This window comes from Papilio machaon, chromosome 17 (genome assembly GCF_912999745.1).
Source record: "Papilio machaon chromosome 17, ilPapMach1.1, whole genome shotgun sequence".
NCBI classification, from domain to species: domain Eukaryota; kingdom Metazoa; phylum Arthropoda; class Insecta; order Lepidoptera; family Papilionidae; genus Papilio; species Papilio machaon.
Window position 1 is genome coordinate 4,147,269 of NC_060002.1, and position 72,089 is coordinate 4,219,357.

At 33.8% G+C, this 72,089-nt stretch overlaps 6 protein-coding genes across 6 annotated transcripts in view; 4 read left to right on the top strand and 2 right to left on the bottom strand.

Annotated features, from left to right (window-relative positions):
• The window catches only part of LOC106721454, a 5,870-nt gene extending 1,130 nt beyond the window's left edge, over positions 1-4,740 (bottom strand). The window contains exons 1-10 of the mRNA XM_045682001.1: positions 4,566-4,740; positions 4,191-4,306; positions 3,317-4,107; positions 2,836-3,054; positions 2,477-2,637; positions 1,908-2,020; positions 1,478-1,724; positions 862-1,006; positions 487-594; positions 156-245 (exon numbers count right to left, since the gene is read on the bottom strand). Coding sequence (XP_045537957.1) covers positions 156-245; positions 487-594; positions 862-1,006; positions 1,478-1,724; positions 1,908-2,020; positions 2,477-2,637; positions 2,836-3,054; positions 3,317-4,107; positions 4,191-4,222 — 1,906 coding nt within the window. The 5' untranslated portion in view covers positions 4,223-4,306; positions 4,566-4,740. The remainder of the gene's footprint in view (positions 1-155; positions 246-486; positions 595-861; positions 1,007-1,477; positions 1,725-1,907; positions 2,021-2,476; positions 2,638-2,835; positions 3,055-3,316; positions 4,108-4,190; positions 4,307-4,565) is intronic.
• A 694-nt stretch (positions 4,741-5,434) lies between these two features.
• On the top strand, positions 5,435-12,360 carry LOC106721453 (serine/threonine-protein phosphatase 4 regulatory subunit 3). Its single transcript, XM_045682002.1, has 10 exons — positions 5,435-5,541; positions 5,850-6,262; positions 6,466-7,401; positions 7,501-7,693; positions 7,921-8,063; positions 8,570-8,745; positions 8,983-9,173; positions 9,430-9,615; positions 10,613-10,719; positions 12,187-12,360. The coding sequence occupies exons 2-10, from the start codon at positions 5,966-5,968 to the stop codon at positions 12,358-12,360; spliced, it is 2,403 nt and encodes an 800-aa protein (XP_045537958.1). The 5' UTR covers positions 5,435-5,541; positions 5,850-5,965.
• Positions 12,361-16,399: 4,039 nt separating this feature from the next.
• LOC106721676 (cilia- and flagella-associated protein 36) lies at positions 16,400-18,803 on the bottom strand. The gene is made up of 7 exons (XM_014516696.2): positions 18,626-18,803; positions 18,399-18,475; positions 18,117-18,320; positions 17,852-17,988; positions 17,329-17,539; positions 17,131-17,257; positions 16,400-16,789 (listed from the first exon to the last, which is right to left on the bottom strand). The coding sequence occupies exons 1-7, from the start codon at positions 18,732-18,734 to the stop codon at positions 16,638-16,640; spliced, it is 1,017 nt and encodes a 338-aa protein (XP_014372182.2). The 5' UTR covers positions 18,735-18,803; the 3' UTR covers positions 16,400-16,637.
• Positions 18,804-19,273: 470 nt separating this feature from the next.
• Positions 19,274-20,498, top strand: LOC106721678 (phosphatidylinositol N-acetylglucosaminyltransferase subunit H). Its single transcript, XM_014516700.2, has 4 exons — positions 19,274-19,623; positions 19,751-19,875; positions 20,036-20,131; positions 20,388-20,498. Exons 1-4 carry the CDS (start codon positions 19,338-19,340, stop codon positions 20,496-20,498), a joined length of 618 nt encoding a protein of 205 aa, XP_014372186.2. The 5' UTR covers positions 19,274-19,337.
• A 13,649-nt stretch (positions 20,499-34,147) lies between these two features.
• On the top strand, positions 34,148-35,430 carry LOC106721677. Its single transcript, XM_014516699.2, has 3 exons — positions 34,148-34,433; positions 34,591-34,660; positions 35,077-35,430. Exons 1-3 carry the CDS (start codon positions 34,185-34,187, stop codon positions 35,385-35,387), a joined length of 630 nt encoding a protein of 209 aa, XP_014372185.2. The 5' UTR covers positions 34,148-34,184; the 3' UTR covers positions 35,388-35,430.
• A 1,434-nt stretch (positions 35,431-36,864) lies between these two features.
• On the top strand, positions 36,865-52,229 carry LOC123721903 (ring-infected erythrocyte surface antigen-like). Its single transcript, XM_045682003.1, has 3 exons — positions 36,865-37,294; positions 51,296-51,758; positions 52,076-52,229. Exons 1-3 carry the CDS (start codon positions 36,865-36,867, stop codon positions 52,227-52,229), a joined length of 1,047 nt encoding a protein of 348 aa, XP_045537959.1.
• Positions 52,230-72,089: the final 19,860 nt, after the last annotated feature.

Below are 72,089 nucleotides of genomic sequence, written 5' to 3' on the forward strand. Positions count from 1 at the left end.
ATTCACTCATTCATTCATTCATTTATGTTATTTATTTAATATTTTATGCATATTACTTGCACACACGATGTTTCACATCTGCCAGGCGTCCCATGACGGCTCACAAGTTTTTTTATTGTTATAATGAACATAGTAAAATGCAATCATGAACATACCTTGGTTAAAAAATTCAGTGAAAGCCTCATCAGGGATCTGACTTAGGACGGATGGATCCAATATGTCGTCCGGTGGAACTTGTTCCACTTCTGCAAACATAAAAACATTGTGAAATACCTCTCCCTGCTAATCCACCTCCCCTTCTAACCAATTCTAAATAAGAAAGGATAAGAGATCAGAAAAAAACATCCACTTGATGTCTATCATCTGTGTCATGTTGCACCGGCAACACTAACTGGCGCCAGTGAGATAAAACAGCTCATATTAAGCCGTCGCTACTGTCTTACTGTACTGGCATAATGTAAATCGTGTTCTTTTGTTTAAACATACCTAATTCGTGCGCACTTGAAGTCCTCATATATTCAGTCTCGCTCAATCCCCCGATTGCCGTGTCCTCAGAACTGTCGTATGTCGAGGAGTTGGAACATATGTTGATCTCTGTACACAATAATGCATCCTGACATACACACATAAATTTATTTAACTTTAGTTTTTTTTATATTTTTCTTTGCTTAATTTTTTTATGCTAAAATCGGAATCAAACCAACGAAGTAGCTTATAAACATGAGACGGAGAGGGGGGAAGTGTGTGAGAGCGAGAGAGAGAGAGAGAGAGAGAGAGAGGGAGATAGAGTGAAAGGGAGGGACAGGGAGAAAGGAAGAGAGGGGGATAGGGAGAGAGAGAAAGGGAGAGAGAGAGATGTACCGGTGAGGGAGTGTGCGTGCTGGGGGCGGCGCGCCAGCACACGACGGCGGCGCTTGGCGCGGCGCGGAGAGCGCGGGGCTGCGGGGCAGGCACGCCGGCGCGCCTTCTGCGGCCGCCACTCGCGGCTCAGTTGCTCGTAATTGTCCTGACACATTATTGTATTTGCTTTTATTATACTTCGTTATGAATTTTATCTCATTGCGAATTTACGTTGAAACTCGTAAAGTCAAAATACATCTGGTAAAAAACATTTTCATAATTTAACATTAACTAATCTTATTTTACATTACTATTTCACTTTATCTCACAATTGTCATGAAGTAACTAGAAACGTCATATATCATAATGGCCGTCATGTATGGAATTTGAAGTTTATCTGTTTACTTAATTTAGACTATCAATCAAAACGAAAGATTCACAAAATAAATAGTATGATAAATTCGGCGCAACAATAATAATAAAAAAAGTAATTAGTACATAATACATTGAAAATCTGTAATTTTTAGCCACCTTATAGTGACGTAATTATTTTGTTTACACACAAAGTCATTAAATAGTCATCCTAATTGAACAGTTATTATGAGAAATTTATGGTACAGGTGTTCCTAACACTCACTCGTTTCCATGCGTGTTCGGTACAGAGCGGAGTCTGATCGTGCAGCGGCAGCAGCGGCTGCTTGCAGCGGTCCCCGCCCGCGAACACTGCCGCACACGCCGCGTACAGCCGCTGCGAGGGCGCCAGCGTCACGTGCGCGAAGCAGTGCCGCGCGCACGGCAGCGCCCCCTGCGCGCACTTCTCCTCGCTGCACACGCCGAACTCGCTACCCTTCCGCCCGCTCTCACCCCCGCACCACCCAGATTCACTACACGATATTAAATAGAATTCACTAGAATTTTATAAACATCTGTACATGTAACCAAATCAAATCCTAATACCAATAACTAAAAAGGAACCGCACATTTAACAATAAACATTGTAAATAAATAAAAAAATATATCTTATGGATTTAAGATATTTTTGAGATAGATATATAAACGTTACATACCGTAGTTTCCTTCTATCTTCTGAGGAGAGAACATTGTGTAAGCCGCGCATGGCCAGCAAGTGGTTGACAGTCTGTGTTGGAAGACGACACGTCGACGACTCGCTTAGTTGTTTCTGTATACAAATATCATACTTTAAAGTGGAAATTTACTCATAGTAACACAACTTGCTTACGCATATTTTTTATAACAGTATAAAACAATGAAAATATAATAAAATAAATATAATAAAAAAAACAAAGATTACAAAAGAGATCTCAACAGACTATTTGCTTAAGTCAAATAAAATAGTATATGTGCCAAGCCACAACTTAACTTCATACTCCTCATAACAAAAACTTACTGCTACATCAATTAGTCTCACTAATATTATAAATGCAAATATTTGGATGTTTGTTAGAAGAAATCTGCAGAATGGCTCAGCAGATTTTAATGAAATTTGACATCATAATCTGGAAAAACACTACTAATTAAGTTTTTTAATTCCGAGCGAACGGAGTCGTAGACGATAGCTAGTAGAGGAAAACACTAAGTAAACAATAAACGCCACTAAAGATTGTGTTAACCTAACCTTGATAAGTGTGGCAAGTGCACGTTGTTCGCTGTAGTCTACAGGGCGTAGCTCAGCCGCACGAGCCACATGCCGCTTTAGCGCAGCACGGCGAAGCGCCAGACGTGCACTACGGGACTCCGCCGCACTCTCCTCCACGCACACAGGGCCCCAACTTACATCTTCATCAAATAAAATACTAACTTAAGCGATTACTCGGGTTGCAATTTTATAACATTGAGTAGGTAATCAACACTGATAGTATTACTGACTCGACCTAGACCTAGATGTTCACTTCAATATATTCTTTTGAATTGAATGATGAATTGAAGTAGTAACAAAGCCTATTAGATCCAAGTACTTTAGGATTAGAACCATACCTAAATCTGGGATATCATCATCACTGCTGCTAGTCTCAACTTGTCTAAATGCGTTTCCTTTTTTCTCATCTAATGGACCACATTGAAATAATTCTTCGCCGGGTGCATGCCATGATGTATTTGCAAGGGCTATCACTTTATTCTGTGTGGGTATCCGTTGCAAGGCTTCATGGACGGTTGGCCCTCGTCCACGTTTTGCTTTTGATGAAGGTGTTTTAGCTAAAAACGTAAAAATAATTATTATTAATTTTATAACAAAAAATTATCAGTTTTATACAGTTTTTCCTTTTTTTGTATGAATTTAAATTTATTTTTTCCTTAATTATCATTGTGTTAAAATACTTTTTAAAGACAGAGTGGTAGTTAAAATAAAAATAAATTAATAAACTCAACTTGTGTGATACCTGAGTTACCAAAATGTGGCTCATTTGTCAATCAAGTATAAATGTTAATAAAATTATAGATATGAAGTTTAGCTTACCTGCTGCTGGTTTTTTGATAGGTGCTGCTGGGACTTTTATAGTTGATATTGCAACGGGTTCAGTTTTGATAACCGTCGCTGGAGTTTCTACAACTCCATGTTCCCTTTTGAAAACATCAAGGAAAGTTTCCGGTGCTGATAATTTTGCAGTTGATATAGATTTGACATTGCTTGAATTAACACTATTAATACTGACTTTAACATTATGGGAAGGGGAGCTGATTTTATTTATAACCTTTATATTATTGATAGTCGGAGGTCGACTTTCTGCGACAATGCTATTTCTTGCATCTAAGTTGACATTATTTTGTATCTTAGTATTCTGGACTTTGGTATTAACATTTTTACTTTCTGTTAGATTAACTTGAATTTTATTCTTTATAGGATAATGTCCATTAACAGTTTCCTTTTTTGTTTCAATTATTTCTTCCTTAATATCACCATTTGTAAGAACACCAATCAAGTCCAAATCTTTATTGGGACTTTCAAGTAACTTACTTTTAATATCAATGTTATCGGAGAAAATGAAATTATCTTCAGTATGACTGACAGTAATTTCACTAGCGATAACATCGGAATCATGAAATGTGTACAGATCGTTGGGATCAATTTTAAATTTACTATGGAAGAAATTATCACTGAGATGTGGGATATATGTCTGTTCATCACCTGAACTGTCATGTATAAACATATTCACTTCACTACCACAGTTTCCTGATACTCCGTCAACTGCCATTTTGTACTGTGATGCACAACTTGCATCTGATATGTTTTGGGGAATACTGCTGAAACTGAAATTAACAATAATGATTACACTAACTGTAACTTTCACTTAGTTAATTTGGGTATTATCATCTATCCAAACAAAACTTACCCCACATTTTCTGAAGTACTCAAATAAGACATGCTGTGTTCATTTTACAACCTTAACATGTAGATAATTGTAATTGGGAAAATGCAACTTGAATAAATTGGTCCCTCTGCTTCATACTATAGAACAGTCAGTATAATTTTATTATTGTTTTTAAATAACAAAAAACATGTATGATAAGAATTTTTAATACAATGACAATTAATCTGACATCTGTCAAAAATACAAATAATTATATTTTCATAAAAAAAGTGAAATAATTGGAAGAAACGATGCTATTATTATAATTCTATTATTCCTTAACTGATTGTCCAACCAAAACAAGGCAAGTATACTAATATTAAGAATCTTTTACAGAATAACGAAGAGTTTTCTTACGTTATAATTAGGATGATTCACCAAACATTTTGCGCTAAATCTTATCCAATATAAGTAAATATCACAACTTTATGCTTATTTATTCTATTTAACACAATTCGGTTTTATATAAAGACTTTATTTTAAACAAAGTTTTATTCAATAACATCAAAGAATGACAGAATACACCAAACCAAATGGCAGGCTGCATGAACGCGGTGCGTTCAAGTTAAGGAATAAGAATGTTTTATAAATGTTTTCAGTTCTAAATAGTGCCTAATTATTTGTCAGTATTAAAATATTTATCCTATATTTTAAATTTTTGTTTAGATTAAAATGAACATTTCTCACTCCCAAATCTTCTGTAGTTTAATCTACAAGTTAATTGCTTTGTTGAGAGGGAAGTGTTCGATTGTTCCTTTATCTCATGAATTGAAATAATCATTTGCGTTTTTTTTTTCGAATGATTTTTTTATTTCCACCGAAAAATTATGGACAAAAATGAACGAAGGAATTTAAGTAATTTTGACACTTTTTTACTTTGGCAGCTATAAAATTGTCATTTAAAGGTGTTTTTATTGGCTCGCTGTGATTAATGGCAATTCCTATTGGCGGAATTGAACTTACGGAGTTGTCATTTTTGAAAATTTCTACCTCCCTAATTTCGGAAAATCTTCCTTGTAATTAATCAATTTTGTCATTTAAATTATTATTTATTTTTTGGTAACCAAGTTATTACTTAATTATCGTCTAATACTTTATGTAAAAGTAGATAAGCGTCGTATATTTCCACTATTTTGTGAAACAACTTACCACTCAATTTGAATTTGCCGCTCTTCTAAATTCGATTTGTGAACCCCGTCTTCGAAGCGTTGTTGTGAATCCAATATGGCGAAATCTGATGTTGTACTATTTTGAAGGTACGTCAATAGGACGATTCTGTAATGTGTAATCCGGTAAATACACTATTTTTGGAAACATAACAACGTACTTCAATGTATGTCTTATGAGTTTGTGTTATTATTTAAGTGCTTAATGTGCGGTGAAAGGTGTACGATTGTATTGTTTTGTTTGTGATTTCCGATAATTCAGCGACCCATTGTCATGTGAAGTTAAAAAATCCTTTCTAAATAATCCAAAGGTGTCCTTAAGCGTGTTAACGTCTTGAGAATGGAAATATGAAGTTAGTGTCGAATTCACGTTGTAAAACACCACCTTATTACATGACTGATTTTAATTACAGCAATTAGCCACCCGATTTGAATATATTTTAAGTTTGTTTTATAATATTATGTTTTGTTACAGAAGTGCACATGATTTCTTACAAATGGGAGTTAAATAAAACAAAAATCGGGTGCATTATATTAGCGCCATAATACTTGATTTATTATTCGAATACAGTCATAGTTACGTTGACTATCATGACAGATACCCGACGAAGAGTAAAGCTTTACGCTCTGAACGCCGATCGGCAATGGGATGATAGAGGAACCGGTCACGTATCGTCATGTTACGTAGAGAAGTTGAAAGGTACATCATTGTTGGTTAGGGCAGAGTCAGATGGTTCCCTTCTTTTAGAAAGCAAAATACAGCCGGACACAGCTTACCAAAAGCAGCAAGACACATTGATTGTTTGGTCAGAAGGAGATAATTTCGACTTAGCGCTCAGTTTTCAAGAAAAGGCTGGCTGTGATGAAATATGGGAGAAAATTTGTCAGGTATTATTTTTTAGTTATTTCTTGGTATTGTTATTTCATCTGTATACATTTTTTAGCAACATTAACCTCACCTAACTTAAATTACTGTTGACTTACCTAAGTAAGCTTACTGTTTACAAACTTTTTTTTTTATAAAAAAAACATTCTAAATGTCATATTACCTTAACTATACAAGAAGTTTATATACATTTGGAAAATTTTAGGTTCAAGGAAAGGACCCATCAGTGGAAATCACACAAGACATTGTGGAGGAATCTGAAGATGAGCGCTTTGATGAAATGTCAGACAGTGTTCAGCCAGTTGAACTCCCAGCTTGTGAGATGGGGCGCCTTGAGGACATCAGTGAATTAGTAAACAGTTGTTTAGTCTCACCAGCAAGGAAGGACAAACTAGCAGCAGCACTAGAAAGTCAGCATTATATCAAAAAACTATTAAATCTTTTTCGTATGTGTGAAGACATCGAAAACATTGAAGGCTTGCATCATCTCTATGAAATTTTCAAAAGTATATTCCTCCTCAATAAAAATACTCTTTTTGATACAATGTTTGCAGATGACACTATATTTGATGTGGTTGGTTGTCTTGAATATGACCCAAGTTTGCCACAACCGAAAAAACATAGAGAATACTTGAAGGAATTAGCTAAATTTCGTGAGGCCATTCCTATTAAAAATCAAGATTTATTATCAAAAATTCATCAAACCTACAGAGTACAGTACATTCAGGACATTGTCCTACCCACACCTACAGTTTTTGAAGACAATTTGCTAAGCACATTGTCCAGTTTTATATTTTTTAATAAGGTTGAAATAGTGAAACTTATAGAGGAAGATGACAAGTATTTAACAGATTTGTTTAAGTTACTAATGGATAGTAAGACACCCGACTCAAAAAGAAGGGATTTGGTACTATTTTTAAAAGAATTTTGTAATTTTTCACAAAACTTACAGCCGCAAGATAAAGATGCTTTTTATAAGACTTTAGTTACATTGGGTATCCTGCCAGCTTTAGAAATAACGTTAAGTATAGATGATCAAAAGACGAAGACTGCCTCTATAGATATCTTGACGTACATTGTTGAGTTCTCACCATCCGTTGTCAGGGATTACACATTACAACAAGCAAACAATACAGAAGAGGTAAGTTGAATATGTTACACTTGAAAAGGCTTTTTCTTAAAACATGAAGTTATCTCATTTGATTAATTAAATTTCTAAATTACTGTAACTTGTTTCCAGGAGCAAATGTTATTAAACATAGTAATAGAGCAAATGCTAAGAGACAGAGATCCAGAACTAGGAGGTGCAGTACAGTTAATGGGTGTGCTCCGTATACTCCTGGATCCAGAAAGTATGCTTGCTTCAGTAAACAAGAGTGAAAAGGCAGATTTTCTAAATTTCTTCTATAAGCACAGTATACAAACACTTATAGGTAAGATCTACTCTAAAGTATTCATCCTTTTTTCACTGCAGGAAGACTTTAAAACATCTCTCATTCCCATTCTAGAACTCACTAGAGGAACTTTTTTTAAAACTTATTTACATAGAAAGAAATACATGCAAACATGTGTTTAATTGATATTTTTTAACAAAATTGACATATTAGGTTTTAAATTTATTTATTTATTTGTATATGTAACAATAATATGTAATTTTCAGCACCCTTACTGGCAAATACAACAGGTGAGAAGCCATTGAAAGAAGATTATCATACAGTGCAACTATTGGGCCTTGTGCTTGAACTTCTTGCGTTTTGTGTAGAACATCACACATATCATATCAAAACTTGCATATTAAATAAGGTAAGTGCAAAAAAACATAACACTATTTACTTATCAATGTTGGTGTGTACATTTGCAGCTCAGAACTTTGCAAAAATCAATGCTAAGAACACAATTTTAGGTGTGGAATGTAAAGGGATTTAGGGGAGGGTACTGCGCAGTTGACCTTGAGACAGCTTAAATATTGAAACTGCATAAAATGCTGCTCAAAAAGCTCTCAATACATCTGCAGTTTCTCGTGTGTTTCTGATGTTATTTGATGTTGGATCATTTCACCTATTGTTGATAAAATGTTTTTGACCTTGCTTTATAAATAAAATTCAGAGAAGGAATACCAAATTGCGTAATGATTGCGTTTACATCTGTGGCTGTTACACAGTTTATACATGTACCAACCTTTAAATTAATATAATTTAAAAAAATTTAATTTGATAGAAAAAAAATCAATCTTGGTATTACTGCTACTGTCCAGTCATGTTGATTTATTCTATATAAATAGTTAATTATGTTTAATGTAAAATTTCTAGGACCTTCTTCGTCGCATTTTGGTGCTAATGCGATCAACACACACCTTTTTGGTGCTCGGAGCTTTGAGGTTTATGAGGAGAATAATAGCACTCAAAGATGAGTATTACAACAGATATATCATAAAGGGAAACCTTTTTGCACCTGTTATAGATGCTTTTCTTAGAAATAATGGCAGGTAAGTCGTAATATCTTTACTTAAATATATTGTATATAGAACATAGTAAATAAAAAAATAAAATTGTTGAATTTGAATAAATTTGCAAATTAATCAGTAATTTGGTCACTTATAAATATATCTATTACTATTTGTATAAGTAACTAAAAATTTAACACAATAAGAATAAAATTTAAATTTGTGCTAGTTTTTATAAAGAATTGCTCATATAAAATGTTTTTTCCTGTCATTTTGCAGGTACAACTTATTAGATTCAGCTATTTTAGAATTATTTGAGTTCATAAAGTTAGAAGACATAAAGTCGTTGTGTTCTCATGTTGTGGAAAACTATGGCAAGATCTTGGAAGATGTTGAATATGTACAAACTTTTAAAGCTTTAAAGACCCGATATGACCAACATCAGGACAAGCTAAAAGAAAGGGACAGAGGTATGTTGATTTCAAAATATTTAAACCAAAAAAAGTGGTAGAAAAATAAGTTTACATTGTTACACAGATATAAGTTTATACAGACAGTATGTTAAATTTAAGATTTAAAAAGTATAAATGTCAAGTAGTCAAATATTTAACTAGAACTTATTTGTCTATATAAGACTGTTATGTGACCGAATGGTCATTTTACTGTGACGTTGTACAAAATAGCGGTAACTCTTAGCTGTGTTGTGACGTCATGAGTCGTTTGTAGTGAGCGGTAGTGTGGGAGTTGCGGAGGCGGTGGTGCCGTCGTTGCTGCGCACGCGCTACCGGCGCGAGGCGCGCACTCCTGATGATGAGGAGGAGATGTGGTTCAATGACGAGGATGATCTCGACGATGACGCGCCCCTTGACGCCGCGCAGCATCCTAACACGCATCACGCACTCGATGCAATCGGTCAGTACATATAGCATAGCACTCAGACTCACTTAATAGGGCGCATTAAACGGTCCCTTAAGTGTAGATTTTCTATAATAAATCTACTTGAAGTCATTAACTGACTATGGCAATTAATTGTTAAGTCTAAGGGATTGTGAACAACACTTATAATGTAATCAACTGCTGATAAAATACACTACATTTTAGGTTTATACGGATTGAAGCAAGTTACAACTTGATGATTAAACATATTTTTATCATCAGCACACTATACATCCCCACCGAGAGGCTAAGAGCTTACCCTAACCTGGTTTGGTTGATTTCACAGATATCTTTGAATTTTATCTTAGAACTTCAAAGATATGTGTCTCTTTTCCTTCACCGTAAGAACGTCTGATAAATGTACATGACGGGTTTCGAACTCAGGACCTGCAGATTGCAAGTCAAGTGGTTAACCCCTGAGCCACCGACGCTCTAAACATATTTTGCCTGTAATGTATTATTATAGGAAACATTTCTGTAATTAAAGTGTCTGATTAGTAATGAGATTAGAACATGTGTTGTAAGCTACCAGATAAGATTTGCATACAGACCTTGACAGAGGCCTTTCAGATTGTGATGAAAGAGTAAGATAAGATAATCCAGTACACACATCAAAATCATTAAGGTTTTGGATTGAAGACCGAAATCAAATTGCAATGAGTTTTTTAATAGAGAAAGTATTTAAGCTTTCATCATATTGTGCTGTATTTAGCTGTCAAATCTAACAAAAAGTTAGACCTAGGGTTTATCTTGGTAATTTATTAACTGTGTTTATATTTTTGATGGCTTAAAGTTATATTTGCATGCTGCGCAGTGCGTTTCCCCCCAATAATGAGCTGCTGATTTGTTGAGGTTTAATTTCATTTATGAGAACGTTTAGTTAGGAAAATAAGAAATAAAGTCATATTGTCTATGCAAACAGTAGTAGCGTATAATACAATGTATATTAAAGTATATTTTATGATTATTTCAGGTAAAATAGTTGAGAAGAAAGTGTGTACGAACGCGGAGACGGTGAACGGTCCGGGGCGTGTGCTGCTGACGGCTGCAGTCAGCAAGCCTCCGCACCCAGATGTTCAGGTATCCTCGCCCAGATTACTCAATAAGGTAAACTTTTAGTTCCCTCTCCTACTCTACACTACTATGTAACCTGGGGGTTTAAATTTATTTTAGATGGAATGTATATATGAATTTAATCGGAATAAAATAACATTGAATTTTATTTATGTGACTTAAATATACTTAATTAGACATTAAAATTGATTGTAGCCAATTGGCTTGACGGACTATGGGTGAAATTTTCATACAAAAACTTTGTCAATTTAGACTACAAATATGTAATAGTTGTGCTAGTTTAACTTTTTTTTTTATCAAATATGAGGGAGACTTACTAATATAGTAAACCTTTATTAAAATTTCGTTTTTTTTTTCTTTAAAAGTCAATGTAATTTTATTCTGATTTATTGGTGTGACCTTGGAATGTTTTGTGTGTACTAAATGTCAGTGAAGTGAATTAGTTTGTTTTGTAGATTTGATTGGAGTTGATGTGTGGCTTAAATGTAATGAAATAAGTTAATGTTAGACAATATTTTTGCATGATTTATGTGTAATAAAGTCAAACAAGGATATCTGAGCCTGATGAGAAAGACGCTGCTATCTCGGTTTGTTCTGTCAGAATATAAAAAACCAACATGGCTGTAGAAAATAAAAAAACATCATAAAAAATCATGTGACTTGTGTTTTTTGACATTGACTGGAGCTAATGATTTACTAATCATTTGTTTTTATTTATGCGAACCATGTCAGATATCCTTGTCAGTTTATACAATACGAAAAGCACCTTGTGACACTCTTTTATATTGGCAGCAAGGTGCTAGTAAGTTATTATAATTTAGTTTAACTTATCCCCACTGGATCAGATAATCTTGTTGGTCTATACTGTTGATTTTGACCGTCTTGACACATTCATTGACACCTGACATTCTCTTTGAAAAACAGAGACAATAAAATGTGTCAAACGCGACACTGGCGAAACAATCAGAGCCCAGTTAGCCACACCTAAAAGCCACTGCTTGGAAATTTAATTGAAAATGTGTCAAGACAAGTGTCATGAAATTCAACTGCTTGTAAATATATTTTATTCTTATTTGATAATATCTATAAAGAATAAAAATAAGAGTCCAAACACTATTTCTAGTTTCTCATTTTGGGTTATATTTAATTTTGGTTCTGCATTGCATGTTCTATGATTATAACTAATTTTAATGGGTGTTTTAGTAAAATATATATAATGTGCTGTCTAAAATAATCCGGACTGAACTACAATGTTTTTCTAAATGAGTGTGTCTTCATTGAGTTGTAATTTTGCCTAATTGAATTAACGATTTTTGTGGTTTAAATTCAATGATGCTTATTTTGAAAGTTTGTTTGTTTGTTGTGTGAGTGTTGAATGCGTTGTATGTTCTTTTTTTACATATCTTGATGTTTGATGTTTCTCGAAAGCAGCGTATCGTATATACAATTTATGTAACTATGCATGTGTTGCAGGGTTTGGTTGACTACGACGGTGACTCTGACGAAGAGGAGGACGGGGGCGGGGGCGGAGGCGGAGGTGGGGGCGGGGGCAGCGGCAGTGGGGGCGGGGCGAGCGCTGGGGGCGGGGCGGGGGCGGGGGCGGGCGCCAGTGAGGAGCGCGACGCCAAGCGGCCCCGCCTCGCGTAGTGCCACCTACACTTTCAAGGAATATAAAGTCATCCGTCTCGCTAGCTGTGCACCAACTCACGATGAGTGAAATGCCGTAAGAAAAACATTTTTACACTGATGCAGCCTGAGATTTTATGTGTTTGGAAAATGTATTTGAATCAAGTTACGCTTTAATGGCAGCAATATATTAACCAAACATTTGGTCTTGCAGATGTTTGGTTATTGTCGGTGATCACTTTTGGTGACCTGTTCCTTGTTTGATCCATTCTAAAAATTATACAAATAACTCATGATGTTTGAGAATGTTTCTATTATTTAGTTACATAAAATCTCAAGCTGAAAAGAAAATATTAAATATTAGTTGTAGATATATGTATGGTTCGATATTGCGGTGATTTAACTTTTAGCTGAGTTGTCCTTTTTTGTGTAAATAAGTGACCCGGGTTGTCTCGGCTCCAACAAATAAAACATTGTGTTACAGATTGACATTGGAACGTAGAACAAATTTTTACTATTTGATGAGTGAAATGTAAGAATTTTTAACGGTTAGGTTAGTTATCTGCGGGAACGTAATCACAAAAAAAGTACAAAACAATTTTCTAATGTGTTTTTTTTTTTATAATGTTATATAAATAATGATGTAATGAAATAACAACCGTGGATCGGATATTGATGTAAAAATGTGTATGTATTTGTATCGATATTGAATAAAAGATAATATTTTAATTTGTCGACAGACACGTGACCAATTTTTTTAAAGTATTAAATTCTACATAGCGCTGTGGAATTGCTACTCAGTAGTGTGTATTTTTGTATATCTTATTAACTCACAAATTAATTTGCTTTATGATTTTCTGTCTGTTAGTTAAATTGTAAGTTTTTTTTTTACGTGTGTTGTTTATTTATATAAAATATATAATATTTTCATTTGTCTATGACACAAGCATGTTTGTGACAGCTGTAGTTTCGGGTCATTCGCATTATTTATTTGCATTCCTTTTTCTGTATTTGAGCTTCTGAGAGAGAAAAAAACAATTTACTTGTAGGAAATTTTAAAATTATTTTATGTATAGTATTTTTATTAATATAAACATTTTATTAAATTCTATTTTTTCTACTTTACATACAAAATATAACTTTTATTCTACATACTTTTTTTTTAAAATTCAGATGCACGCAGTAATAAACAATAATTATATTTTTTCAAAAATATCTTCAGTATTATGATTTTTTTATTGTTTTTCATCTCTCCAAGAAGCTCAAACAATTATATGGGATAGCTTTTTACTGCTTTATTGTTTACGGATGCATTTTGATGTGGATCTCTGCTTTAAAAAAAATACATCGGCAAATAAATTAAATCTTCAACACTTAGACACTAATTCGTTTTGAAGGTTTTCTTTAGTATGCAACAGTTGTAGCATTGAACGTGTTAAAATTATTCTTGTACAGGGATCCACATCTTTATGCCATGATGTAAAAGGTATGGAGAGTACATGCTTCTATATTGAAAGAAACATCTTACATTTTTCAGACTACTTTGCTTTGTTATACAGCAGAAGTATGATTGTGATAGTTAATTTTTTTTTAATAAATAACTTGCAGTTTTTTTATCGTATACGTAACTATATTTGTACAATACAGTCGAACCTGGATAAGCGAGAGCCTCGAGAAATATCTCGGTCTCTTAGACTCTCGCAAATCAAGTTAGAGTGTATATAAATCTTGGTTTAGATTGAAGTTTTTTTTCAATATGACTCATGAAAGTTAGAAAGATTTAGAGGCTAAGTATCCGTCATGTGTGTTTCAAAACTGTTCAATTTGGGATGTTTTTTTTTTTTTTAAATTCATTTGCACGATAAAATTGATTAAACTATGAACAATAAATACACATGAATTAAATTTTCGGAATAACATGTTTAAGAAAGTAAATGTAACCAGCTTCCATTAATAAATTTGCTTTTATTGTTTTTTTTACACACAGCTTGTAAATAGTGTGTAAGTTTTAAGTTAAATTATTCGATTTAATGCTTCTAATCATTGAATATTGCTGCAAGAAAAAGTTGTTTTCAGATTAATATTTTCCTATCATTTAATAATTTAACGTACTTTTCTAATAACTGGAATTGCAAAATGTGAAAGTTTTCTTTTGAAACTCATTGATATTTGTGGGTATCTTCTGCGTAAACAGTAGTTATTTGTAGTGAAATTTATATATCAATAGAGCGTTAGTATATACTTTGAAAAAAAAAAAACAATCACATTATATCTTAAATAGACGAGCTAATTTTAACTATGCGGTTTGTTGCATTCCTGAGCTCTATAAAAAGTATACGCGATTATTTTATTATCTATGTTCATTGTCTTTTAAGTTTTTTCTGTGATTTTTTTTTATTAAACGGTTGTATTATTGATTACAGATCACCAATTAAAACCTAACTGTTATGTCCTAAAATGAATGTGTCTGCCCTATGAATACATATCAAATTTTATACATCTGAAAAAAATCATTGATCTCACATTATTTAGAAATAATTAATTGAGGCATCCATCCAACAATATCCATGTATGGAACAGTAAGATCAATAAGTTGTATGAAAATGATAATTGAATCTTATTGACTATTTGATTCTTTTTACGCACTTTGACTTTTCCCAATCTTTTCTTACAAGGATGGGATGGGAAAGGGAGTTAGATTTGGCAGAAGAAGGGACGTATTGATATGGGAAATATTTTTCTGTGCGAACACTATCGATTAAAGTATGGACACCGGTCACTTCCCTATTTATGGCGATTCAAATGGCGACTTCCTCGTTTGCCAACTGTTGTTTAAAACAGCATCTATAAATAAAAATATACAAAACGATTTGAAATTGCTGTCTTAAAGTAAATAGATTCTGGCCCATATTTGTTTCGTACCAAGGGTAATAGTTGTAATTAATTGTATTTCTGTTTAAAGTTATTCCGATGAAAAGCGGATACTTATACGATGTATTCACATAAATATCGATCCCTTAGTGTCTTCGTCTATCGGACTGAAGAATGTCAGTCCTTATTGTTGGATGCCTCGATCTTTGTGGCAATTCATGAGCAAAGGTCCAGTTATAGGTAACTAATGGTTGATAAAACACAATGGATAATTTATATTCTACCCCTATTTGGTTGAAAACGTTGTGCGATATTTGATTTATTTATTTATTTTCTGTGACGTGATTTTTAAATATAACTTGTAATATTGGCGTCGATGACGCAACGGATGCACAGTGTAGGCGAGGCGTTTATTACATACGTGGAATTTATTTGTCAGATATATTGTAAATATATAATGTTTTATGTGTAATAACTTTATTTTGAGGTCTGCAAATGTCCACGTGTATAATAATATCACATAATAGCTGTCAATTAGATTTTTAACGAATCTTATATTCCTTGAAATAACTCCCCCCCAGATGATACGTTCTAGATAAAAGTAGACTGTAACGATGACTATTTTTTATCTGTCTAGGTGGATGACCATCATAAACTAATTTATACACAGATTAAAATTTAAAAAATAGATTTACCTATTGGCAAGTTGTGTAAAATAAATAAGCTTACTATAATGCTATTATTATTGTCACTAGTTAAGTAAGCAATATAAATATAAGGTAATACGAAACGCTTGTTTTTTTTTTATTTCACATTACCATAAAATTCATGAAGAAAAGACAATTCATCAAACTTGTACACATTTTTACAAGAGACCAAATATAGTAAAATAGCATACCGGATTCCAATTCAAACCTTTACCCATAGACAAACTTCAACTTAAGTTAACACTCGTTAATAATATATTTTTTTTTTTTTGGTGAAACATTGAGAAAATATCAATTCAAATATCTTAATGTCTACCATGTATGGAATTTGACGAGTCCCTGTTTACTTAATTTAGGCCTTCAATCGAAACGTAGGATAGTCAGAGACATTGCATTTTAACATAGTATTATTGTAGTTATAATTTATATCTATGCATAAAATATTCTAAAGATAAAAATAATACCAACACATGGAGCGAAAGAATAATTTATGAAGAACATTAAATGACAAGTGGCTGAATATTTGCTTAGACAAATTCTAAAAAACTCCGTTATTACTCCTTTCATAAGTCTTGGCGGCCCAAGGTCGTCGGCGCTCTGCACAGTGCCCTCCCCCCGCATCCCGCCACGCCCCGATACACTTCAAATTGTTTTCTGCGAAAGTTTCTCGCGCGAATTTAAGTGCCGCCAAGATATCTTGAAAATTGTAATAATAGTTGGTTAGTTGTGGATATCGACAACTTCTGCCTTTAGCTTAGAAGCGAGGGCCCGGCGCAGTTGCATGGCGTCGGGCGGTGGCTGCGACATGCTGCCTTTGAGCGCTGCCTGCGCCGCACGAGCTGACCGAGGCCTCTGGCACCTGCTGCCTTCGCCTGTTATACATTGTGGTGTCAAATTTTAGAAGATACACTGCATTTTTAGATAAAAAAGTATTAGGAACTATTATCTCAATAGCATTACGATTTAAAAGGACAAGGTTTTCAAGTAGTCTATATGTTTTTATTTTCATTTTATGTAAGATGGCTGAAAACGTAAAAGTGAGTCACCAAATGTTAAGTAATCGCTGCTTTCAAGCATTGTATGATTTTAAAAGCATTAGCATTAATTCTAGAAAATATGCTGGCACATCACCAATTTGCAGATGCAGGATCGAAGCGTTAAAATATTGTAAACTCTCCTTTTGAGTAAAAATTAAATTAACTAGGTTAAGTACCTCCTAAATCAGATGGTGTTTCAGCGGCTCCAAGTTGTTTCTCGCGAACTTGTTTTTTGAGTGCCAACAACTTGTCTCTCTGCTGTTTGAGGTATTGCTGTCGAGCTTGTACGTCCTCCTCACTTACCTGGAAGACATTGTTGTTGACTTATATTGACTGGAGTATTATATTTTTTTTAATTTAATACAAAAACATACTTCTACTTTTTGAACAGGAATAATCGGTACAGTGGGTTTCGATTTCGATATCGGTTCCTCTTTATCTCTTTTCGCTTCTTTCTTTTCAATCTTATCCTCTTTCTTTTCAAATGTTTGTAATTTAGAAAGAAGAATCTTTTTTTCTACCACGACGTCTTTTGGTGGTACAGCGACTGCGTCATCCGCACCCTCGAAATCGTTCAACTGAAGCCTGGAAAAATAAATATTTAATAAAGGTGTATTTTTATGGCCTACTAATATTGTGGACATGCGGATATTATTTTAGGACTAAATTACTGAACGTGCTTTAATGAAAGATAACAGGGTTATTTGCATATTTTGCTTGTCGAATAAAGACCTGGACGTTTGTAAGGAATATGTTAAACGTCAAAATAATTATGTTAAATAAAATATACGTAAAATAAAGATAAAATGTAGTTTCGATGCTAAAAGGTTAGGAATGGTTTTGATTGCGTCCGTTTTTAAAGCGGTTGATGGAATTAGTTCAAGTTTTGATGCGTACTTTTTAATTTCGGTCATGACGTCATCATTGTCCTGCCAACCATCCTCTTCTTCACTTCGTGACGCATCTAAGTCTTCAGAATCAGACGAAAACAGGTTGGGCAATACTCCGTAACGCTGTTCAATAAGTTCCAGTGCCTAGAAAATCAATGTTAGCTATAATATTAATGTAGACTCGCCAACAAAACAGTGCTAAGAAAACATTTAAGTCTCCTGTGATTTAATTCCTCAAGATCACCAATTCCAATTCCATTTTTTATACTAACCTGTAGCTGAAGTTCTACGTTCTTATGAGTCATCATTTTAACGAACATGTCGTAGTCATTTGCAGCCCAGATCTGTTCAAACAAACGCTTGTGGAAATACGCAGGGAGTTCGGCAAGATCGTGAGCAGATATACGACAGGCTGCTTCGAACTGATCAGCAGAAATGCCTATATCGTCCATAAATGATCCCAACATAACGTCTACCTATAAAACAAATACTTTATAAATATACAATAGTTCAAAGATACTGTTCTAGTAAAGAAATAAATTAAAAATAATTACCAAGTTACGGTATTCGTCGTGGATTTTTTTATATTCTGGCCTGTCTATTACTTCTCCTGAGTCAGTTGGTTCAAATGCTGAAAAAAAAAAGACCGAAAACTGTATAAGGTAAGAAAATTTATATATTTCATACGCAGTGCTTGCATATGATTTATTTTTGATCGTTCTTTTACAAGATTTCGGAATCGAACCTACATTGAGCCACATAAATAAAAAATTAAGCTTACGCAAAGACTTCTCTTCTATAAATGTTTGCAGTGGTACATTCCAGACAGGTCCATGAAGAAAGCCCACTAATGAATCGAAGACCCATGCATTGCTATCAGGGTCATTCATGTTTTAATACGCTTTGATATCTATAATGATCAATATCAAAAGACAGAAGTAAGATAAGTAAATCAAGACATTAATTGAGTAAGGTTTCTTGAAGTTTTAATTATATTTGTATCATATGTTGTTATGGTAACTGCTTTTCGCATTGACCATGACCTCGCAAATGCGCAGTTGTTATAAAATAGGTCAAAATAAAGGTAGGCGAGTAAGTTCTTCCCGCTAACAAGAGTAAGAAGTAACTAGGGGTTAGGAATTAACAAGTGAGTAGGTAATATTAATACTGTTAAATTTAAAAATGTATTTGACTTTTTACAAATTATAAAATTAAAACAATTTTCTTTAAAGTCTTTATAGTTGCTCTTAGTGTTGTTTGATTTGTTTCTCCCATTTGGGTCAAAATAATGCCTTGTTTAGTTTTATATTGCAACACTATCTTTACAAAATTCCATGTTAGGCTAAAGGACACCGATATCCAATGCCTTAATAAATTAAAAAAAAATCATGTCAATTGTCAAAGTGGAATGTGTCAGTGATAAGGGCTCTTAACTTTGACATATGTATTGATTATTCTTTTTAATTATGTAAATAAATAAACAAAAACCAAAAATGGTAGATATAAGAAAAGTAGGCGATCACGAAAATGTGAATGGTGTCAATTTATCTCTTGAAATTGAAACTCGTAGAAATACCCCAAACTCAAAGATTTTCACAATCTCATTTAAAAATAAGGAGCGAAAGGCGGCTCATTGGCACAAACTGTCTTTGATTTTAGCTATAATTTTTAATATTTTAGCTTTAATATATGTTCGAATAAGTGTTAACACTTTATTAGTTATAATAATAGTTTTATCATTTTTGCTTTTCTTTTGGATAACGTACAGTGTTCAATCAGGTTTGTTGTTTAATTCTAAGCCCATATTTATCAATTATAGCAAATTAATAGCAGAAGTAGATCAACAATCATAAACTGATGTCTTATGGGCCTGTCTTAGCTATTCCATTTGATTTTACTTTTTCAGAATCAATCATTGTGATTCCAACAGTAGGAATACAAAGTACCACTAAATATGTTTTTGGTCAAACAGATGTGTTTGTCCCATGGTCTAACATTGATGACATTGTTATCAATGAAGTTATCAAATTGGTAAGAACTAAAAGAGTAATAGTTTACAGTTGTGAATTAAACCAATAACTTGTTAATTTCTGTGGAAGAAAGCATGAATTATAAGCAGTTGCTATTGCTTGCAATTAAATAAACCTAATTGAAATAGTTTTACATAATATAATGAACATTTAAATTACAGAATCGTGTTCTATACTATCTTACACTTCTAGTCAAAAGTGGTACAAACCAGTCTAATCAACATTCTGATGGAATAAAGTTAATGCCATTATTTAAGGTAACTTTTACTTTAATTGCCTAAATTTATTTTATTAAAACAGTATTTCCAGACAAGTAAATGTTTATAATATTTTTCATATATCTTGGCAGTTGACTTTGAGCCATGCATTGCACAGTGCCTAAAACAGTGTTTTGCACATCAACTCATGCAATGTTCTGAGCCGCTAAGATGTTTGAAATACTCAACTACTATAACACCATTTAGATCTTTATTTCATACAAATTTTAACTTTATGTACTTTTTCATTTTGCAGTATACAAAGCCACGATTAGTAATGCTAGAAATAATCTATTCTGAGTTCCAAACACTGCTGATGGGATCACAGCGGGATGGTGTACAAAGTGGCTCTGGTGATGTTGAATAAATAAATGAATTATTCAAGTATACAATTAGTGTACAAAGAAATTTATTGACAGTATTAATTTTTTTTTACTTGGATAAGCACATTATAAAAATACAGATGTAATTTTTTTTTTTGTAACATTCCTTATTATTTATTAAGTCATTAAAACATATATTTGTGTATATTATATTAAGTTAACATTAATATATGATTTAATGGAACACTGTTGTTTGATTTTGACCATTCTCCTGTTGGGCTCATGCCTCCGTAGCACTGGTTTTGTGTCACTGAAACAGAAAGGGTAAAATTATCTTTCGACATTCTTTTCTGTTTATATTAAATTGCAAGATTATTTCAATACATATATCATTAGAATATTTATGAAACACTTGTATATCCTGGCCAGAAATTTATAGACCATCGCAATAATGCGGAAAAAAATAGATAATGGAATAAATGGAAAAAGTGTTGTAATGAAGAAGATGATTGAAGGCAAGACAGGGTTTTCATATCTTTGGTTAGGCTATATAGTTTCCTCTGCAACTTCTAAAAGAATGTGAGGGATGTATTTTGAAAAAGTGTTTCAAAGGAGACTAACGGTAAGAATAGACGTTAGTACAAAAAAAATTGTCGATGTTGGTTTAAAAATTCATATAATTTTATTAAATTCGGTAACAAGTAACAGTAGAATCTCGATATCTCGAATGTCAATTGAAATGCATTAAAAAATCGACTTATTGAGTTTTCGACTTAACAAGGAATTAAATAAATTCTTAAATTCATAATTGGAACGAAGTTCCTTATCGCGCGTTGTGAAAGGGGGCTAGACGGAAAAAATTCTTACGAAAAGTTGTCACGACACTTTTTGCTATAGTAACCATGGCAACGACGTGACAATATATAACATAAATTCATAGAAATAAAATGTACTTCTTGTGAAGACTTAAGTTTTTTATTCATAGAATAAACATTGGTTCCTTCACTAATTAATCGAAAGGAACTTCGTTCCATCGGGGTGTCCCTTGACACCTCTCAAGTTTTTTTACTTATTTCGCCATATTCGACATATAAAAATTTACTAAAACGAAAAATTCGAGTTGCAAAGTCTAAATAATTCGAGATACTGAGTATTTGTGGGTTCAGCGCAATAGAACGACATTTTTGTCGACTTACTGAGAATTTCGACTGAACAAAGTTAGAGTTATTGAAATTCCACTGTATATTTTAAAATCACGCGAAAAAGGAGACTAAAGTTAGTTTCTCATCTCATAATTATGTTTTACTTAAAGGTTAAGTTGCCGAAACAATTTTGTACGTCCGTATCCTAACAAGAATGTTTAGATTAATGATAAATTCGATAAAAACCAATTAAAAATAATTCGTATATGTCGGCATCCAAATCAATTTAGAATACATAAATTAGTACGTCAACCTAAAGTAAACTTGAAAGGAAAGTATGAATTAGGGTCAAAATCCAAAATGTTTAAACAAACAAGGGTATGTGAATTGCTTCTTGTGTTCTACATGAGTTGCTTTGGTTGTAAACAGCGAAGATTAATTCCGGGAAATAAGCAAATTGTTATAAGTATTGACTATCTAACCAAAATTAAATCATCGGAGTCGTTATCCGCTAGTGTCATTCCTACTAAATTAAGTAACCTATGGCTGTTTTTCCTCTTCAGCTTTTGGTCTATTAACGTAAAAACTCGTTTCAACCAAACTACGGTCAATGTTATTTGAAAATGACTTTTATAACGAAATTTCCGTAGCTCCAATTAACTTTTCAACGTTTGAGTTTTCGACACGCAATTATCATCGTGTCAAGCGTCCGTAGTCACAACGCAAATCGAACCAAAGGATTTCTGACACGTAGCAAAATTCAGCAATTCCAATACCCAATTTGTACGTTCGTTGCTTACAGCAGCTCGCGAACGCATGTATCGCTCCGACCGATATATTTTGAAAACAAAAATAAACACGTTGCTTATTCACATGGCAACATTCTGTAATTACACACATCCATAGACAGATTAAAGCTTTGTCCGAGGACCCATCAATTAGAGCTCGGGCGATACACGGCTTGCGCAGTGTACTGAAACAAATAATGTTTGTGGTCGCAGTTGAAAATTATTAATCTACATTCCCTCTACATTTAGTGTTTATTATGTCGCCAAATAACGAATATTGTAGTACATTTCAGGGAAATGTCTATATCCAGTAGTGGGCAGATAAAGGTTTATGAGGACTTTTCAGAGCGTCTGCGACGCATTGGTTAAACATTTAGATTTATATTCTATGGGTCCTTGTTTCTATCTTTGCATTGCACCAATTTGTTTTTCGATTTTCGAATTTCAAATGCTATTTTTAATTTTTTAATATAAGCTGACGTAATCTTAAAATTACACAAGGCAATGAAAATTAACTGCAACCATAAGAACTAATAACCATTTAATACGAGTCTCCGAGTGGTCAGAGAGAAGCGGTTAGCAAAGGCTTAGAGTCTGTCGCAAGTTCGGTGAAACCCGAGTTAAATCTCATTACAGTGGTCACTCATACGAAGGCTTACGGCCAAACGATTCCGTATGATATGTATATATACGCTATTTCCACTACTGACAAACACCTGAACAAAAACATTATATCTTTGTTATTATTATATCTTGGTCATTATATAATGAGTCTTGATACGGTTTACCGGTCATGTTGGGCATATTTCTAGCAAGTTAAATATTATTAAACGTCAAACGAAGAACTAATACATTATTATTTAATCATTGACAAATTACTGTTTTCTAACTAAAAAACGTGTGGGTGTATTTTAAGGCGTCTTTTACCTTAAAGTTAAGGAATACAAGGTTCTTGCTACGTTTACTTTTCATTTAGAGAGAGTTTATAATTCGATAAAAACCGTTGACATTTCAAATATGATTTCCACTCCTACGAGGAAAATATGACTATATATAGAGTTTCATGTAGTTTTCAAATTTTTCCATTAACATAAAAATTCTAACTTTATCCATTATATTAATTAAAAGCGATAAAAAACTTGTAACATTTAAGCGCACACATGTGTGTATATTGGTTAAATCCTCGACATATTCAAATGGAGACAGCATCTAGTTGATGAGGAGCTATATTCAAGTCTATTCATACGCTTCAAAAGACATTTCCAGCGGGTACCGGTCGGAAATGACGCATTCAACGCAAAATGGCGTCGCAGGAGAGTCGACAGCGAGCTAATTGCCGCGGTGTTGCCGCGCTGCGCCCAATGCGAACGCGAACGAATGATTTCAATCGCCTAATTAGATTTACTCGGGACTGGTTCGACGCTCCATGTTACACCCTTTTTCCACTAAACTACGGTCTGTGCACGACTTCTATTTTTATGGCAGTCGGTGCAGTGACGTTGCCGTATAGGTTTAGAAGTCAATAACAGTCGCACGGGTAGACGCATTAGTAGAAAAGGGGTCTTACCGGCCAGTTGATTGCTATACGCAAATGGGTTACGCTTACCTGTTAAAAGTGTTATTGAATTGTGCAATAGCGATATGTTTTGATACTATGTTAGGAATTGTTTGCTAAAACAGTTTGGAGAGAAAAAATATAGCATTGATTAAGTTACAGATGATATATTTTTTTCTAAATAAAACTTTAAAATAATCATTGTTTTCTAAATTCAAGTCAATGCGTCTATGTTCAAAAGAATTATATATTGGTAGATGCTAAATTGGTGCTTACGATGGACTTTATTTAGTTAAAAAATAACATTATTATGTTTCACCTAAATAAATATTTTGAAGTTTGAACCTTCTTTCCCGAAGAACGTTTACTGTTATTTTTAAATATCAGAAGATCAAAGGATCGTAATGAGTTTAGGTCGGCCGGTGTTTGTGAAACTTAATATTCAGAGTATTCCATATTAAAGTTGTACAAAGCGTTTATAGTTTTATAGATAGCAGAATATGATAGTGTTCTGCGAATAATCTGTTGTGAAATCAAGTGATAAAGAAATATAAGTTTAAATTATGAGTCAAAGGGATTTCTTATCATCGTCTAATGCTCGTTCGAAACCTGACTCAAGCTGTTGTCTACGACGTCGTTCGCGTGGACGACAAAAAACAATAAATAACCCAGCAACAAAAAAATAACTCAATATTTATTTCACTGCTCGGTCAAATCAAATCTATTCCATGTTAACTGTTTTTCCCGGGGATAAAAGGTAGCAATAAGTGAGTATCCTTCAAGAAAAGAGGGTACTCCTTCAAAGGCCGTAAAGGTGTTGCGAATGCCCAAGTTCGTCGGATAAAATGACATTATATATTGTTTTTTATTAAAATTAAGATCTTAAACTAACTGCTTGATAAAAAGTAAACTTTTCGTTATGTTTGTCGTTAAGATTATTTATTTAGAAGTATATCAATGTATATTGTGTACATATAAAATTCATCGTGGTAGCTTTACATGGACGCGACAAATTACCCGGCTGACGATATTGGACCCGCTGCATGCGAGTGGTTCCGCTGAAGAGATCCTTTATTAAATTTCAAATAGCATCCGGTGTGCCGCCGCCAGCTATAACTAATGAAAATTCACATATATGTATCTGAAGTAAACATATATCCGTGACGTATGTACGGAACCATTCGGCAGACTTCTACCTTAATAATGCAAGATGTTCAGAATTTTATTAAATTTATGGCGATGTACACGATTTTTAGCCGACTTCAAAAAGAAAGAGGTTATTAATTCGACTGTTTTTTTTCTTATGTCATTTTATAGGTAGTTTAAAAATATTAAGATATACGAACATAATACTGAAAAAAAAACACAATTAGTAAACTAAATTCTGAGGTTTCTTGCAATTTTTTATGTCTACAGTGTTACAAAGGAGTATTAGTGTCACAGAATGATATGAATATTTTCTTATTAATCTAAAATTGAGTGACGTGCGAAAATCTATATATCAAAAGTAAAGCGGTTCTTCTGTCTGTTCGTATCGTTGTCTAATCATATTATATCTTATGATGTGAAGGTGACGCGCTTATTTCAAGAGTTTCACGCGTATACGTCCTGATGATTTCATTTTTAAACAAATCACATGGCAACTTAAGAAAAAAAATAAATGTAAAAACAATAACTCTTTGGTAAGATTCACCGAACTAAATAATATTCCTTGTCTTCGTAGCAAAAGTTTATATTAGGTTTTCTTTTATTACCTAACTTATTTTCTGTTGAGTCTCGGCTCAGCAAATCTTGTTTACAGATATATTGGAAAACTGCTTCTAAAATAGTTTTAATATTGTTTTAAAATTCTCAAGTATTTTGAGTTCATAGTGAGAGACTGGATTGCTATATAAAAATATTAACCCTTGAAGTTCTACTTACAGAAAAATAGCAAGTTAAGTCTAATATTTGTTGGAGGTTTTTTTTCAGCTTTATACAAACTTCTCCGTTTACAATCTCTGTCTAACGTGAAGGTGTTTAAAATTCTGCGTTTTACCACAAAATTGAGATGCTATCTACATTTTTCCGATCCTTTTTACTTATATGTCGGCGTATCCGCCAAAGTCAAATGACTGGTTGACTTTTTCAGCCAAACGAAGCGTCACTGTCGATGGTTGTGAGGGCGGCCATTGAACAGTGTTGTTCGAGACGGCGCCCGCGCACCACGCTTGCGACGAATCGCTTAGCATCTAATTAACAATTAAAATCTAGCGCTTAATTAAGTTGATCTCGCATTGGTTAGACACTACAGTGTTCGTTCCACTGTGTATTTTGGGTTACCTAACCCTTATTAAACAACTGCGATTGCAACAACGACTCGTGATCTGTTCACACCCACCTGCCGAAATACCCGCTTTTATACTCGCACAATATGACTTCTGATGAAGGCCCTCCTGCCCCTTCATCAGAAGTGGGATAGGCCTTTCAGCCCACTATCTTCTTTCCAAATTACTTTATAAGAGGGTGAAAAAAAAAACAAACGGCCGTTAATCAAATCTCTTGCGTTTTTAATTAAAATTTGCTCGGGATGCGTAACCGGTTTAGATCGCGTAGCAGGTCGGAAGGTAGTCCACCTCTGCGAACAAACGAGTCTCGCAAGAGGAGGCGTTGTGCCGATCGTAATAGGGATACGTCTACATCTAGTGATAGTGATAGTGAACGATCTTCGGTGCATAGTCGAAAACGTTATCCGAGTCAGAGCCATTTATGTTGGATGACTTGTCCTGGATGCCTTGCAGATTGTGGTAAGACGAATATTGTCGTCCGAGTCAGAGCCCTTTATGTTGGCTGACTTGTTCTGGATGCCTTGCAGATTGTGTTAAGACGAATATTGTCGTCCGAGTCAGAGCCCTTTATGTTGGCTGACTTGTTCTGGATGCCTTGCAGATTGTGTTAAGACGAATATTGTCGTCCGAGTCAGAGCCCTTTATGTTGGCTGACTTGTCCTGGATGCCTTGCAGATTGTGTTAAGACGAATATTGTCGTCCGAGTCAGAGCCCTTTATGTTGGCTGACTTGTTCTGGATGCCTTGCAGATTGTGTTAAGACGAATATTGTCGTCCGAGTCAGAGCCCTTTATGTTGGCTGACTTGTTCTGGATGCCTTGCAGATTGTGTTAAGACGAATATTGTCGTCCGGGTCACATCCACCGAAGAATTGACCTGTCCAATAGTACCGATTGTGAACAGTTAACCTATATGCTGTTTAGTGACAAGGCGGTGTTATCTGACTTAATTGTTACGAGACGCTCGCCTTAAGTCTTAAGTATCATATGAGGATTGTAATGAGTAGTCCGTCAGGATGCCGAACGGAATAGGTACAACTGCAGTTCATTGTTTCAGAGAATCGCCCGAGGACGGTCGAATGTCAGTCCGGCCGTGTCGGCGTATCCGCCAAAGTCAAATGACTGGTTGACTTTTTCAGCCAAACGAAGCGTCACTGTCGATGGTTGTGAGGGCGGCCATTGAACAGTGTTGTTCGAGACGGCGCCCGCGCACCACGCTTGCGACGAATCGCTTAGCATCTAATTAACAATTAAAATCTAGCGCTTAATTAAGTTGATCTCGCATTGGTTAGACACTACAGTGTTCGTTCCACTGTGTATTTTGGGTTACCTAACCCTTATTAAACAACTGCGATTGCAACAAGGACTCGTGATCTGTTCACACCCACCTGCCGAAATACCCGCTTTTATACTCGCACAATATGATTTCTGATGAAGGCCCTCCTGCCCCTTCATCAGAAGTGGGATAGGCCTTTCAGCCCACTATCTTCTTTCCAAATTACTTTATAAGAGGGTGAAAAAAAAAACAAACGGCCGTTAATCAAATCTCTTGCGTTTTTAATTAAAATTTGCTCGGGATGCGTAACCGGTTTAGATCGCGTAGCAGGTCGGAAGGTAGTCCACCTCTGCGAACAAACGAGTCTCGCAAGAGGAGGCGTTGTGCCGATCGTAATAGGGATACGTCTACATCTAGTGATAGTGATAGTGAACGATCTTCGGTGCATAGTCGAAAACGTTATCCGAGTCAGAGCCATTTATGTTGGATGACTTGTCCTGGATGCCTTGCAGATTGTGGTAAGACGAATATTGTCGTCCGAGTCAGAGCCCTTTATGTTGGCTGACTTGTTCTGGATGCCTTGCAGATTGTGTTAAGACGAATATTGTCGTCCGAGTCAGAGCCCTTTATGTTGGCTGACTTGTTCTGGATGCCTTGCAGATTGTGTTAAGACGAATATTGTCGTCCGAGTCAGAGCCCTTTATGTTGGCTGACTTGTCCTGGATGCCTTGCAGATTGTGTTAAGACGAATATTGTCGTCCGAGTCAGAGCCCTTTATGTTGGCTGACTTGTTCTGGATGCCTTGCAGATTGTGTTAAGACGAATATTGTCGTCCGAGTCAGAGCCCTTTATGTTGGCTGACTTGTTCTGGATGCCTTGCAGATTGTGTTAAGACGAATATTGTCGTCCGGGTCACATCCACCGAAGAATTGACCTGTCCAATAGTACCGATTGTGAACAGTTAACCTACATGCTGTTTAGTGACAAGGCGGTGTTATCTGACTTAATTGTTACGAGACGCTCGCCTTAAGTCTTAAGTATCATATGAGGATTGTAATGAGTAGTCCGTCAGGATGCCGAACGGAATAGGTACAACTGCAGTTCATTGTTTCAGAGAATCGCCCGAGGACGGTCGAATGTCAGTCCGGCCGTGTCGGCGTATCCGCCAAAGTCAAATGACTGGTTGACTTTTTCAGCCAAACGAAGCGTCACTGTCGATGGTTGTGAGGGCGGCCATTGAACAGTGTTGTTCGAGACGGCGCCCGCGCACCACGCTTGCGACGAATCGCTTAGCATCTAATTAACAATTAAAATCTAGCGCTTAATTAAGTTGATCTCGCATTGGTTAGACACTACAGTGTTCGTTCCACTGTGTATTTTGGGTTACCTAACCCTTATTAAACAACTGCGATTGCAACAAGGACTCGTGATCTGTTCACACCCACCTGCCGAAATACCCGCTTTTATACTCGCACAATATGATTTCTGATGAAGGCCCTCCTGCCCCTTCATATATTTTCTATACTCAAATCACAACAACACAAAGGTGAAAGAATCAACAGATTTCAAAAATTAAAAACCTATGATTATTATTATATATGTCTGAAAGATTCCGCGTGGATTAGCCTTATGTCGTTAATCAATGTTATGATTAAGAAAAATGTATGAGAATCAAATATAGAAAGTAGAAGATTTTTAATTTATTTTACATCATAAGGTGGCAAATGAGCAAGCCGTCATCATTCGTCGAAATGCGAAGCGATCGCTGACCACGGATATCTGCATTTGCAGATCTGTTGCCTAACTTTAATCAACGGAGGAGGAGACGCACGGATACAGGATATTTCCCCTCCTTCGCTTAATCCACTTCCACTTCTCATCACTTCGTGAGAAGTGAACGTGGACTAAAAACTAAGCCTCCGGCACGCAAGATAATTCAGTTCTGAGAAAACTATTCATTTAATGATTTCGTTTCTGACAGTTTATTTGGTAGCTCATTTTAGCCTTTTGTGACTCCAAAAATTGTACCGTGTCGTGAAACTTTACTTTTCTTTGTTGCGCCGAGCCAAAGTTTATATTAGGTTTATTTTTATTACGCTCGAAAACTTTTGCGTATCTGCGAAGACAGTTACAGTCTGTGGTTACGGAAATTGCGTAACCTGCCCAAACTGCATACAATTACTACATTGTTGTATGAAACTTGTTTTGTTTGGAATAAGTTTTACTTGATTTTTTTTAAAGTCGATTCGGAATTCTTTCATTTATGTGTTTAATAAACACAAAAAGTCATCTAAATTTCATTCGTTTTTCATTAATGGTGGTTACATAGACAGTTCTAGAAAAAAAGTGTTCTTCTTTCTTAAAGGCCGATGCGTCTGCAGTGCCTCTGTTGTTACGGATATTTGCCCTCTTGTACTAAATAAAGTTATGAAACCATTAGGTGAAATTTCCGGGATATAGGAATTTAACATTAATACTGCTAAATTTACTGTTTTAATTCGCTTGATTGATTGTATTGGCTTATAGTAAACAATCTATATGGTAATAGGCGACGGCGCAGACCGATATTTTTTAGAGGCCGCATCCTTATTATGTAAATCCGGAGTACGGGTGAGTTGCCTAATCCGTAATCGGACGATGTCGATATTGTTCAGATTGTTCCACCTTTATTGGGGGATAGGAATATCGATTTTCCGACTTACCGCTTGTAAGGCGATTTATTTAAGCGGCAAGGTTGGAATAATTCTACATCGCAAGGAGCGTTTCGTATTTTCTTAATACTATAAAAATGTCTTGGCATCTGAGATGTGTGTGTACTAATTTTTTTATGATAAAAGGTGTCAAGCGAAAGGTAGATCACTAAATTAAGTACAACTAAGCATAACAATAAAAAAATAATTTAGATGAAAATATTTTGAAAAATGAATCTATTACCTGTAGGAACTGTTTATGAATAAGGTTGTTTATGAATAACGCTTAATAAAAATCTTCAATTTAAATTTAAATGAAAATATTGTAAAGTAAATTGTAAAGTATTTTATAAATTATATTTAAATGTTATATTATAAATATTATACGTTAAGAATATCCTTTTAAACTTATGAAACAAGTACATAAGAACAATGTAATATCTCATCTTGTTATATAAGGAAAATATAATATTAAAAATGAATTCTATTCGAAGAAGATTTCATGTTATTTTGTTTGTGTATTGAAGTTTATTTCCGCGGCGGTGTTACAAAGGAAAATCATTACGGTCTAAGGCGTCTCGTTACAATCAGAAATAAAGACACGTTAAGAAAGTTCAGCGTCGTCCGAACTTCTGTCCCCCGGGTTACTTCTTTGACAGTTCGCTAGGAGTTAGAACCTTATAAATAGTATACCCGAAGGAAGGAATTTTCAACATTACAGAGTGTTTTTCATGATAGTAAAAAGTCCTCGCGGAACAAATTCGAACAGGACAAAAGTAGGCGCATGATAGTTTTTTGTCGTTCCCCTATCCCCTTTGGACATCTAAACGATAATATTAGATTTTATATCGTAAAAGGTGCGGTAGCTTTTAGCAGTTTCGAATAAGTTATGACAAGGATAGGCCACTTCGGATATCTTGGTTAAATTAAAATTGTTTTCCCTTCATAGCGATTTTACCTATACCAACTTTAACTGAGAGCTTAAGACTTAAGTATTCATCATCATCAGCACAGCATACTATACTTCCCCACCGAGGAGCTCGGAGCCTACCCTAATTTAGGGGTGACCACGCTGGCCCAGTGCGGGTAGGTTGACTTCACACATAGCATTGAATTTCTTTTCAGATATGTGCAGGTTGCAACACGATATTTTCCTTCACCGTAAGAACGTTGGATAAATGTACAGATGTAAATCAAAACTCGAAAAACACATTGGTACATGGCGGGATTCGAACCCAGGATTTATAGATTGCAAGTCAAGTGCTTAATCTCTGAGCCACCGACACTCTTAAGTATTATGTTCTATTTAAACAATATAGATAAATAAATGAAGATGACTCGATGCCCTTATTCACGGCTCCTGGTCCTGTTCACTACGTCAAGGCCAAGTCTTATGTGCGGGAGCGACGTTGTCCGGATGCAACACGTATTCCATCGCTCCTTGTTACAACGAATTCGTTATTCTTACTTTAGTAACTGTACAAGTTACTAATCGAAAATCATACAAACGGTTTTATAGCAATCCACTGACCTCTTCGTACAAGCCCGTTGTATGCGTACGTGGGTTTCCAAACTATCCATATGTGGAAGAAGAACACAAAAATAAATACTACCTACTTTTTGTTTTTTCAATATAACCTTATATTTAATTAATTATTTTGGTTTAGTTTAAATTTAAATATTAAGAAGTAATAATATAACTATGTATCTCGTAAGAATCAAATGGACTTAGTTTTTAAAGTATGTAATAAATGAAGGAGTTTGCTATAAATATTAATAAAATATTTTTAAAAAGAGGGAGCTAGGTTGCGCAGCGCGACTCGAGGGAAATCAGTACCTTCAGTAATTATGTGTTTTTGTCTCTTCGCCGACATTTTTTTTTTGATATTCTGCCACTAGTCAACAATGAAATTCTCTTGAGCTGGCTGATATTTAAAAAAAACTTTTTATAATTTCCGATAAGTAAAATTCTTTATAATATCCACATGTAACATAAATATTGTATTTTATGTAGGTCATAGGTGAAAATTTATAGTATGCTTTTAAAATAAAACATTTGAACAGAATTTAGCAACTTCAATTTAAATACTAATGTTTGCTTTCCGAGATCCAAATTCCGGTTTAAAACATTCCTCTTTTTATCTTTGACAAAACAGATAACAATATATTTCATAGAAAGATATTCGTCTTAGAAACCAACGATAAGATAGTTTCAGGTTTTAAAATTGAATCTAATTTAATTTGGCACTGTTAGAAATCATATAAGATCATTCCGAAATAAGGGGCAAATTCTATCTTCTATATACACTTACTTCCAAAATATTAACATTAAAATGTAATAAAAAAAACTGTACGTTAAAAATTATTTTATTATTAATTATTGTTACATTAAATAAAATAAAATATTTCAAGTTACTAACATTTTCAAAATTCACAATATTACAGGTTTATAGGAAGTTATAAGGAAAAATAAAATTAATTAATACGCGAATTTGGTTGTAACGTGGACCTGCGCGTTGGATTAAATTCTATTTGTTTCTTATTTTGAACATCACGTGCATTTGTTCCAACTTGTACTTTGTCATCGTATTTAAAACAAATTCTACCGGATCCCATTTTATTCGATGCGGACGCTATTATAGAAGCCATGGTATACGCCGGATGAGGTAAATCTGGGAATTGTGATATGTATTTGCGTTGTTCATCTTTTTCTTCTTTCAAATCACTTATATCAGTTAAGATTGTGTCTTTTTCTATTAAACTTAAATCAGATTCGGTTAATTTTGAATCATTAGTGATCTCAGAGTTACTATGCGATTCACAGCGATAATATGATAATCTGAGATGTGATAAATCATCAATAAATGAACCCTCAACGGTTTCCTTCGTTAAGTTGAAATTTGAATTGATTTCTAATGTATCATTATTTTGGAAACTCATTTTGCACTTTATAAAAATATGGTTATGGTTATTCTAGTTTGCTAGTTACACGGAAGTTCGTTTGACAGCACTTACTGTTACCCTCCATTGTTATTTTTCGGTGGTATGATTACCCGCATTTAAAATATTATCCACAGACTAAATAACTTTGTCCTAAAATCATATCTATGGTATGAAATAAAATGTTATTTTTCAATAATATTAAAGAAAAATTAAGTTACCAAGTTAAAATTTAGTTTACCAATAATCTATTTGATAATATTATCTATCAAATTTAAACGTAGTTTTTTTTTGTATTTATGTATGTACCCACTGTCGCCTGCGACTATGTTCGCGCGGAATTAAAAATACTTAATTATAGTACATCTTTATCAAATTTCAGCGAGATGTGATGAACCTTTCTGGAGATACCTTCAAACAAACATCCATCCATCGATCCATCCATACATTCGCATTTATAATATTAGTAAGATATAATATAAGAAACAAAACATCGAGATATTGATGCCAATATGTTACTACAGATATTTTTGCACGTTTAAAAAAAAACAACTATAACGATTCGCCACGATACCCGTTCAATCCATTGGAGATACCGGGACAACTGAGGGGGTTTTAGTGAGTAGAAACCTGACATAATACCTGCCTTTCCCCAAAATATCTTTATAAGTTTCTCCCCGATAACAAAAAAAGGATTGACCATCAGTATGTCTTTCACAGGATAGCCAATAAGTTGTTATTTTGATATGTAATTACTTTCCTTAAAATAAGGTGAGATAAATTTTTATATGAGTTAGTCGACACTTTTAACTTATTATCTTGTTCGGATTATGAATCATCTCCATCTGTTATCTCAAAAAAATCGCAAATATGTCAGGTAACTGTTAAAGTACCTAAAGCCGGAGATATTACATGACAAGAATATCTTATCTAGACATATATGATATTAAGATGTACTATAAAAGAATAAGTCGTTTCAACATCACATAATTTTGATCGAATATATCAAGCATCATGAAGGTGGCTATAGTATTTCTCTCTGTGCTAGCTCTGAGTCTCTCAGCTCCTCAGGTGAGGAAGGTTTTCCACGAACATGCTGAGGACTTCCTCGACCTGATCGAGGAAGAATCTGGTCACGAAATTATGCACCTGGTCGAACACTACCTCGAATTCGAAGAGTTCACCAAGTCTCTTGACTACTTGTCCTCCCCCAACTTCAGGAATCTTGTCTACGAAATGGAATCTTTACCTGAATTCAAAGCTGTGAGTATTATTTCTATAAGATATATGTTCTCTCATTTGCTCTTATAATTAATCGTGATATAAGTAAAATAGATTTATTATTGTTACTAAATTGGTCGTAATACTTATTGTGAACTTTCGATACTTTAAACACAATTTATCAACTTTCAAATTTCAGGTGATCGACTTCTTGGAAAAAGACAATATTGACGTTACATACTACGTTGAGCGATTGAATGAAATGATCGGTAAGAATAATTAATTTACATAGTAAAAAGGTAGAAAAGTATGGTATGTCATTATATAAAATATTGTATATCAATGTTTCTTAAATATCGGTATCATAAGCTAGAACTACGTCCACGCGGAATTGAAAGAATCCCGACTATGATCTATATCTATGTCAAATTTCATCGAGATCCGTTGAGGCATTCTGGAGATACCTTCAAACAAACATCCATCCGTCCATCCATCTAAATATTTGCAATATTGCAATTTTATAACATTAGTTTGATGTATGTTTCTTTGTTACCAACTGTAGCCTAAATGATTTATCCTATTTTGAAGGTATAACTAGAATCGTATTTTCCTGTGGAGTGTTAAATATACATAGATTCAGTCAGACTTCTTGCTTTCTAAATAATAATAATAACTTGTTAAACAGATTATTTACAAAACGACAAAAGGATTCGCCACACCCTGAGCGGTAAAGACATGACCGCTTTCATCAACGACTGTATCGCTATCTTCCCCAAAGACAAGCTGACGGCCCTCTACGAAGAGAAGATTGTAGAAGATGAAGAATTCAGAGTAGCTATGGAAAACCTGAATAGCGAGGAGTGGGACCAAGTGTGGAACGCTCTCTGGGAGAGTGAGGCCTTCATTGAGGAAGCTAACATTCTTCTTGAAAATGGAATCGACCTGAAAGTTCTCCTTCGTGAGGTTAAAGCTGTGTTTGGACAGTTCAAGAAGTAAATTTAATGTACATTACTTGTTGATGTTCTATAATAAATAAAATTTAACTTATTTATCCAACATTTTTTTATTTAATTTCAATTTATATATAAATAAGGCATTGGTTATGCCTTAAGTTTTATAAAACTACTATAACTCTTTACGATTACTTCAGATATCGCAATGGAAAACTCTATCAGTACCTCGATTTATTTTGTATAACGTAGACTCTAATCAAACTTTCCTAATCCGGACAAGTTTATCATGAAAAAGTTTATGTAGCAATGTTTTCTTCTCGTCGAATGTTGTAAGAAACCCTTTCAAAATGTTATTCTCTTCAACGTTGCATCGTGAGTTCATTAGGTGTATTGTTCCTATTGTTCTAAATTATTGTTTATTGCAGTCGTTATGTTGTTTTCTGATATAATTTATCCGATGTTTGTTCTTTGAAACAATCGCTCGGAAGAATCGGGGTGCGCACCTCGGCCCGTCAAGTCGTTCTCGTACATCTTCACAGTTTCTATTTTAACAATTTCAAGACATCAACTGCAAGATGAGGAATGAGTTTGTTCTTTCATTTTTCTTTTATATTGGACTTCCTTCCGGAAATACGGTTCCCTTGAGCATTACTGAGGTGAGTTGTATTAGGATTGTGAGTCTTTTTATATAATAAAACGTTAATTTGTAGTAATTTGTCTATTTCTTTAAAATGAAATGTATAAAGTTGGTTAAAAATCTTATAAATTAATTAATATAAAAATAATTTATCCAAATTTTCAAAGTGGATTCCCATTATATATTTCTAAACTGTTTTAACATGATTAATTTTTTGAATGACCGAAAAAAAAATATTGAGAGAATATATTTTTAGATAACTATTTATTAAAATATTTTTTTGTGTGTCGATTTCAAAATAATAACTTGCTTCATCATTATCTGTTAATAAATCAGGTTTTCAAAATGTAGGAACGGAATATGTTCTAAGTAATTTAAACTTAAATAAATGTTTTAGCTTACAACAGGATACACTGTGGAGAAAAAATTCCAAACGACAGACGATACGATAGATATAACGGATACGTCTATTTTATTTCCTGATGACACAACATTTAAAACTATTCCTAAATTTGATCTTGAAGATCATCGTAATACTATTAATGATTCGGAAATACTAAGTCAAGGAGTTGAGAGTCCAAATAATATAAATGGTCGATCGTTCATATTTATACGTCAAAAATTTAAAAGTCCTATGCTGAATTTATTTCACTCACAAATGCTAAATCCTAACGATGTCATAAACGCATCACCAAAATCAGCTTTGTCAAATATAGACAACGATAAATTTGAAGAATTAAGCCGAAGATTTGCTACTCTAAATGTTGCGAACCCGCCCAAAGATAAGATGGCAATGGAGAAAATGTCTAAGACGCTTGATAAAACTCAAGGGACCTTACTAAGTCAATTGTGTTACAGTAGGTTAAAGTTAGAAAACGATGGAATGGTTAATAAAATAAAAGACAAACTGAAAGTTCAGGATGTAGAAAGAGCTGCAAACGAACATCGTGAATATTTGGAGTTGCTCAAACCACCATTGTTAAGCAAAGCATATAATGAAGATGCTCCAAAACTAGCAATGCACGAAATTGACCGCCAAAAGATTGAACCTTCTAATGTTTCACCTTATGTACGTAACCAGGATACTGCTCTAACTTTCGCAAAAATATCATCAAATTTAAGAGATAGTTTTATGAAAAAGTATAACAAAGATAGTCGTTCTTACAAGTCTAAAGGAACTTATACTAAAAATAAAGTAACAAATCACCAGCACAACAATCAACATAATCTGCACGATGTAACATTTCATAACGTTGAGGACAATATGGTGCGAAAAGATAATGAAGAAAACACCGACGATTATAAAAGTACAGGTAAATTATCTAAAAATAATTTTGATGTTAAAGTAAAAGATAATAAAATGAAACCAGCTCATGTTAATAGAATTCATTATTGTCATGATTGTGGAAAAAACGTGAATAGTGATCCGTATCATCGGAAGAGAATCGAAGCAGATTGCAAATGTGGTCGCCATGTTTATTTGAAAGGCCGATCTGAATGGGAAGATCAGGAACAACCTGGACCTATCACTTCGACTGATAAACATCAAATAACAGTGCGATACAGCCCTTCAGATAATAAAGAAGAAAAGGCTATGATAGATGTTGCGATAGCAAGAAATCCACATTTATATTAGTTATGCATTAGATTCTTAATAAAAAGTCGAATCTAAACCTAATTGTAGTTACAATTGAGGAATTTGTAAATACTTGTAAAGTAATCATAAAAAGACGTAGAAAAATCAAATAAATACAATAAATAAGTTATAGTTTCATTTCTAACCTTTACAATTGCAAAAACGAATTCATGTCTTCTAAATGTAAATAGTGCCTTTATCGTCTGGATTTAAATCTGTATATTACTTTGGTACAACTTCTAAAGTGAACATTAATAATCTTAGGAATTATCTATTAAAACATGGACATAACAGATAATTTACTACTACAGCTAGTTAAAATTATTTAATGATTTTTAGTTCTAGACCTAGTTGTTAATAATACTGGACGGAAGTCTTTGTTGAGTAGTTAAATAGTTATTTACTTGAAACTTATTTCTTTCTTATGACTAAACTAGCGAAGGTGGGAGCTTATTTAAAAGTAAGTATTCAATGGGAAAGCGTAAGGCGTACGATCGCGATAAGAAGTGTACAAAGCTATCGCTTCTTAGATCGCTGCGCGCGCATTCCCCTTCTGACTACCAGCGTTTGTTGCTCTGAGAGATGAAATGTAAACACACCGGAATGGCTACAGATGTCCAGATAGCCAATAGAAATGGCAAAGACATACAGATGACTGGAAAACGACAAAATATATGAGTGTCATACAAATTTCATTGCATTTTGAAGCTATAAAAAATCACAAACATCAAGACCAACTTAAGAAGGACAATTTTATTTAGATTTTATATTTATTTTATTTTAGATTTCAATGTCACATTTCGTGATGAACGTGATCGTCACATACGTCATCTTGTAGTTTTACATTTGTGGCACTCTTAGCTATATTTGTTGAAGAAGATGACTTTTGCTCGGACACGGACATCGTTGCAAAGTATTTGCGACTTCGAGTTGTCTATTTTCAATGTAACGATTGTGTTTGTTTGTGTTTGTGTTCGCTTCTGATAATACTACTTAGTAAATACAAACAACAATTCAATTTACCGTTAAACGTTTCCTCTGTCAGCTATAGAGTGCGTTGTAAATAATGTTGTTGAAATATAAGAGAAATTAAATGAACTGTGACTATTTTTTTCCAACAGACAGTTTATCAACATTGATTTTATGCTTGATAAGTGTGGAGAGAGTGAATCAACTTATTTATTTTGACTATCATTGATCATTTTTATCTTTATCAATGATAAATACTACGTGAGCCACTCGAAGCATGTCGGTTGAGTTACATGAAAAAAATAAAATTACAATTTATTTTGACATATTCATGATTTGAAATGACCATTTTCTTTCGCTACGATTTAAATGAAAAACGCATGTAAATGCTCTTATGATTCTGTAGTACTTTACCTATTTATAGTAATTTATGTTTTATGTATAATTTCTTAATAATATTATAAATGCGAATGTTTAGATGGATGTTTGTTTGAAGGTATCTCCGGAAATTTTGCACAAATGTCGAACTTAGCCTGGAAAAACACATAGGCAATTTTTCATGACTATATTACTTCCGTGCGGACGGAGTTGCGGGCGACGGCTAGTTTTTTATATTTCAATAGTGTAATGTAAGGAGGATGTTAAGTGAGGTAGTTAGCGTGATATACTGCGTCTAGGGTAAGATAAAGTACCGCGGTACATCTGATATTTACCAGTGTGTCGTGTACGGAGGTAACAAATACTTACTCTGTTTTATTAACACCTGCTAGATAAAAACGGTACTTCAAGAAGTAACATTTTCCCTTTGAATACAACGTCAAAGGCAAGTCATATAAAATAAAGTTCCTTAAAAATCAATTTATAAATACGCCGAGACTTTATTTTTAATTTGTACTTGGGTACCCCGCATCTTCGCAAATAGTAGCAGATTACCTAGTCCATTTATCTATAATCAAAGGTGTCGGCTTAATCGTATTCGTTTGTTGCCTCTTGTAAAATTCGGTGGATGTCATTAGAGGCGAGACGTTCCTCTTCTATGCAATTAACGCAGGGATTTCAGAAATTACCACAGTTAAACGATAACATATTCAGTTCCTCACATCGAATAAAGTTTATTAATTATTTTTATTATTGCTATTCTAATAGTTACATGGTAACTATTATAATAACTCTAAGATACCGGGATTAAATACTTAGTTCAAAAAAAAAAAAAAAACAAAACCAATAAAATCTGCTTTAGAGCAGGGTAACACTGCATGTCAGTAGGACAAAAATATTATAAAATTGAGTAAGGACAATGTCGGTTGTGTAAACATAAAAGATATGGGATAATTTTAACCAACACCAAAACAACACAATAGCGATTTCACTTCTGTTATTGACTGTACATCGTTCATCTTACTCCTTTGAACATAATGTAATAAAGCTTAAAGTTGAGATCGGAAAATAATGAAATGGTATTGGAAATTTATTGCACCTACACTGTAGCAAGCTACTTGAAGTTCTATCATTTTTATGTAACGTCCCGTCTAGCTAAGATACTTGTACAGTCAAGCTCATATTTACAAGATAAAAACGATAAGCAAAGTAATATTTTATGGTATAAATTTTTTTTACACATTTGATTCATGTAGATAAAGGCAAATTTATAATAGTATTCTGTTGTTAATTGAAATTGAAGCAAATTAGACTTATTTAAAAATCAGAACTTATATACGATTTAGAACATTTTTTTATTTTTAGGCATTTAAAATAAAAAAAAAACACATTTATGTTCACGCGGCAATCAATTTTTACTCAAATAAAGTAATCTAACAATGAAAATCTATCTATTTTGATAATATCCAATGTTATCTATTTTCTTATCCCAATGAATACGTTCATGAGTGTATCAGCAGGAGCGAGGAGTTTTACTTATTGTGAGAAAATTACGTGCCCGGAATTACTGATATGAGTCTTATATGATCACGTATTTGTTCTATTTGCTGGTTCGTTGGCACTAATACTGAATCTGTAGACTTTGTTCGATACAATACAATATAAAAGAGTTTTGTGTTGGTAAAGAAAAAATAATTTCTGTCCATTGGTGTCTTAAAAACATTAGACATGGCTAAGGAATCTTAGAAAATCAAGTAAATTTCTATTATAGATGACGTTATTGATGTTGAAAAGTCCTTGCGTCACTTACCATGGGTTTCTGAGACCAAAATTAAATAATAAATTAAATTAAATTATAATCCCCGTTTAAAACATATTGTTATCTCTGTTTTGTCAAATATAATGACAGGGATGACGATATGTTTTATACAGAGATTTGATCTTGGATTTTGGTTAGATTACTGAATTTGGCATTAAATTACGCTGCCACTCAATTATTTAACTTGAGCTATCTTTAGCTTACTATGTTTTTGCAGGAAATAAAAACTAGCATTTTATATGTTGATTGTTTTAGAATCATTATATTTAAGCGTAAAAATTATATGTTCATGTGTTTATTCTGTAAGTTTTCAAGATTGCATTGCAAGCATTACTTAGTGAGGTAGTTAGCGTGATGTACGGCGGTCGGTGCGAGACAAAGGAGCGCGGTGCATCTGATAGTTGGTCGGCTGTCGGCGCACGCCGCGGCCCCTTTGTCTCGACTGTTTAACACGTGGTTAGTTCTAGAGATGCTGCTTTGTGCTCTTCAAATATTAGGGTAATTATTATTTTTTAATAAAGATATATTATCAAAGCCTTAAATAATTTGTATATGTCATCAACAGATCGTAAACTTTAACGTTAAAATTTTATCTAAGTCACACACACGCAAACTCTAAATGTACAATTTTTGGGTTATATATAAAAGTCTTCTCAGTTTATATTCTAGCCCAATTCATGATCTTTCATGTCCTCAATATTAAGTTTCCAAACTCGACGGGATTTTTAAAATGTATGAGAAAAATTTACATTTTAAGTATAGGCACCTGTATCGCACTGGACTGAACTCAAGTACTGCTCGCGCGTTAACGCAAAGTGCACAATTCAAAAAATTATGCGGCAATAAATTAAAATTTACCCTATAAGCGTTAAACCTGCGCCGCGCAGTGCTGCCAACGTTTGCACACTAGCTGCAATCATTCTCTTTTATTGCCAACATTAAAAAACACCACAATACATTTAATCACTTGTCTAATTAATGTCGTGCTACACTTCGTTTTTAAAAGATAAATCGAATCATTACAGTTCATTAAATGATGTTTAAAACATAATTACCAACATAACCTAGTAAACTACGCATATACAATATTATATACTAGATAGGAATTGTTTAAAATATTGCATGTAACATAGAGGTACTCTGTTAATCATCCGTAATTCCGGTACCTTTATCCAGTATGCGAAGTCTCAAATTAAATCGTAATTGAATTTTATCTTTACATATAAATCTAATGTAGGCAGATTATCTAGGTCTATTATATCAATATCTCGGATGGGACAATTGCACAAAGGTAGGCGAGAGGTTTCTGTTTAATGGCATTCAACGGATTCCACTGGGGCGGCGGGTGTTGTGAGGCGGGCGTGAGGCGGGCGTTAGGACGGCGTTAGGCGGGCGTCGGTAGTCAGGCGACAGTCTAGTCGTCAATTAACCGACCGCAATCGTAGCTTGCACACGTTCAGGTGGTCGCAATCCCTCTGAGTCAATGGTGAATTATTATCGTAAATTAAATTACAATTGACAATTATTATTATTTATTCTGCGTTTGAGATCATCGTTCGAAGTCTAAACGTAGTAATAGTTATTTCAAACATTATAGTTTCAAAATATCGTTGTAAACTGGGTTAAAAGCTGTTTAGACTATTAGTCTGCCGTTGAAAAGACACGTATGCATTTAATTCGGAGCTTTCAATGCAAGACGTCGTTTCAGAACAAGGATGCTGTAATTAATTGACCTTCTACAGACTCTTGACATGAAGCGATGCTCCGTTTGATTTCGACTAATTAGATTTACTTACATTAAAATGATTTGATACTTTAAATGATAATTATTATTTAATTGCTTTACGTATATGCTATTTAAGAATGATTTCATTTCGGTTGAGAATCTTACTAACATTATAAATGCGAATGTTTAGATGTTTGTTTGAAGGTATCTCCGGAACGGCTCAATGGATTTTTATGTAATTCGGCATAGATGTAGAACAAAGTCTGGAAGATCACATGAGCTACTTATTAAGTTTTTTTTTATTCCGCGCGGACGGAGTTGTGGGCGTTGAATATTTTTTTATGAAATATATAAGAAAAATCTTTAGTTTTAGTGTTATTTTAAATTATATTTAATCTCTAATGAACTACTATGTTGCTTAATATCTGGAAACTTAAGTGTCAATAAAGTTATAAGCTATTTCACTGCAGGCAAATTATTGCTGTTTTATGGGCAATAGAAAACTTTGTCAAATTTAATGCTACGTCATTACTGCGCCTTTGTTTAGTATGTACGAATAAAATATGGTCTTAATTTAAAACTTGTAGTCGAAATGCAATTCAGTCACTCCTGAATTTATTTACAACAAACAGTCAATCGCGATTTCGCATGGAATTTAAAAAACAATCTGTCAGTAGCTTATGCGTTATTTCAGAGTGTAATCTATTTCTGTACCAAATTTCATGCAGATTCATCCAGCAGTTCTTGAGTTACATGAAAACAAACTTTCAAATATCAATCTTTTGCAACTTTCGCATTTATCTTACTAATATTATAAATGCGAATGTTTAGACGGATGGAAGATTTTTTTAATTCCGCGTAGACGGAGTCGCGAGCGAGTGTTTTTGTTTAGTGAAAAAAAAAGAAAGAGTTAATAAAATATGATTACATATGTTTCATACGGACTATAACCGTGGAGATAAACGATGTAGCTTAAAAATTAATAGCACCTCGTCATTGGATAAATTAGACATTCGAATACATGTATTGTGGGTTTTTAAATGGACGCAATAAACTTGAATAATTGCGATTAGTATGCGAACTTGCGTTGCCCGGATACGAATAATATTTTTTAGGGAAAATTCAATTTAAACAAAGAAACAAGGAAATATTTATACTTTATCTAGTTTGTATAAGCTTACATTCGTATTTGTTATATAACTTAATATAGTTTGGTAACAAATTAATTTGCTAAATATGTCTATGAATTAGTAAGTACATAGTAAGTGTTAAACTAATTCAATGAGGAACCATCTTAGGTGAACATCCTCCGAAACTAAAGGCGAGCTAAACAGCCGAGACAAAGTGCGCCCTCGCGCCCCCGAGCCTCAACCTGTGAAGTTCCGCACCCTCGGCGACAGGTGAGTAATTATTAGATGCACAACTCCTTTGTCTATTCCACTCAACATACATCACTACGTCTTTACACTATGTCTAAAATTACTCTACAACTAACTAAATAGATTATCAAATCAACGACACTTCGAACAAAAGAGATTAGTGGAGAAGTGACCAGAAGTTTGGGCCACCATTCCAGGTTAATCGATGATCTAGTGTGGACGGCAGGAAGTCACTGGTTGCGGACCGCGAAGGACCGGATACTAAGTATTGGGGAGACCTATGTCAAGTATTGAACTGACGCAGGCTTATCTTTGTGTCTCTCTACATTCAGTTATGTCGTGCATTAGCCGCGCCTAAAGAAGCGTAACTTGAAAAAACTTAAAAGAAAAGAGTAGCCACCTAGGTATTTCCGACGCCCAGGGGCGTTTGGATCGACAAGTTAAACTTTGGAGCAATTTAAAACTTTTGTCATTGTCGCCGGGACATATCTTTTAAGTTTTCGCTTAAACGTACTAAAATAAAAGTTACTTTTACATAGGACTCTGTGTTTTGTTCACCTTTTTTACTCAATTACTGTCGATTGCTTTTCTTGAACGTCAAAAAATAAAAGAAAAACTTAGTTGAAATTTCTCCTACGAGGTATTAGTTACAATGCAAGTTCTTTGTTTGAACATCGTTCATAACTCCTCATTCGTTTAGTATACCTACTTTTTCCTGCATCGGAATAACGTGTATTTCTGTCACTGAAGGTAATAAATGATAAGCGAGGAGAGACAATGAGGCAGTGCTCGTGATCTCTGCAAGCCTTTTGTTTGTCGAAAGTGCTGAGTTGCCTTATCTCACATATATAAATTACTTACGACCTGTTTTATACGTATTTACTACGGCTGAAGATATATTGGTTTACATTAGCCATTCTGGAGATACCTTAAAACATTTTCGTCTTTACAATATGGGTAACATAACATGTTAGTTGTCTCAATTATAACCTATCAAAGTTGTTTACGTGTTAACGTATAGTTGAAACAGTTACTTGTGATTAAAAAACGCTACGTTGTCCTTAATTAAACGAGAGACAGTAAACAGAAGTAATAATAATTAAGTTAATTTACAAGTATAAGGAAAGCGGTTGTTAGATCTCGCTTTTGCCGCCTTTCACTTGTATGAAATCAACTGTAAAAAAATACAACTATACAATAATATTAGTGGAGTTGCACGGTTACGAACAGGTGTATTTTGATTCGAATAAACATATTAATATTTGACTCGCTTATGTACCTCTTAATTATGCACAAGGTGTATTGTCTTAGCAGATGTTTGCGAGACATTGCCAGTATTATGGAATGCAGAAGGTTATTGTGTGGTTTTAGTAAGTGCAAATTAGAATATAATCCAACTAAAATTACAATTTGAAACAACGTTATTATATTGCGACGCTGGGTTTTCTTTACATAAAAGTTTAATGTAATGAGTACAAACACAGAATGAGAGAGAGAGGGATATTCAGTAGGAGTAAAATGAAAGTGAGAGCGACAAAAAGAGTAAAAGGAGAATTGATATTCTTCGACAATGAAAGAAATTTTTGATCTTATTTTTAAGTTTTCACGTATCTTAAAGATATAGAAGTCATTTGTTTTTTGTAAAAATACGAGCGATTTTGGTACAATGGTGTTTAAAACCCTGATTATATTAGGTAAGGTAGCAAGTTGAAGATCGTAAAGAGGGACATTAAATGATCTCTTTTTCAGGAGCAATAGTAATAAATTAGAGTCGTCATTGTAACTGCCTCAGTTTACTCTTCCCTCGTTTAATAATAATGAACAGGCTTTTAACGTCCTCACAGAGCACTCGTTAACGTCACTTAAATAGAATTAGGAAATAATTGCTTTTTCATTTTTTTTTACACACTACGTAGTTTATTAAAGAAAATGAACACTTTCGTTACAAATCAGAGTGTTGTGTGGAAAGTAAATCGAAAAAAATAAATACACTAGCAAAGTTTCATCGACAGCCGTTTTGCAAACACTTTGTATAAGTTACAAATCAACTTGCAAAGACGTCAGTTTGCTAAACGAACTTTTATCCAATTTCATGTTCATGCATAACTTTTGTAAGTTGTCTGGTCGTCGGAGGTTATATATTTCACTAGCAATTGGTACCGGCTTTGCTTGTTCATAGACAAATAACGCTAAAGCCCTTTTGGTATCGGGGAAATAAATATTGCCTTATTGGGGGAACGAGTTATGTGTTAACTAAAACTCCCTTGATGGCCGATCTCGAGGTGAGAGAATCCCGGAATTTTCAAAGGAACAAACCTGGACTCTGCTCTAGGCCTTTGCATGACCCAAAAGTGTCTTCGTCAAATTATAGTAATTCAGGAGTTGCCATCTTTCTGGAACAATATAGCTTAGCCACTTTATATCCTGTCTAATTTGATTTTCTTACCGTTGCCTAATAATAGCGGAGAGCTTTTTTTATGACTTCAGAGCGCACGTTCATATGTCACTGTGAAATAAGCAAAATTTTACGAATGTCGTGATCATAAAACTGCAATTGTACAAGTGTTATGATGTATTTCTTTAAAAAAATTATACATGATACTAAAGATATTTTAAATATTAATTTATTAAACTAAGTAATCTCCGACCGAGTTATCTCCGAGGCAGCCGGGGGCTACGCCACCTCAGATGTCTGCTCGCGTGCTTTAAAGCGGGCCAAATTTAATGTATTAGCTTAGTGGGGAGAGATGTAAGGTATTTGTCGGGTATGCGCTGGCACTGCGCATAGAATAAATTAGTTCGTTACCTACCGCGTGGTTTTATTGACGTCTCAATTACAACCATGTATTTAATATAATTGAAATTATTTTGTACATCTTAACTGAACTCGTGCTGAACGCACTTGTGAACATTTGACAAGAAAGGTATAATTTAAAACAAAATAACATTTAATCCTTTGCACCATTACAACGCAATCAAAAACTAACATATCACAAAATAATTATAAATGCATACCAAAGAATTAAATTACATTAGAATAAAGAAATATTTATATTTAACGTTACAATGCTGACCGGATAGGGTCCTCCCTCAGCTTTGTATGCTGGGTGCTCCTCTCTGGACCACTCAGCGCTGATCTTCCGAAAACCCTCACGACTATTCGCACGCCAGTTGCAACTAATTGTTGAAAGTTGCCAGTTGTAATTTAAAGTAACTATCTGTATATTACCTGAAGTATATATTTAAGGATATTGGAAGTGTCAAAATACTTTAAGAAGCAAAACTCTAAATAAGAAACAATAATTATTTGTGTTTTAAAATCCAAATTCCTTTTCGAAGACAGTAAAGCTTTATTCTTTCATGCATAAATACTGTTAAGACAAGTGGATATTCTTTGTGTGATGTCAATTTGTTGCGAATATATTTTGAAAGCAGAATATAAACTTAATGAATGTAATCATTAAGCTTTGTAGTCGAGGAGTAATTATTATTTAATGGTAGGCATAAAAGACGCTAAAAGTGATAATTAACGAATGTAGCAAACTCAAATTGTAACTACGCTTTTATGTCATGACCGTATTTTTAATGTATGTCTGCTGAAATTTAAACATCACAAAAATGACAATTTTCGTTACAGTTTTTTGGTTACAAAAGCTAACCAAAAAACTGTAACGAAAAATTCTAGATTCTACGGTTTGGTTAGTTTTCATTATTTTTTTCTATAAAACACCGTACCGTACAGTGTAGTTATTAACATGTGAGGGATTATTTTGGAAGCTGATATATATCTCTTATCGTTAAAGAAGTCTGCATATTTTATAATAGTTTAAATTTGGTCTGTGTCGTGGTTCATTACAAATTCATGTCTTCTCTCAAGTGTTGTTAGAATTCCCCCGGCTGTGACGATTAGCGTTCAAATATCTAGTGTTAATTAAGTATGGAACAAAGATAAGTGGACCTAGAACGAATATTTATGACGTCATCGTTGTTTATGTCAAAATTAGTATGAGGTTTTTGGTGTACTTTACGCCTGATATTCGTTGCACTAATTTTAATCGACAACTGGTTTTTATAATTACATTTTACTTAAAACTTACTTGAAATTTTGCTTGTAGACGGGAAACTACACTGACTGTACTGAAATAACGTTAGTTATATTAAGTTACAAAGATTTTTTTTATGAATTAATATTTTGATGAGCCCATATCGTTTCAGAACAGAAGAAAGAACAGAACACAGAACATAACAGAACACAGAACAGAACAGAACAGAAGGTCTTCTTTTAATTTACTTTTCATTTCCAAATATTATCATTTAAAATGGAGCTAATTAAAAACAAAACTCAGACGTATGAATTATAAAGCTATTAATAATGCGGCTCGTTTGCAATTTACAAGTTCGTGCCGTCAATTAATGGAACATGACGTGAAAAATTGATGAGCCAATGTTATTTATAAAGCGTGTGGAAACTTTGTGAATAAACTATGTACATGGTGATTGGATAAACTTTCAACAACGAATATCAATCGAATATTGTACAAATAATAAATTGCATTAGATATAACACAATGTACACATTGTTCAAATTTCTTTTTTGATATTATTTTAAAATTACCAGTTATAAAAATTATAAATCCGATGATAAAAAAGTTGAAACAGACATAAAGTGATCGTATATATAACTAATTTAAAAGTAACATATCACGTAGCTTCCGGCGGAAGTTTCCGGCACTTCGTAGCGTCCGTAGCTCCGAAAAGCGTTTCTCAAAATGTCGACACGTGCATAATTTAGTGTAAGTTGCACTTTGCTCTGAGACTTGCTAAGTTATTAACAAGTTCGTAACAAGTTTTTATCTTGATCTATTAATGCACTGGCGTTTAATTTTAAGATCTTTCAGATTTATAACTGTTTACGTTAACTTAAATTTACTTACTACATGAACATTGATTTTTCTCATTGCATTTTTGTTAAGTTACCTCAGACTCAAAAGTGACAGGGCTTGTTAAAACGTCGTCAAGTTTTGCATCCTGCAATTTTATTAGGGTTATTAAAAAGAGTGTAAACTCAGAGTTTACAATGAAAACTTGATATAACTTATAAGCACAAAGTTAAAGAAGAAACATTTTTACAACGAACGGGGTTGCTATAAAACTCGAAAATTTCTCCGTGTAAGACAGTGTTAAGTCGAAATTTATGAGAAAAATAAAGACGATTCAGTAAAACGTATCTCTAAAACTTTGACAATTACTTCAACATTGTCTCACGGAATGGAGACTTTAAACAAAACAATATAAACTTGCTGCGCGTCCGTCAGTTAGAGTTGAGAATGTCTTCGTGTCCTTCGGATTTTTTATATTAATTATGACTAACATTTGTAATGTTATACAAAACTTATCATGAAATGTACACCGTGGTTACGTTAACGCGTACAACGATTTACAAGTTATAGAATTTAACGTTATAAGTTAATATAATTAACACTTTCAACGTTTTGATTTGTTAACTCGAATGTAATTTAATTTTCCACCAGATTTTTATTCATTTTTCGTATTAATTGATACATTTATTATTTATGAACAAGTAAGATTTTAAACTCTAGAGACACTGCTTCTTGAATAATCTGTTACAATTGAAAAATTAAGTGGATTTCGAAAGGCAGCCGGAAACTTCGCTCAGACACCGCGACGCGCAGGAAATTAAATATAAAATATCCAATCCTTCAGCAGGAGCTCAAGTTGGAATTGTTACTGACAACACGAAATCAGTGAAAATTAAATCATGTTATTTATTTTAATTTATTAAAAAGTCTTAAGCCATTTGTTATAAAGTATAAACGGATTATTTAATGCAATGCGGAGGTTTCTTATTAATTTTAAATAATTATATTCTTTCCTTGTAATAAATTAAATAACTAAATCTTAAATATTATATAAAATGCTTAAAATGTTCAATAATCATTAAAAGAACATCGTATTTAAGGAACATCGCAAATATACGTATAAAATATACAAAAGCCCTACAATTGAAATAACATTCGCTTTACGATGTAACGAACATCAAAACTAACATTTGAGCCTGAAATGAGACGCTAACATACTAATTGCCTCGACCCCGATGCAGTGCAACTGTGCGAAGCTCTGCGTCGTTCTGTGGCGTTCTGTGTCGCTCTGTGCCGCGCTGTCGACGGCCACCGACGGCTTCAGTTGCCTAATTAGATTTAAGCGGAACTATTTCGACATTTTCGATGCTAGATGCGAGCTGATTGATTTGAAATAGTTCGTATTTTCACGTACCTAAGTGATAGACACCAGCTTATATGATATTTGAAATGATGTTATTTTAATAAAGCGTGTAAAGTACTAATAAAAAATCATCACCGTTCAGTCGTCTAGAAGTCCAGTGACTTACACCTCACTCGAAAAATGAGGTAGTTAATAAAATATTAAAATAAATTATTTTTTAATTGATTAATTAACATCGCTCTGAAATAAATAGTGCCGTAAATAATTTAAAGGTTTTCTTCAAACGCTTCAGTCTACCAACTTTGCCATACTCCAATTAATTCTTAAAAGTGTATATTTAATTCAAAACGTTTCGCAGAGCTTTATCCAAGTTTGTTCGATGGAATGGTTTGATTCTATTAATTTTAGCAATATAAAGTGAAAACTAAAGCAATAAGTTAGTTAAAAACCAAAAACATAATGTATTGGGTTGCCAACTTTCAAAATCCCAGTTACGAATACAGGCTTTGAAAACAAAACGGCCACCATGGACTAGTCTTACTACAATTGGCACTTCAAAAGTCAAACGACATCTCTCACTTAAATGAGGAACAGACCCTGCAAACCCGGATATCAGGGCAAATCCGAAGAGTGGCAGCCATACTGGTACCAAGTACTGGAAAATCAGTAGAGACGTTTAAGCTACATCAAAAAATACATCCTGTATATAGTGTACCGAGTCAGATACATGATGCTGCTTTTAGATAGAATGTCTCATATAAAACTTTTTCGCATTCCACACGAACCGCACATGTCAATTCTCCATTACAGTTGATGGCTTTCTTAATATGCTTCAGTAGAAATTCAACTTGCATTCAGAGCTTAATTTGTGAAACTATTGGACAATAAGAGATTTGCTAAGCTTGAAAAATTAAGTTCAAGTTGTATAAAGATTACAGCTTTGCACTTGACTAATAACACTACTAGGTACTCAAAATCACTAGATAAGACGTGGCAACTTGGGAACGAGGAACAATTTACAGTGGATAATAAAGATAGCGTATGATACTTATAAAAAAATTATATTAAAATGAAATAACATAAAACAGAACAGAATAGAACAGAACATAACAGAGAAGAACAGGACAAAACACAGAACATAAGACAAAACTGGACACAGAGCAGAACAGAAGACAGAGCAGAAGAAAAAACAGAACATAAGACAGAACACAGAACACAAGAAAAAGCAGAAGAGAAAACAGAACACAGAACAGAATCCAGAACAGAAGACAGACCAGAACACAGAACAAAAGACAGAACAGAGGACAGAACAAAGGACAGAACAGAACACAGAACAGAAGACAGAACAGAAGACAGGACAGAAGACAGAACAGAAGACAAAACATAACACAGAACAGAAGACAGAACAAAACACAGAGCAGAAGAAAGAACAGAAGACAGAACAGAACACAGAACAAAAGACAGAACAGAGGACAGAACAAAGGACAGAACAGAACACAGAACAGAAGACAGAACAGAAGACAGGACAGAAGACAGAACAGAAGACAAAACATAACACAGAACAGAAGACAGAACAAAACACAGAGCAGAAGAAAGAACAGAAGAAAGAACAGAAGACAGAACAGAAGCCAGAACAGAAGACAGAACAGAAGACAGAACAGAAGACAGAAGACAAAACAGAAGACAGAACAGAACACAAAATAGAACAGAACAGAAGACAGAACAGAACACAGAACAGAACAGAACAGAACAGAAGACAGAACAATGTACAGAGCAGAAGACAGAGCAGAACAGAACAGAAGACAGAACAATATACAGAGCAGAAGACAGAGCAGAAGACAGAGCAGAAGACAGGACAGAAGAGAAAACAGAACAGAAGCCAGAACAGAACAGAACACAGAACAGAACAGAACCGAAGACAGAACAGAACAGAACACACAACAGAAGACAGAACAGAACACAGAACAGAGGACAGAACAAAACAGAACAGAATACAGAACAGAAGACAGAACAGAAGAAAGAACAGAAGACAGAAGAGAACACAGAACTGGAGACAGAACAAAAGACAGAACAGAACACAGAACAGAACAGAACATAGAACTGAACACAGAGCAGATTACAGGGCAGAATAGAAGACAGAGCAGAAGACAGAACAGAAGACAGAACAGAAGGCAAAACAGAACACAGAACAGAACAGAACAGAACACAGAACAGAACACAGAACAGAACAGAACACAGAACAGAACACAGAACAGAACACAGAATAGAACACAGAACAGAACACAGAACATAACACAGAACAGAACAGAACACAGAACAGAACACAGAACAGAACACAGAATAGAACACAGAACAGAACACAGAACATAACACAGAACAGAACACAGAGCAGAGCAGAACAAACAAAACAAAACAAAATAAAATAAAATAACTACGCGTTAGATTATTTTTTCATGTAAAAATTTTACTATAGTGTACTGTGACTGTTGGTCGTTTCTAGTTAGCATGAGAATCACATTAGTTCAACAATAAATATCCTGTAAAGTACGCCTATCATAAATAAGACTGCAAGTATACCCAAAGTTTAGTATTCGCAACAGATGTCTTAGTCTTTAAGCCGTACTAAGTAAGCTTTGATAGGCTAAGTTAAGTTTTAGCTCGAACTTTTGTATGCATTATTTATATTGTATTCACTACTGCATATGTACATAAATACACATATATACCCTCTTCAATAACTTCTGAGCCTAGTCCTATGACGTCGCAGTGATGTATTTTTTCAATTATTAAGATTCAATAGTTAAATAGTTACAATTAGCACAAATAAATAAATGATTTTTATTACACGTTCAAGAAAATTTATAATTTGTACGACAACGTACATATGTGCGTCATTAACAATGACGTATGAGTTCGGTACTGAAGGTTATAAATGATAAGCTAGCAGAGACAATGAGGCGATGCTCGTGATCTCAGCAAACCTTTTGTTTGCGCAAAGTGCTGAGTTGCCTTATCTTCAAATAAATTACTTACGACCCGTATTGTACCCATGAGATTCATACAGCGAGGCGCGACCAACTAGGCGACCAACCCAGCGACCAAACAGGCGACCGATCAGGCCACAATTAAGTCGACCAATTATTGGACCAACTAGTGGACTGACTTCTTGTATAACTACTTCCAACTTTCTATCCATCCAACATTCCAATCGTCGAATATTCCAACCTTCCAACATTCCAATCTTCTAATATTCTAAAATTCCGACTATTTGCCCACGAACTCGACCAACTATTTAACTTTCTACTTGTCTACTCGACCAACTACTTCCATCTTTCCGACTTTTTCCAATATTCCAACATTCCAACCTAACACCGACCAGTAAGTTGCTCGACCAACTATGGTCGTCTAAGGGACTATATGAATCGTGTTTTAATCCTCTTATTATTATTATTGACAGTGCTTTACATTCTAATTATTTAGGTCTGTTATTTTCTTCACTATTTAAGCAGAATCGGCGAATATATAACTAATATGAAACTGACACGTAGTTGTAAAAGTTTTGAAAGATCGACATACGTTCCTAACTACCTGCACAACTTTTGTGCTCTTCAATATTTATTTCTCCTCGCTTTTCGCACTACAAATATCCAAGTCTTTAACGAGTTGCTTTTGGTATGTAATATAGCGTGTAAGTATAGAAATATACGTAAATAAAATATAAGAATTAAACATGTGAAATTAAAGACATCGCTAAAAAATCGTATTTTCAAGTTAAAATAGTCAATCAGATAAATGCATAATACCGAAATATTAAGAACCTCAGTTTGCTTATAAATATAATCAAGCAATTTATTGACAGTTAGAAACGTTCAACAGGTTTTCTTTCGCGACATCGACTGAACCAAGTCTCGAGACATGCATATTTTATTAAGGCAACGCTGCACAAAACTTCCGCCCTAACTTGATATTCCGAATACATTTTAATAATAAATTCGCTGATAGCCATTTTCATTTTGTAGACGTTAATCTTTTATTTAACAACGTTAAACGAACTTTATTTTGATTCGTACAAGTTGCTATTTGTGAATTGTTTGCATCGTATTGTCTTGTCACGTAATAATATATTGACTACTGTGGTGTGGGTTTAGACTACAATGACACGTTTATTTATACATATTGTTATCTATTTTGTTAAAGAGAATGTAAGGAAAGACAATACGTATTACTACAAGTGTCCGTGAAGTGGAGTTCTGAGGTTAACAACATAGAAACATGTTACGGTACAATAATTAAAATAGTTCTGTGTTAATCGCTACTAATCGGATTAAAATCCTTGTCAATAAGAATGAAGTATTCATAAGCTGATTATATTTACACCCTGTATATTAACTAGTACCAAAGAACGGTAGGTAACTGTCGTATTATTTTAGTTAAAATAAATAGTTTCTTTGAAGAAGAAAAGAAGAGTGGTTCGTTGAAACGGTGCAAACTAGCAACCAGCCTCTTGATTCACCAGAATAGTGAAGTGACCGTTTACCATAGACATCATTTGCAGATGCGTTGACTAACTTTAATCGATAGGCAACGGGACGCTTAGAATGAGGATACTTCCTATGTGCCTCTCCTTTACCAAATTCACCTCCCCTTTCTATCCCCGCACGCACGCTCATCAGATGTATTTTTCCACTTCACACCAGTCTTCTGATTGCTCTTGTCGAGCCGGCGCATTGATGCAAAAGATGTTATTGCCAGCTCTACCACTGTTAAATAATTAAAAATTCAAACTATGCTGTAATTAAATTTAAAAAATCTACAATTTGACCCATATTAAGCATTTTGTTTTTTTAATTTTTGCTAAATTAAAACGGCATAAGAATTTGAAATCAGGATAACATAACTTGGTAAAGTATTTTACATTTTATTTGAGTACAGTAATTCAATATACGTAGCAAATCGGTATTGTTCAATTTAACGTGAACATTAATGTGAATTGGAATGGCGCGCGTTAAATAACACGATACAGACATATATAAAACAAAGATGCTTTTAAATTAACGACACGGTGTAAAACAGACGACTGTGTACTTGTACTACATTACTGTCCATGATGGACTTTTATATAGCTTTAAATGTAACTACGTTTTAGAACTTTAATGACGATGACATTATGTAGGATTATTTTTAGATGTAGAAAAGGCAAAGGCTCCAGATTCATATAGCCAAATATAAGTACAAAAAACTTGAGAGGTGTCAAGGGACACCCGGATGGAACGAAGTTCCTTTCGATTAATTAGTGAAGGAACCAATGTTTATTCTATGAATAAAAAACTTAAGTCTTCACAAGAAGTACATTTTATTTCTATGAATTTTCGTTATATATTGTCACGTCGTTGCCATGGTGAAGTAGCGCTCATTCGTCGTTAACATACTTACTATAGCAAAAAGTGTCGTGACAACTTTTCGTAAGAATTTTTTTCGTCTAACCCCCTTTCATAATACTTGGTTTACATTATGCCAGTACAGTATGACAGTAGCGCTCAAAATCAGTGAGCGTATACAGTGCATGCCAGGCCAGTGCTACTGTCTTATTACCGACCACCTGAAATTGTAATTATATATAAATAATAATAAAAAAATCGTCAAAACTAAGAAAGAATCGCATTGCGTGCTCTTTGTACACTCATTGCTGAATTGTCGACGCCAGTTATCAGTACAGGCATATCCACTTAATTCCAACGGGAAAGATTTTCTCGTAGCAACTTTTCTAACGACGATCTTGACCAACTAGTTGCGAGCGATTGACGATGACAGATAGAATTATCTATGAACCTCTTACCATTGTATCGTGTAATTCGTTTAGCGACTAAACTCGTCAGGTTTCGAAGATTTACGTTTCCTTGTGTACGAAGGGCCTAAGACTACGTTAACAAGGACACAATGTTTATTGTCGTCGCATAACGTGTGTCGCGCAATAAAAGTTACTTTAAATTAAAGACACGAGATAAAGTTTTCTCCTTCCAGTTTAATGTTGTGGAGTTTACGAGTAATTACACTGATATGATTGTCGTGAGCACTGTTTTATGACTCTATGATATTAATAGGGTGGTTACTGGTAACAAATGACTTTATTTTTTTTTATTCTTTACCAATTAAAGTCATTTAACCAGACCAAATCATTTTAAAGTAAAAAAAAATAATCACTAAGTATTTACTATAAAAATCTACATATGAGCGTATCACCATTTCTTAGGCTGGCAAAGCATTTGCGATTCCTCTGGTATTGCAGATGTCCATTGGCGTCGATGAACACCTTTGGTGTTCCCGCTGCTCGTTTACCCCTTCTCTTACAAAAAAAAATATATGTTAATACGTGAAAGTTAATGTTCAAAATGAAATTGTCTTGATTAATATTCTAATTATGAATTTTGGTTAAAATTGGCGAAATATAAACGTTTTACGCATATCAATAACTACAATGGGTTGCGATATTAAACGCCCCATTGAAATGTTATCACTTATGACCAAATAATGATAATTTCAATGTACAATTCAAGGTAATTGCAATAATAATAGATACTTAATTATTAATAGCGCTGTTTCATTTATTAGTGGTTTCCCTATTATTTTGAATGCGGTGAATCCCTTTATTTATTTTATAACGTTTTAATTATATAAAATAATAAAAATATTACGATAAATACTGCTTTTAGAACCCTATTTTTTGTTTTTAATATCCAAAGCCACGATGATATAAATTACCAGGTATGATTCTCTTTAAGGTGGGTATAGACTAGAGCATTTACTTGTAACAGAACAACGAACCGCTCTGTATTGTATCACCCTTTCACGAACCAGACTTGATTTGGTAACTATGTTTTTACTTGTACCATTCGTAAGAACATTACATTACATAGAAATGCTTGAGAAAATGCTCTATTGTGTATTCACCTTTAAGGTGATAGACCATAGACAACTCATAAACATGTTTCTTTCTAACAAAACAGTAAGTACATTTCTATATAATTGAAGTTCATATTGCCTTTTATAATAATATAACTACAGTAGCATTATTTGAATTTTATTTTTTATTTAATATATTTTTTGCGTCTAGATGAATCAATTTACTTCAATATGACGGTTTTAAGAAAATTGCTTTTATAAGAGCTTTTAGTAAATATAAATAATTTGTATTAAATTGATAATGGTTTTAAGATCAGCTACTTCGGGTAATGTATTTCGATCATATTAAATATATGTTTTTGGTTATTTAAATTTTGAATGCTATGGTAAGTCGCCTTTATCGTAGCACTTTAAATTTCTACCCCTTTCACTCTCTTTAAAAAAATAGAGACAATATTAACATTCTTATACATGTACTAGCTGTCGCCCGCGACTCCGTCCGCGCGCAGTTAAAAAAAACTTAATAGGGATATGAAAAATAAATAGTAGCCGATTCTCAGACCTACTGAATAGGAATATAAAATTTCATAACAATCGGTCAAGCTGTTTCGGAGGAGTACCGTAACTAACATTGTGACATGGAATTTTTTTATATAAGATAACGACATTTGTTTTCACCACAATTTTGCGACTAACAGAGAAAATTCCAAGAAGAGTATTTTAAAATCGAAGTGATCATAAAAGTGACTTTTTAGCGACGTAAAAAAAATTTGTGACATGAACAAGTGAGCACACACGCGCGAAGCAATGTTTTATGTCGTGTCGTTAATTTAAAAGCATCCCTGTTTTATATGAGTCAGTATCACGTTATTTAATGGAATCTGCTAAAACATGTAATGTTACAAAGATTGAGTTGTAATTAAAAAGTACATTATAAACAAAAAAAACACATCTCCATTAAACTTAATACGTGTTCTTTCATGCTCGTGATCAGACTGAATTTTGATACTTAAATTCAAGTAAAAAAATGAATTAGACAACAAAGATATTGGGTGCTATAATGTTCCAAAATTTGGCAAGGAAGAAAAAAATATGTTACGATGTGGACTGTAACAAATGCTTGTGTTAGCAAATGTTACAATTCATTTTCACGTATGTTCAGATCCACCATCATACTTATTTACGTCTTGTGTTTTAAAAAGAAGTAATACAACGATAGACAAATAAATTTGTCGTAGCGGTAAAGTTTTTTCTCTAAACTACCAGCTACATATTACTTGGTACAATAGATACTTTTACATTGGTATACGTAAACGCATATAGTACCCACTTGTTCTCTTTTGTGTTCTGCCTGCCTCGAGGCGTTCACTCGCCTTTGAATGAATACAATTTCTTAGAGTCCTGAGCAAATAAAGTTTTCAGGAAGACTTTTCTTATCTGCTTCCTTGTAAAGAAATAGAATTAAATGAAAAATTGCATGATCTCTTTAAATGTTATAGACTAAGAGCCACCACAATGAATATGACTATCAAATTATAACGACTAAACTCGCGTTTTTCGGTTAATGTTGTCAATACATATTAATAAAATTTGAGTGTCTGTATGTCATATAGAAATAAAATTTCATATTTCCTACACACGATGTATTTCCGTTACTGATAAGGAAAAACCAATTTTTAAATTCTTGCTTGTCTGTTTGACTGTCCACAAATCCGCGTTTGTTCCGGGTAATACGGATTTCGGCGGGACTTTGAGAGAAAGGTAGGTGATGCATGCGAGCATATTATAGGCTACTATTTTTTTATAAGCTGACGAAGTTGTTGGTCTCTATTATTTATGTGTTAATGAGAGGGATAGTCATATGTTTAACAGGTGTACTGCTAGTGAAAGTACATGGCAATACGTGATGATGAATCCAACAGGCATTCATATGAGTAATGCATTGAGATAGACATGTACACTAGGGATGAACTCTCCACATGACTGCATACAAACTAAGCTTGTACTTGCAATTTGAACTCCTGTACTATAAACAAAAATGTGAGAAAAAACTACTAACATTCTCCTTATATTTCCTTTGGATATATAAGAAAAATATTTGTTAACAAATTTCTATAGACTCTGGCTTCATTATTTTATCACAATATTTGTGTTATTAGAGAAAACATATTGGTAAAATGTAGTAGCGCAAAAAATAAGGACAATATTTTTCATAACTCATGTTTTTGTGTTTTAAGAGATGTACCTGTTTCTTGTCTCGAATTATGATAATATTTTTACAGAAATATTAAATAAATATAATATTTTAAGTATACAAATCTTATCAAAGTTATGCTGACGCTTACATAGAATATGAAACGTATATTGCGATAAACGTTTACCGAGAATTCGTGGTTTCGATACAAATATTTCCAATATTTACGTTACAAATCTGTAATCTGCTTCAGAGAAATCATTTTTATTTTACCCTGAGTTTTCATTGATATACTTGTAAAAACAATTTTTTATCTCTGTTTGATGTCACTGAGAAAGACAGAGAGGACAATATGTTTCGTATATATGTATCGTTTAGTACCGTCGTTTGTTTTTCATTAATAAACAAAATCATCTATTTTAGACTTTTTTTTACAATTAATAAAGGTCATGTGACGTTTAATTCGGCCTATTCATTCAGCACCTGATTCTTACTAGGTCATACTTGATTTATGTTGTAAAAATGTTACAGTACTTTTTTATTCTTGTAATCTGTGTAAATCCCGCCCCAGTTTTAGTAAAGAGCAGTATAACAACGTGGCATTACGTGAAAGTTTCCGCTAACTTTTCACGTGAACATTTCGAATGAATATTTGATGATGCGCGGATGATAAGTGTTGTACTTCATAAATTGCATAAAAGAAGATATATTTATTCCACTTCATATTTACAAAAACTAATGAAAATTAAAAAAAAAGTTAAAGCAATTAATAAGTATTAGCTGCTGTTAAAATCTTGGCCCGTCTAATAATTGCATTAATGATTTATTGGTATGGCTTAAAAATAACCCAATCCCATGGTGGGTCCCATAGTTAATCAATACCTTTATTTATATCTAAACATTGTTGGTTATTCAGAAGTTAATTGGTTAAAGAAAGTTAATAATTAAATATTTTTGTTGGTCCGTTACATGCTGTAACGACATCCACACAATAAAGATGTCATATCTGACAAAACCTCGGAATGACCTCGCTCTTGTTACAAGGACTCTCGCGAAGCACTAGAGCCGGGGTCAAGCGTCCTTTTCGGGTTAATGTCCTCACTTAGTATCATTATTTATACCAAACTAGATCCGCTCTATATGATTATAACATCTTACTAATATAATAAAATGTGAAAGTTTGGATCTTTGGATGGATATTTGTTACTACGTATCTCCAGAACGGCTTAAGGGATCGACTACTAGTAAAGAACATAACGAGTTGCGGGAAACGCCTAGTATCTTATAAATGTACTCAATCCTCAACTCTCAAACTCGTTTATTAAATAAAGAAAGTTCTAGAACAAAGATAAAAAAGTAATTAAATTAAAGTACTGTCACAATTTAAAAAAAATCATTAAGGTCTAGAAAACATATACATGGGCTCGACGAATATAAAGCTGATACGTTACTTTAACACAGATAACAAAGACAGCAGTTAAATACGAAAAAAAAAAACATCGCGTTTACAAATGAGGATGAGTTGACACATCTGCACGATCATCTGTTCATGTGTTCCCCCATCCTAAGTCCCGTATGGGCGTTGTATCACAAAGCAAGCATGAATAAGCTTTTTGTATTATTTTCGCAGCCATCAGTGAGACTTATCACCCTCGTACATAAAGTACACGGCACCGGGGCCTCGGTTATCGATAACAACCATCTCGAAGCTGTTTTCCTAAGAAAAGGTTTAACCGGATTTTAATCAGATATGTTTTCTTTGATTTTTAATCCTCCATCTCTTTATACTCTTAATGTCTACATTAGTAGAGAGAAGGTTTTTTATTGTCAAAACGTGATGTAGTGTCACCTTGAATATAATTGCCATACAAATATTTTCAGAAAACATATTATAAATGCGAATGTGTGTAGATGGATATTTGTTTGAAGGTATCACCGGAAAGGGTGAACGGATCTTGATGAAATTTGGCAAAGATGTAGAACATAGTCTGGAAGAACACATAGGCTACTTATTAAGTTTTTTTAATTCCGCGCGGACAGTCACGGGCGACAGCTAGTTGAATATAAAATGTAAAGGAATCTGTGTTAAGGCTCTCACTTTAAACCGTATCATACTCATGAGAACTATAAATATGTAAATTTGTTAACACATTGTAAAATAATGAACGAATACCAACAAGACTCTCAAGTAGGAAGAATAAACAATTAAAAACTCATTAAATACAATTTTAATTAATAAGAAAATAGTTGTTGGTTGTACAATAAGTCTTTCTTCAATATCATGTAGTGGTCGGGTAAGAGCGGTCGGTATACAGAGGCGGCAATAAATCACGATAACGGTTTTCCGATAAAATGAACTCAGCCTCGCTCGCTGCAACTCTACCACTGCTCGTATTATATGAAAAAACTATCATTGTTTCCTTGAACAAACTTCCAATGAGCTACATCTGTACTTAAGACTTTATTGATATCAACTCGCTATATAACCAGTTATCGACCCAAGGACTCAAGCGAAAAGAGTCACATTTCTTAAGGGCTGTAACCTTATTCGTCGCATATGTCGTTGTATCGTTTTATATATTCATATATATTAAGGGGAAAGATTTAATTATTTTTTTCCTCAAATAGGCAGCTCCTTTGTTACTGAATAATTTTAGTTTAATTTTATGTTTAATTTATTTGTTATTGAATGGGGCGAACTGCATACTAAATATACTAAGAACCTCCCTTAATGGTCACTTAAGTGCTGTAGGTTGTAATAAAGATTACTTTATTACCGTATCATATCGGAAGATGTTTTTAAAAATACTATTTCGTCTTTTATCGGGCAAAATTCAAAATGATTTTCATAGCCGTTGAATTTTTCCATGCCGTTGTGCAATGTGCAAAGTGCCGAATCCTATCATCCGGCCGCTCATCAAGTATTTATCCGATGGCGGCAACGTGAAAAATTAGAGGTAACTCCAGCTGGTTTGGGATTTTACTGACTAAGTGAAGCGATAAAAAACTGGAAAGATACACTGTTTCCAATTTGCTGGAATATTGTATGAATTAATTAAATTAATAACCATATTAATGCTGTTTGTTTTGAAATAAAACAAAATAGTTCGTAATCAATACTTGCATATAAGTATTAACGTGGACACTTACGGTTTGTTTTTATTTGTGTTTATTCAAATCTGTTGATTCACAATTTAAACGCTGCAGCGTTGCATTGCTGCAACGCTGCACACCCTGCTTCCGTTGTTTATAAGGGATGCATAACGTGAGAACACACTGTATCTAATCTATCTAATCTTCTATTTATATCTAAGTAGTATACATTTTAAGATTAACCCCTACATTTTATACCAACATAACTCGCAAGATTTATTGAAATAGTTGTATATAAATAGAACTTACAGAGAAACAGGATCAATTGTATTCCGGCATTGGAATACCGTGCTAGGGAACCGCAAAGTTACAGCGGAATTTTCATTAAAACAGATTCAATTACAATACAAAATACCTTTCATATTGTATATTAATTATAAGGTTTTACGAATGTACGAGTATTACAACAAAAGAGGAATCATTCTGCACCTACTTGTATTACCTAGAACAAGTGTGTTGAACCTTTATGGATCAACGTGCCATTTTTTAAAACGTTTAATGGTTATAGAATTGTCATCAAACAATTTTGACTTTGCTATTGTTGTGAACATTTCTTAGTGTAGAAATTGTTCGTGTTGGCCACTCATATACATTTTATTTCAGACTGCCTTTGTAGTGCATAATGAATGTTGTGATCAGTGACGTGCACAAAATATTATGTCTAATGTCATTGGCTCGCCTTCCCTTTTCTAGAAAGTTAATTCAAGAACAAGGTGCAGGCGTAAAGAAGAAGTATTCTGCGAATAATTCGTCAAGCGAGGAGCCTAATGGCAGATTTAAATTATGCCAGTACAGTAGGACATTAGCGCTGTCCTGGCATAGACGGTTTTGGCTCACTGGCGTCATTTAGTGTTTACATTGTACCCTGTACCCTACTGCACTTGCATAATGTAAACTAGGCATTACGCATAAATCCAGTCCTAAATCCTATCCTCTTGTTCTGTATAAGGAAAACATGGGCAGAGAAAGTAAATTAGACTATTGATGGATAGGAAAGAAAAATCCTATCGCAACGAATCTTTTAAAATGCAGTCAGTTAGTCAGGGAGTTACTCAGTAAGTCAATGAGTCAGTCAGTGAGTCAATCAGTTTCTTGTTGCAACAATGTACTACGACTTCCTTTGACGTGAGCTTAATAGTTGCGTAAGCACGCGTCCTGTCCTAACAGATTACAACTCGCAAGATAATTAATTCTGATTATATTCTAGACTTCGATAATAATTAACATATATGACATATAAGATAACATAACATTATCCTATCCAATAATACAAAATCAAAAATAAAGAAAGTGAGTGTTCACAATTATAAAAAAAACTTATTATCTATATTATAAAAAGTATTTTTTGTATGTATGTTTCAGCCATCAAAATCTCATGGTCTTAGATATGAGTATCAGTAAAGGTTAAATGAAGGAATGATATAAATATAAAGTAACCATGTTAGAAAACTTGTGAAAAATATTTATTGTGTTTGTGATATAGTTTTCGAAAATAATAAGTGTAGTAATAAAGAAGAAAAGAGAGACGGAGATGGAGAGCAATCTAAAGAGAGACAGTTGTAATAAAATGGATCAGAAAAATTCCGCACAAGGTGAGTTTAATGTCACGTTCTTAATTCTACGAAGCACTACGTTTTATAAGTCTCTCGGTCGTGCTGTGATAGTTATTATAAGAGTTCCTCTCGACGGAGTGGAGTTGAACGGAAATTTTAATTATTGTACTGCGTTTTAACGTTTGTAGAATTTTAAAACGTGAACATGCCACTTGCGGGACACGTATCACTGCGAGCTGGACTAATGTCATTTTATTTCTACTTTAAGATTGTATTTTTTCTGTTACCAAAGTAAAGGAGAAATTAGATGTCTTGCAAAAAGTTCATTATTGTCGGAGCATAACTTATCACAAATAAATCTCAGAGTTCAAAATAAAATATATATAAATGCCAGTAATTGTAGGTTAATATTACTATATAATACTTTTCTAGCTATTTTTGAAAGATTCAGATGACAGATTCACTATTCCCGTGAGGCTTCATCCGCCTGAAACTCCATTTTTGTTATACAGAAAAACTTTGTTTTATTGTTTTCATTGCGTAAAACTTTCAATTGCAAATGTCAAAATTTAAATACTTAAATGGCAACGAAGTCCTTCGCTATTGGCTAATAATTACCGTTACCATGGCAACCATCATTCTTTGCCGCTATTCTTTTGCAAGATTTGTCCCTTTCTCGCATAACATTTTTTTTAATTTGCTTATCCTCAAAGTTTAATGGCGTGAAAATAAATAGCCTAAAATGTGACGTAAGTATAGTGCTTTTTTTTACAACAAGAACAATTCAAAAATATGCCTTGATTGCTATGATCTTGCGTTATAAATGTGTGTTTACGTGCATAGATTGTTTATTTTTGGTGATAAGATATGAATGGTTTTCCATTTGTTAAAATGTTTATGAATTTATATAAGAAGTCTTAGCTAGATAATCCTGCTTAAAACCTTATTTCTGTTTCGAATTTGACAATAAGTGGGTTTTGTCGTAGCTGTGCAGTAAAGTGAAGCTTTTAATTCGTGTGTTGCAGTAAAAGCGATCTCTAAAATGGTTACGGCCAGTGAACAAAGCGAGAAGTAGAAATTGCATAGTCCGTACTGTAGAGGCTGGAAAATCCTGACCTTTTAAATTGTTTTATTATAACTGCTTTATTTTCGTTGTTTTCGTTTTCAATTTTCTTGCCACTCTCTTTACATTGTAAAGTGCTTATAAGTTTCTGAACACAATTTTAACATTCCATCAATTTCTAGATTCAGATCAAATTTAAATCTAATATAATTGGCAACTGGATAATTGTATAATGTAGTTATTTAATTTACATTTAAAACTTTGTAATATTTATTTTAAGTTTCTATTGTATAATATCTATTTTAAAAACATCGGAACTATTTCGATTTACGAAGTTCAATCCGACGCGGCGTTCCTCAAAGTAAGCCAGTAAAATAAATTGTGGAACTCTAAGACTTATGAGATCAGTCCACAATCTTGTGCTAGGGAATCCTTACATGCATTTTGAGCTGTTCTAAAGCGAGCAACCGACTGAATGTCTCTACGGGATAAGTTGATTTTAAAAGCATTCTTATACTTCTCAGAGAACGTCTCTGTATTGTGAAAACAATTTTTATTTATATTTTCGTGGATTCATAATTGTTTATATGTGCCTTGTTTGTACTAATTTTTTGCCTATAATTTATTTACAGTCAGAAAGTATGGATGGATTGTGTGAATGAGGATATGCGTAAGTCGGAAATGGAATTAGATACAAGACTGATAGAGATGTATGGTAGAGTAATACATACTGTGCTGACCCTCCGTGTGGAAAAAGACAATTTGATGATGATGAGTGAAAGAAGTAAATTCAGCATAAGAGCTATAAGGCCTAAATCTTCGAAACCCGGCGACTTATATACAATGTTAAAGAGGTTTGTACACAGGCACACGTAGCAAACATTTTGTTTTTTAGGCGCCAAAAAACTTTGACAAGATCGTAGTGAGAAAAGTCCTTTCCATTTTCAAGATGGCCGAGCAAATCTATAGTCAACAGGTAGTCGCCTAATACTGTACTTACCTAATAAAAGACTCGCGTCGTCGTTTTTACGTTGTATGTACGGAGCGAGCACAACACGATGATGCAATATAAGTTTCGATGATTTTCCTTGTGCACGAAAAGTCTAATTTAGCACATATGATCTATGTTGCTATGATAAGTTTTCGATGAAATTGCTTTGCATGGGTCAAAAGAAATTCACGGAATGGGTAGGAAATAAAAGTCCTTAACTGTACGAGTATCTTTATACCGCGAGAAGTAGAAAAAAAAGTTGTCTGAATCAAATCATTAATACAACAGATGTACGAAGAAGTCTAGTTCTAGCACATATAAAACACTACCAAGCAAATTTTACATTTTAAAGTAACTACACGAATGAATAACGTTGGGAAGAAATGATGCGTCTAATTTCATCAGAAAGTTGAGCGCAATAAAATACACATTCAATAGGTTTCCATCTCAATAAGTTCCCCTTCACTTCGGTAGCTGTGTCTAAAATTTCAATATGGGAATTTTATTCTTCATTGCACGGCGCTGGAAATATGTCGCGTACGACAAAAAAATAAAAGTTATTTCATATAAGCGTTCGCTTTTCATGTAGTTTTAGCGCAGTTAAGTGATGTTACATTTGTAAAGAGTTTTGTTCACTGTTTTATATTTTCATATTCCTTTAATGTTGTTGCCTTACTCAAAGACGTTAAGTAGTCACTATGGGATGTCTCACAGTGTATTCAGTAAGCTTATGAACTTCTAAAATATATTAATTAAATTTTCAATTTATTTTATTATATTAAAATCCATTCTGAATAGAATGTTCGAATTGTACATAATTCCACAATAAGGGGATTTTAGTAGGTACAAAGTGAATCGGTGATTTCAAAGGCAATGTTGGCTTGGCCTTTAAAATAGTTACCGCGAACGGACAAACCGTTTAGTGGATATTGGATACTTTACATAATATATAAGAAACTGAAACTTTGGTGGAAGCTATTGTAAATCTTCCACAAACAATACTTTGCTACGTTAGAACAGTAAAAATCTGTTCTTTTTTAATCTATTGTTATGTATGTTGTAAGTAAAAATATCTTTGTAAAAAAAATAGATTTATGGTTAATTAATTAAGAAACGGCTTAACTCACGTTCGATCGTCCGGTGACGGCACCGACTAGTAGTTAGTAGTAGTAGTAGTAGACTAAATTTATGGATCAAGAAGCTTCCAATATGTCTAGTTAAGCACACATAATATAGAAATTTAAATGTCTTTTCTTATGTTTTAGAAGAATAACCATACTAGAAAAATGCTTTTAGGCTGCTAAGGTTTTCGGGACATGGAGGAATTGTTTTGGGCAATAACCGATTGTTAAAAAAATAATTAAAAAATTGTCATAGACTATAAGTAATCTGTACGGGCAGATATCCAACTATACAATTGATTATTAATATTTCAATTATCTCTTGGGAATGGGCCAAAACATATTTGGATAGGTGTCCTGATGTGCCGTACACGACGGGTTCGGGTCCCGCGGCACAACCTGCCTTAGACTACGTCTTGCAAGGGTTGGCGCAATATTTTAAGTATATGAAGTGGCACTTACCAACTCGATGCCCCGTTCACCGCCTGCAGGTCACTCTGACGGTGTCGGTCAAGTAAGTCACTGTCAGAGTCTAAAGGCGCCAGCAATGCTGCACTCCTGATGCACCCGATGCACTGCTTCACGTAAGCGCCCTATAGACGCGTCGTTATCGGACCGAACGCGGAACCGTAAACTTAGCGACTCTGTACGCTATAAATAAACACGTCCGATGTGCTCTTTAACTAACTCCCGTCCACTTCCGATGCAGACTTTTCGAACTCTGCCGACTCACTGTCTTCCTCGCACAAGCCCCTGCAGACCTTGCGCCCGTCCGTAGCAGAGAGGGTTTTCGAAACCACCCGCTTGTGCGGTAGAATAAAATGAGTCGATCTACCTACATAAGTCCTGTATAGGCGAACCGCGAAATTAAAAAATATGGTTTTTTATTAGAGATGACGAACCATAGTGCATCTGTACCGAACACCTGATATACAACGATGAACAAAAGTTCATTTGTCACGTAAATACTAAATATTACTCTTGATCAAGCTTTACTAATTCTTTGTAAATATCATTTCTTCCATGTAACGCACGAGCTTTTCTGTTCAGATGTTTAGATTTAAATATATAATATTTTACAACAATTTTAAGTACCGTTAAACATTGTGGAATGAAAATGTATTGGAATCTAATCGTGGCCCATACATTTAATAGTCGTTCAAGTCTGCTCTTCGATTTTTAAATCATTCTAATTTATAAGCATAATTTCTACAACTGCACATTGTCATTTCATGTGTTACTTCTTCAAATGTTACAACATTATTTTCGTTTTGATTTAAATAAGCTACTATTAAATTAATGGAAATGTGTTTAATCTTGAGACAATATTACATTACCTTTAATAATTTTCCGAGGAATTCTAATACATATTAATATACCTCGGTTAATTATGTGTAATATAATACATCCTGAGATGTACGTTCGTACGTAAATAATATAATCTTAGATCAATTATAATCTTAGTGACTATAACATATAATTTAAAACTAGTTTTTAGGAAATTTTTATTTATAGTTCTTTTTTGTTTAACGTTATTCGACCTTTTTAAATATGTTTCGAATTATGAAGTAGTAAGGTATTTCAATAGCTAAAAATATGAACGAAATAAAATTAATTCTCTAAATATTTGTAACTTATTTTGTAAAAGGTGCCCGTGTTAAAAATATACTTCTTGATTTCCCCTATTAATTGTAATGAACATGTGGGTGGCTTATAAGACTTTCGTAGTAGGTTTTGATGGATTCGTAGTAAGGAAATGTCAGTGGGCGTCACGTTCAATTAGCCTTTCTCTACTTTTATTAATAACTTTTCGAAATAAGTTTATAAACAAGAAACATCTATTGATTTACCACATCCATCAAGCTATTGATTATTGGCCGATGGAGTTTGGAATATTATTTAATTACCATTTTTCACGTTGTTTAATTGAAACAAAATTAAAAACAACGTCATTGATCACTATTTCTTTTCTCTTATCTCTCGACTTATTTTTTTTTCTTGTACGTTTAACAATTCGTTAATTTAGTACGATGGCGTACTCTAGTATCGAAGACTTACTTTAAGTCACTTCGTCAGAGTATTTATTATAAAGCAAATCAATAATATCGGGTTTAGACTAGGTGTCTTATAATAGTAATCTCATGTAATATTTTCACACCATACTATGCACACAAAATATGACAGATGATGATCCTGTGACATATTAAAAATATTCTAAATGTTTCAACTCAGTTATATTAGTCGGCTTAATTTCAGCTTAATTTGGCAATAAGCGCGTTCCGACACAACAAAGTAAAATCCAGAGCTTAATTCCAGTGTTGCAGTAAAAGCGGTCTCTAAAATGTTACGGTCAATGGACAAACCGTCAAGCAGAAATTGGATAGTTCACACAAAGAAGAGTCGAGCTATTGCTAAAACTGAAACAGTACTAACTGCCTTATACCGTGTTTTTCGATTTCCGAGATAACAATCTTTATGTCAATTTCGAAATTTTCTTTCATCTTTTTTAATTATTAATCAAAGTGAAAGATAATTTAATGAAGATTAATAACTGTGCTTATAAATTAAGTTTTTAAACAAAAAAAATATATCATAAGGTGGCAAACGAGCAAGCGGCCACCTAAATATGCCTAAAAAGGGAAGCGACCGTTGCTCATAGACATTTGTAGATGCGTTGCCTTTAATCGACAGAGAAGGAATATATATCCTCTTTTTCTGTGTCCTCACCGTAACGTAAAACAGTAAAACGTAAAAGGTAGACAGGATAACGTGGAAAGGTAGTAGTATAAGTAAAGTTCACTCATGTTGCTTTAATATTATGGCTCCGGTTTTTTAAAAACTAGAACATATGTAGGTTAAGTTTTTGTTAACATCCAAAATATGCATAAAAAATTACGTTACTATGCAAATGAAGATAATAAACAAATTATATTAAATACATCTACTTTAAAATATTACTAAAATATGAAACTATTTTAATACAACCAGCCTTACACTGTATACAAAACGTGTTTTATTGTCGTAAGATTCACACTAGCGCAAAACAGAGATACTTTCAAATTAAAAACGTAACATATAATTTCACCGCTCGTTATCTCCGGCCGCTCTGAGATCTTTATAGCACAATAAAAGCTATAGTAGATTACTTTTATTATAAAATACAAACTTTAGAGCTCTCAGTGCCAACAGCACTTGAATAAAATGCACTCGCAACGTATTGTCACGTGATTTTAATTTGTTTTACTGAAATGTAATAAAAAGTTTTTCTTTTTTTAAAAAAAAAATTAAACCAGTGAACGAAGATCTAAGAAAGTATAGATTGTATGAAAGAGGATATGTGTAAGTTTTAGAAGCGAGATAATGAAGATGACAAAGACAAGGATAAGAGAAAGACAAGGAGATGATGTGATGTACAGTGTACAAATAATATCGCTTACGATTACGTCAAAGCAATGGCTAAATCAATAAGAAAACGAAGCTTAACTCGGGTAATACAATTAATTTTATAAAGAGGATTCCGAGCAGCTAAGAAAGCGATAATAATAACAAAATAAGTTTTATTCGCTCGATGTAGCGCACGTAATATTCAGAGAGGATTGTCGACCCTTTAAATCTTCCAGTCGCCTCGATAAGTCAGCGTTGAAAGGACGTCTTCAGCTTACTTGGCGGTAAGGTTGCGTCTCGGGGACTTGTTGCTATGTCATTTATCATTCAATTTATCTTGAAAAATTTTATCGTTTTTTTATAATGAGATCGTAAAATGTTTTGTAATTTATTCTTATAGCAATTTTCTTTTCATAAATGATATAATAATTTTTGATCTGCTGCCACACTCACAATTTTATTATAGTTACTAAGACACTGGTCAAGCGTTACCGTCTTAATTCTTAATCTTCGGCACCTGGATGCGAATATCATTCTGGCATCCCACATTGTACAACGCATGAACTCTCTTAAGACCTGACACTCGCACACCTTGGTGTGCAAGCATACGTAATACGGCCTTGAGCTTAAGTAACCATCAACCTTCCATTTGCATAATTCGCACGTCCGCTATTTAAACCTACAATCATTCTGATGATCATGACGTTAAGCATGAATGTGGAGGGGTACACCGGTTGAGGTAGGCCTAGGAAGAGATGGAACGATTGCGTGAAAGGTGACATGGTCAAGAAGGGGGTGACAATGGAGTTGATAGCAGATTGATTTGGAGGACGGAAACCTGGTGCGCCGACCCTACGTAAGTGGTACAAGGAAATATTCTGATGATCATTTTTTTATTTTTATTAATGGAGTCAGAAATATGTAACTTTAGCAATAAGCTATCCGACGCGTATCGGAACACCAACGGTTATTCAATTCAGATTCAGTGGTTACACTTCACATTAACCCGTTCGACCGCCAACTTTCATTCGATAACCGCAAACGTAATCACTTGCTACCACCGCAACGAACTAACGGTTTCAGTTGAGAACAATTTTTGAATGAAAATTTTACAGTAGTGAAATGTAATTTATATTATTAGTTTAAATTTTATCATGTAAATTTTAATTAGTGATGCAACGGATGTCTGTTTCCGTTTCCGCAACTGCGGAAGTTCCGCACGCTTTTCAACATCCGTTTCTGCTTCTGTTTCCGCAACTTTTATAACGGAGATAAAACGGAACTTTACGACGGCTGAGATTCAAATGCGCGGCGCGAGACGCGCAGTCCGTGCGCGGCCTTTCGGCACTTGTCGCATTTGTTTGTTTACGTACTTTTTCGTGAATTTAAGCGCGTAATATTTTCTGCTGCTGTTTGAAACAATCAGCTTCTCTTGCTGGAGTTAACTGTCTAGTTGTTGTCCATATAAAATTTGACAACTGGCAAAATGTGACTATTTCATACTTACAAGTTATTAAATGTACTTTTGAATAAGTGATAACCATGTAATATATCATCATCATTATTATCATCAGCTCACTATACACTGAGGGGCTCGGA

Bases quoted from the DNA above. Each gene is read 5' to 3' on its own strand.
- LOC106721453 (XM_045682002.1), top strand. From the start codon at position 5,966: ATGACAGATACCCGACGAAGAGTAAAGCTTTACGCTCTGAACGCCGAT. The intron at 7,694-7,920 runs GTAAGATCTACT...TGTAATTTTCAG, and splicing joins CAGTATACAAACACTTATAG to CACCCTTACTGGCAAATACA. The intron at 9,174-9,429 runs GTATGTTGATTT...AGTCGTTTGTAG, and splicing joins GCTAAAAGAAAGGGACAGAG to TGAGCGGTAGTGTGGGAGTT.
- LOC106721676 (XM_014516696.2), bottom strand. From the start codon at position 18,734: ATGAATGACCCTGATAGCAATGCATGGGTCTTCGATTCATTAGTGGGC. The intron at 17,258-17,328 runs GTATGTTTTTGT...AATGTCTTCCAG, and splicing joins TTCCTGTTCAAAAAGTAGAA to GTAAGTGAGGAGGACGTACA. The intron at 16,790-17,130 runs GTACTTAACCTA...AATGTATAACAG, and splicing joins AACACCATCTGATTTAGGAG to GCGAAGGCAGCAGGTGCCAG.
- LOC106721678 (XM_014516700.2), top strand. From the start codon at position 19,338: ATGGTAGATATAAGAAAAGTAGGCGATCACGAAAATGTGAATGGTGTC. The intron at 19,624-19,750 runs GTTTGTTGTTTA...TTACTTTTTCAG, and splicing joins AACGTACAGTGTTCAATCAG to AATCAATCATTGTGATTCCA. The intron at 20,132-20,387 runs GTAACTTTTACT...TTCATTTTGCAG, and splicing joins AGTTAATGCCATTATTTAAG to TATACAAAGCCACGATTAGT.
- LOC106721677 (XM_014516699.2), top strand. From the start codon at position 34,185: ATGAAGGTGGCTATAGTATTTCTCTCTGTGCTAGCTCTGAGTCTCTCA. The intron at 34,434-34,590 runs GTGAGTATTATT...TTCAAATTTCAG, and splicing joins CTTTACCTGAATTCAAAGCT to GTGATCGACTTCTTGGAAAA. The intron at 34,661-35,076 runs GTAAGAATAATT...CTTGTTAAACAG, and splicing joins GCGATTGAATGAAATGATCG to ATTATTTACAAAACGACAAA.
- LOC123721903 (XM_045682003.1), top strand. From the start codon at position 36,865: ATGGTTAATAAAATAAAAGACAAACTGAAAGTTCAGGATGTAGAAAGA. The intron at 37,295-51,295 runs GTAAATTATCTA...GACACAGAGCAG, and splicing joins CGACGATTATAAAAGTACAG to AACAGAAGACAGAGCAGAAG. The intron at 51,759-52,075 runs GCCAGAACAGAA...AACACACAACAG, and splicing joins GAACAGAAGACAGAACAGAA to AAGACAGAACAGAACACAGA.